The 72,089-nt window shown below is 47.0% G+C and overlaps 4 protein-coding genes across 4 annotated transcripts; 2 read left to right on the top strand and 2 right to left on the bottom strand.

Annotated features, from left to right (window-relative positions):
* The first annotated feature begins 25,045 nt into the window (after nt 1–25,045).
* Nucleotides 25,046–26,524, top strand: LOC125509067 (aquaporin PIP1-5). The gene is made up of 3 exons (XM_048673944.2): nt 25,046–25,776; nt 25,869–26,009; nt 26,121–26,524. The coding sequence occupies exons 1-3, from the start codon at nt 25,141–25,143 to the stop codon at nt 26,214–26,216; spliced, it is 873 nt and encodes a 290-aa protein (XP_048529901.1). The 5' UTR covers nt 25,046–25,140; the 3' UTR covers nt 26,217–26,524.
* Nucleotides 26,525–55,523: 28,999 nt separating this feature from the next.
* Nucleotides 55,524–58,755, top strand: LOC125509068 (uncharacterized). The gene is made up of 5 exons (XM_048673945.2): nt 55,524–55,694; nt 56,151–56,325; nt 56,953–57,056; nt 57,186–57,423; nt 57,545–58,755. The coding sequence occupies exon 5, from the start codon at nt 57,613–57,615 to the stop codon at nt 58,543–58,545; it is 933 nt and encodes a 310-aa protein (XP_048529902.2). The 5' UTR covers nt 55,524–55,694; nt 56,151–56,325; nt 56,953–57,056; nt 57,186–57,423; nt 57,545–57,612; the 3' UTR covers nt 58,546–58,755.
* Nucleotides 58,756–59,144: 389 nt separating this feature from the next.
* LOC125509069 (uncharacterized) lies at nt 59,145–60,090 on the bottom strand. Its single transcript, XM_048673946.2, has one exon. It carries the CDS (start codon nt 59,995–59,997, stop codon nt 59,347–59,349), a length of 651 nt encoding a protein of 216 aa, XP_048529903.2. The 5' UTR covers nt 59,998–60,090; the 3' UTR covers nt 59,145–59,346.
* Nucleotides 60,091–67,801: 7,711 nt separating this feature from the next.
* Nucleotides 67,802–68,932, bottom strand: LOC125509071 (uncharacterized). The gene has a single exon (XM_048673947.2). The coding sequence runs from the start codon at nt 68,808–68,810 to the stop codon at nt 68,148–68,150; it is 663 nt and encodes a 220-aa protein (XP_048529904.2). The 5' UTR covers nt 68,811–68,932; the 3' UTR covers nt 67,802–68,147.
* Nucleotides 68,933–72,089: the final 3,157 nt, after the last annotated feature.

Raw genomic sequence — 72,089 nt, 5'->3', positions numbered from 1 at the left:
AGCTTCCTTCTCTGTGGTTATTTCTCCGTCGTACTTTGTACGGAGTATCTCACTGGTTGGAAAGGCATGCAAATTCCCAAACCGCTTCCTACACCCTGTATCGAATTTTTTGCCTAACAAGTTGTGCCGTGCAATTGGAATTCCAACTTGAGTACTACTACTAGTAGGAGTACCAGGGACCAGTTCTTTTAGGCTTCTAGATTAGTAATCCCATAACTACTACCTCCGTCCTAGTTTATTGGTCCCCATTGTAATCTGTGTCAAATTTTGATCATAAATTTAACTAATGAAATGTTAGTGCATGTCACATGCACTACTCCATCCGTCTAGGTGAGTAAGTCATCTTAGGTTGTGCACCATGACCAAGGAGGAGGAGAAAACGAGAAACGTTAATGTTTATTTGCTAATTAATAGTATTGCATGCAATGAACTAACCACTGCATGTCGTGTTTGATATCTCAAGTCATTAAAAGCATGCACACTCTTTATCTCTTATTGGTTGATATGTCAAGAAACAAGAAACGAGGTAGAAGTTAATGCACCACGCCTAAGTGTTTTGGGATTATTGGGTTTTCGTAAAATGACTTACACACCTAGACGGAGGGATTACAATGGTGAGGAATAAACCAGTTAAATCTTTGGTCAAAATTTAGCACAAATTACAATGGTGAGGAATAAACTAGGACGGAGTAGTAGTTTAGAAGCCCAAATAAATGAGTGAGGCGCCTTATTGTTACTCTCCACTGTGACTAGTCTTGTGGGAAAAGCTGGGGAAGCCGCCAAAAGAACTGGCACTAGGAGTAGTAGCTAGGGATCGAGTGTGCGAGATGAACCGGAGAAAGTAAATGCAGAGAGATGAAATGCAAAAAAGACCGAGGGATGTGATGGTTGCTTGTCCGTTTATTTTACCAGGCCACTTATTACTGGGAGTGGTTGGGTTTTGTGATATGCCGCCAAAAGAACTGGCACTAGGAGTAGTAGCTAGGGATCGAGTGTGCGAGATGAACTGGAGAAAGTAAATGCAGAGAGATGAAATGCAAAAAAGACCGAGGGATGTGATGGTTGCTTGTCCGTTTATTTTACCAGGCCACTTATTACTGGGAGTGGTTGGGTTTTGTGATATGACAGCTTTACTGTCGCGCCACGAGCGGGGTGAGAGGTGAGACTCCCGTGCAGCGCCGCCCTCTACACCTGTACTACATCGGTCGTGGTTTATTAGTCCCCCATTGAATTTGACTGGAGATTTAACTGACAAAATGTTAGTGCATGTCAACAAAAACTATATCATTGGATTCATATTTGAACATAGTTTTGAATGATATAATTTTAGGTGACATGCATCAGCATTTATCGTACTATATATAATGTTAGTTCAATTTTTGGTCGTACTAATCTATAGTAGTAAGGTGCCCAAAACCTGTGAAGAAATAACACTTATTGTGCTTTGCAAGAAATGATCTTTAAGAATTAGTTTTTGAGTATCGATTGTTATACATGTTGGCTACAGATGACATGGCACTTTCTTATAGTCAACATTTGGCTATACTATTAAGCAATATTAACCATGCCCTTATACACCTAGACGGAGGGATTAAATCAGGATGACTTGCAAGCGGGCACAGGAGATGTAAGAAATGGTTCATCGTAAGTCTTTCACCAGTACTGTAGTAAAAATTCATACATGGAAGATTCTAGACTAAACCATAAACGGATACACTTTTATTCATGCGCGATACTCCAATAGAGCAAGATCCTGCATGGACATCTCCACATGCTTAGACGGTGGATTACATTGAGCGAAGACTAATGATCAACATTTAACTTGATAATGCATATGTCCAGGTGAACCTCCTTGGAGTCCCCGTGCACCGCGTCGGCGGGTAAAGGATGCCATGGGTTTTCCAAGTCCACATTGGCGGGATAGTCCCAGCTCCCCAGAGTGCAAGTCCGTTCGATGAGGCCGGTGTCGTCGCCCATGCGACCCGAAGGGGTAGTAACACTGACCACGCACACGTACATCGGCCTCGTGTCAGTGTCAGCGTCAGCGGCGTCGCCCCTGACGCACAATACAGAGACGGGGCGGCGGCCTGCACGGGCCTCGTCGGTGCCCACGATCAAGAGGAAGACGCTGTCGTCCTCCTCCGAGGCTAGCAGGCGGCGGTGATCCTCCAGCGACTCCGGCATGGTGAACGGGTAGCACGTCTCGTACTTGATGTTCTCCGCCAAGGGCCAGCAGTGACCGCTGCATGCATCCGTGAGGTGATGCACCATGTCTGCCGGCGAGCCACAAAACGGCATCGGGCACTCATAGCACTGGACGAAGGGCTCCTTGGAGGCATCGACTAGGCCGTCCATGAAACGGGAGTGGCTGTAGGGGACGTTGCGCCAGTTGAATATATGAGCAAGTTACTACGAGATTTAATCTGAATAAGCACAAAATAAATCATGAATTCTACCACGATTTCGAACAGGAAGGACAGAAACACATACGGTGCAACGGGAGCAGCACCGTTGGCGTTGAGGTTGTCGTCCATGTCCAAACACCACGTAGACACGGTCTTTGAGCACGGTTCGTAGTCGTTCCACGCTCGGGCATTGAAGTTTGTAACTATTTTAGATTAGAATATACTACTCCTCCGGTGATAGTAGTAGAGCAGAGTCCTACTCTACTACTCTACTCAAGGAAGTTAGGGCATAGCACTGTAGGGAGTACCAGTACTATGATCACTCAAGCAAGTTGTCTGGCATTGACATGACCCTATGCTGCTGGTATGTGTCTCGTAAGTCAAGCGGCATGTTGTAGTCATCATCACCTGTCCACTTCCCGCAGCACATATTCGCTTCTCCATCTTTGTCCGCACATAATCTCGTCCAATCTTCCATCCCCGCTAAGGCGCCTCCCCCCTCGTCCAAAACCCAAGCACTAACAATGGCAGAACCGAGCAGTGTCCGCCGAAAGAGTGGCTGGAATTCGCTCCCCACATAGGTAATCAAGCTCATTGTTTCGCGTGTGGACAATCTCAGTACCATGCCACTCGCCGCGTGCTCGTCGGGGCTGTACCGTTTACTCAAAGCCCTCAGGCCGGAGCTTTTTAAGCCAGCTCCTTGCTTGTTGATGCCGCCTGATCTTCAGACACGGCGTGTCACGCAGCATAACGATTGTAAGGTGGCGAGCATCAATCCCCTTGACTGCGATCCGATCCCCGTCAGCCTCAACTACATTAACGGTATGTACTGGGTCGGCATGAACACGTCTTGGATGGTGCTCGTCGACGGTCGCGGCAGCTGGATGCTCGTGGAGGTCTTCACTCTTCTGGCCTGCTTACTGCTTCTGTTGCACCCCCAGCCCTGGTTGCTGTTGTTGTTTTCAATGTACAATCAGCAGTATATTTCGTCTGTTGGTTGAATAAATATGTTGTTAGAACGACAAACACAATGTTTTGGAAATCGTTGCACGGTTCGATCCTTTAGTGCCCGTACCGTACGTAGCGCATACTATTTTTCGTACGGAACACATTTTCCACTTGTTGATAACATGCAGCCCACTGATGAAGGCCCAATAGAGAAGCCCATAATTAACTGGAAGGGAGGCTCTCACATGAATCCGGCCCAGGTACATGCTCATGGTCCCCTAAACATAAATAAGTAAATAAATAAATAAAGCTAAATGCTCATGCACCAGTTCTTTGGGAAAATAGGTAGCCCAGTATTTCTTTTTTGAAAGAATACCCAAGCTAGGCCTATTTGTTTTCTCCGAATTACTGGGCTGCAAATCTTTCAAGACGAGGAGGGGTGCATTCTAGCCTGGCTTAAGAGTATGGTCAATGTCTGTTAAAAGTAATATCAAAAGGGGTTGAAAATTCCAAAAAATTTATAGCAAATGGGATATAATTTTCTTTTTTTGTTTTTGTTCTTCACTGATATCTTATACATATTTCATTTGATTTAACATGACATAGTATTGATTTATTTTTAAATTTGTTTTAGTATGGCTATTAATTTTTGAATTAAGAATATTTCGTTCCCCAGCAAAAATTTGTGAATTTTTTCTAAATTTCCCACATATTTAGTTAATTTTTTGACCCTGGTACTGACCAGAAAATGGCTAGCAATTCTAAAAATGGAAAACGGGCTGCAATAAATTCCATATGAATTAGAAAATGAGTAAAAATTATAAAAATAATAGCAAATGGGTTGTACACGCCACAGATTTTGAGGCTGGCTTGTTTACGCAAGGCTCTGTCAGTGAACACACGATTCTAGCAGCAGTGGTTATTGGATGTCCATCCAACGGCCGACGTGCTTCTTCAATCTCTGATCTTCCTGCTCCAGCCGCCTAAACTAGCGCCGGCGGGACTGCCTGCTCCCTCCTCTTGTGGCCCGCTATGATGCCGCGCAGGCTTCCCTGTCCCACCCTACTCCCTCCGCTGGCCTGGCCGCACGCAATCAACTACCTCCTTATTATGCGAAAAAAATGATTCCTCCCACTGACATCTGGGCGCACCGGTTGGGAGGCTGACCTATGGGCCTACTAAGTTGACGCGTACGCAGGGCTTGTCAAATTAGTCAACAAACAATTCTAGCAGCAGTAACCGTTGGATTTGAATCAAACGGTCCTGCTGCTTCTTCAATCGCTGCTCTTCTTGCACCAGCCGCCCAAACCAACGCCGAGGAGACCGCCTGCTCCTGCCTCCAGTGGCCGGCTGTGCTGCCGTTGAGGCCTCATCGGCCCCTACTACTCCCACCGCTAGCCAGGCCCTGCGGCGACGGCAGCCTCACACCGCAGCCGAACCAATGAACCCACATACTCCTCTTCGCATGGGCATCCACTGCCGCGTCTTCCCCGGCTCCGCGTCGTCCCCTTACTAGGCCTCGCCGTCGTCCACCGCCTTGGTGCTCTCGGCGCGGCGTGGTCAACGTGGTCAACGACATTCCATCGGAAGAGTACTGTACGTGGAGAGGCTGACAGCTGGGTCCACGGCCACAGCCCAGTTTTTTTGTGATTTGCCAAGTAAGTCACTTTGTCAGGCCTGTTGGGCTGCAAATCTTTGAAGACGAGGAGAGCTTTCATTCGGCTGGCCGAGAAAATGGCCCATCAGTAATGAGAAATGGGTTGTACATTTTTAAAACACATCAAACCGTCAATTAGTTTCAAATATCTTTTTTTCATTTTAAGATTTTAAATTACATTAATTTTTATGCGTGGAGAATTTGTTGGATTTTATATTGATATACATTTATTTTTAAAATCAGTTTGAATGTGAGTCGAAATTTCGGGATTAAAAACAGTTCAGACCACACCGAAATATGCAAAATTTCGTATAATTTTTTAACCGTGGCCACCATATGGGCTGTAATGCTAACAAAAAGAATATGGGCTCCAGAAAAACCTTAATAATTAGCAAATGGGCTGTAAATATTAGAAATAATGGCAGATGGGTTGTATGCTGTTTTCCACAGATTTGAGGCTTTCCTAAAAAAAGGTTGATGCACAAGCAGTGACTGTTGGATGGCCATCCAACGGCCGTCGTGCTTCTTCAATCTCTGCTCTTCCTGCTCCAGCCGCTCAAACAAGCGTCGGCGGGACTGCCTGTTCCCTCCTCCCCTTGTCCGGCTCTGCTGTCGCGCAAGCCTCACCGCGCCACCGTACTCCCATCGTTGTCCTAGCCATCCCTCTACTCACTCACACCTGCTGTTATTCTCCGGCGACGGCAGACGAACCAGTAAACCCTCGTACAGTCGTACTCCCCTCCGCGTGGGAAACAACTGCCGAGTCTTCCCTGCCTCCGTGTTGTTCCCTTCCTAGGCCTCACCGTCGTCCACCACCCTGGTGCTCTCGGCGCGGCCTGGTCAACGTGGTGAACGACCGACATGCATCTGAAGTGGATTGTACGTGGAGAGGCCGACAGCTGGGTCCACAGCCGCACACAAGGAAATGTCTCCTTATTACGCGCAAAATAATGATTCTTCCACCTGACATCAGAGACCCACCGAAAGGGCCTCTGTATTTCGCGAAAAAAAACGTTACCGCCGCTGACAGCTCGGACCCACCAGCTATATCTTCGCACGCAAGGAAGTGCCTCCTTATTACGCACAAAAAAATGAATACTCCCCTTGTTAGCTAGGACCCAGTATAGTGGCAGGCTGACTTGTGGGCCTACTAAGTTGACGGGGGCCGAGGATTTGTCAACTTAGTCAATATGCATAATTCTAGCTCTAGTGACCGTACGATGTCCATCCAACGGCCGTAGTGCTTCTTCAACCTCTGGTCTTCTTGCTCCAGCCGCCCAAACTAGCGCCGGTCGTGCCTCGTGCTCCTGCCTCCCGTGGCCAGCTGCGATGCGGCGGAGGCCTCACCTCCCCATACTACTCCCACCGCTGGCCAGGCCATCCCTCTACTCACCCACACCCCCTGTTATTATGCGGCGATGGCAGCCTCACACCACAGCGAACCAGTGAACCCTCGTACTCCTCTACGCGTGGGCATCCACTACCGCGTCTTCCCCGGCTTTGTGTCGTCCCCATCCTAGGCCTCGCCGTTGTCCACCGCCCTGGTGCTCTTGGCGCGGCGTGGTCAGCGTGGTCAAGGAACGGCTTCCATCGGACATGGACTGTACGTGGAGAGGCTGACAGCTGGGTCCATGGCCGCAACAAGGAAGTGCCTCCTTATTACATGCAAAATAATTATTCCTCCACCTGACAGCGGGGATCCACCGGACGGGCCACCGTATTTCACGAAAAAAACGTTTCCCCCTGACTGCTGGGACCCACTAGCAAAATCTTCGCACGCAAGGACGTGCCTGACAGTCGGGACCCACCTGGTCGAAGCGTACGTAGCATTGCCATTCTGGTCGCCAACGTGTACGTACATATATACTGGTGGATGTAGAGGCGCGCACCTGTCGTAGTAGAGGCGTGCACGTGGCATGTACATGTACGTACAGCGGCCAGGGTGCAAGAAAGAAAATACGGCCATGTATGTGTACATACGGACGGGGTCTCGAACGCCTACTCGCGCATACGTGCGGCCAGGGCTCGTGTACATGGCTGGGTCAGGATAGAGAAACAGTGTTGTCCTCGTGTTCATGGGGAGGCAACGGAATGCGTCATGTTCATGGGGAGGCAACGGAATGCGTCGTGTTCATGGGGAGGCAACGGAATGCGTCATGTTCATCGGGAGGCAACGGAACATGTGGGAGCCAACCGGCTGGGTCAGAATGGAATGCGTGCTCGTGTTCATCGGGAGGGCTTGGACGGAATAGGCGATGGAAACGAGGTCTGGCGTACCGTAGAACGGAGGAAACGGCCTTGTGTTCGACCGGCCACGTTCGAAACGGGATCCTGTTCATCAGGAGGGGTTTGGTGTACCGCAAAACGGAGGAAACAGACCTCCTACAGTAGAAACGGGGGTCCTGTTGATCGGGAGGGGTGTGGCGCACCGCAAAACGGACGAAACGGACCTCCTACGGTCGAAACGGGGGTCCTGTTGATCGGGAGGGGTGTGGCGTACCGCAAAACGGACGAAACGGACCTCCTACGGTCGAAACGGTGGTCCTGTTCATCGGGAGGGGTGTGGTGTACCGCAAAACAGGACTCCACGGGATACTGTTCATCTCCACCGTCGACCTCCTCCAGCCTCCACGGGCTCCTGTTCATCCAGCCTCCACCGCACGCTACTCCACCGGCTACTGTTCAACCACCCCTCCACGGGCATCCCTCCACCGTCTACTATTCATCCAGCCCTCCACACCACGGGGTCCTCTTCAACCACCCCTCCACGGGCACCCCTCCACCGTCTACTGTTTATCCAGCCCTCCACACCACGGGGTCCTGTTCATCTAGAGGCAACGCCACCGCTCACTGTTCATCCAACCCCCCCCCCCTGCAATGCCCACTGTTCATCCAATCGATCGGCTTCAGTTAGCAGCAGTAGCGAAGGAATCGCTCGATCGGGTTCAGTTAACAGCCATCGATCGATCGCTGGGGTTCAGTAACGCATAGCCTGCAGTGCAATCGCTCGGGTTCAGTTAGAGCCCAATGCCTCGCTCGGGTTCAGTTAGAGCCAACGCCTTGCACACACACGCGTACGTGTATGAGAGAAACGCGCATCGCTCGGCCCCCGACCTCCCACCGTAACCGGGAACTCCCCGAAATTTTCCTCCCCCTCGCTTCTACCATGGTTTTTTCCGTCATGGACGGCCCAAAGAATGTCATGCAGCTGCGTCTCCGGCCCGCCCAGGACGAAAAGCCCATTTTCTGTCATGATTTTTTGTCATAGAAGTAGGAGCCCACCACATCTATGATGATACCGGGTTTTGTCACAATTATCGTCATAGAAGTGTCATATGTATGACAGAAAAAAATTTCGTTCGGCCCAAAATGTCACGGATGTGTCTTTTTTTTTGTAGTGATGCTCGAGGGATTAACCACGAGTAAGACAACATTACGAACGTCGTTTGTTCTGAGTTGACTTGACGATAGCCCATACTCAAGTTAGAGTTTGGACAAGATAATAGATCCAACAATTGATCACGAGGATCAATCGATGAAAATACCATCCTTCTTCAGCACACACACAAACACAAGGATATCCCTTCAGAACGAGCTAAGTTAGGTAAAGCTTTTATCTTCCAACTCTCCAAGTTATTGTTTAGATTAACCAACTAGTTCAGGGTATCCAACACATATCCTTGGAGAAGGAGTGGTTTATGGGAAAACCAACTTGGTCACGAGCTCAACATAACGATTAGGGAACAACCTGGTGATACTTCCGAGAAGATATTCAGAAAATCGCGAATCACCGATATGTTACTAAGCTCAAGAACAATCTTGCTTTTCAGGGCAAGACGATGTGATCAAAAGATTGAGGGATTGATACAACCTTGACTCATTGATCGAGGTGTGCACCAAGAAAAATGGACAAGGTAGCACGATCAATCTTAGAATGGTGATTCAATAACCAACACGCTAAGAATGAAATTATTGTCCATTAACTACCGAGCAACAGAGTTGCTGGGAGTATTGATTTCACACATCACGATTCACTTGTCGGCATTCCGGTTACAATAACACGGAAACCGAGGAATGAACAATGATGGAAATAAGTATCACTGTGTCAAGAATTCATAAGAGATGGTGCAATTCTCATGACAATCCTGACATAAGGGGGTAATACTCCAGGGTAGAATGGACTAGAAGCTGGATTGGCTTTCTTGATATGCGGAATACAATTATTTTGACCCAATCCTAGACAAGGATGAGGTACTGGAGTTTTTTTCTCCTAGTCATTCTGGAATAGAATGACTTGACGGCCATAGGAATAACAGGCACCAATGAGCACGGATGCACAACTATTCTTGACTAGCAATTGATAGACGATGGTTGGAATACAGCTGAAGAGGGACAACTCAAAGGAACATATAACTTTCGGAGTTGTGGATGCATAGATTGGTATGTCGAGCAAATATCAACATTTCTTCCAGATAACCCATGCAGAACAGTAGGATTGGCAGAGTCACAATATCGAATGGAGAACTCATCAAGATCATTCTTATTGTGATCTTTTGGTTCAAACAAATTTCTGCCAAGGATGGTTCATGGTATTTGGAAGAATGATACACCACAGACCTCGAGGACTATCGCAAAGGTTAATAATTTATTAAAGGAATGAGCAAACACTATCAACAGGAATAAGCAGATCGAATCATGGGTTCAAGGACCCAGAGATGGAATGCCTACTAGCTAATAACATCACGAGATACTTTCACGAATGATGGCCAGAATTATCACACTGGGAATACAAAACATAGCTAGATTACTATGTGGTTCTCTAGGATACCCTAATGTCATAATAATAGCTTCAACATATATAACGAGGCAATGAAGTACCTCAACACACTGATTAGTGTGGTTAATCTGGCCCAAAAGAACATCGGGAACAGGAAGAATGATTTTGCAAATACATCAGACAATTTAGAAACTTGGGGGTGACTTAGCATAACAGTCGTAAATGCTCAAAAGATTTGAGACATCCTACAAAATGGTGGCATAGCCACTCAATATCCCAATATCAAGGTTCCAAGACCAACTGTTATCACACGGAGGTACTAGAAACTGAACTGGCACTTGAATCCATCAATCCTATAAGTCTACAGATTAGTAACACGTGATCTTGATAGAAATATGAGAAGCCTAGTTCTTAACCCCCGTAGAAAAGAAGAGGGTGACTTAGATCATAAGGACGTAAGGTAAAGGAGTAAAAAGAGCCTTACGTTCCCTTCTACAATCAATTCCCTTATATAACTAAAGAATTTCTAGACTCAACTTCGACCAGTTTGGCTTGGTAATCCTACAGGCAGTCAGGCTCGGATACCAAAGCTGTCAGGACCCCGATCCTAAGTCACACCGATCTAGCATGTAACACATCATATCGCTTTGTGACCTCACGCATGGTATCCCCACGAGTGCCACCTTATCTCGCCCGGGACCGTTTGCGCCTTTTGGCTCACGTATATGATACTGTCGCTAGCATCCATATGACAGAGAACCTGGGCCGACATGACTAGTCGTAAACCCAAGGTAGCACTAACTTACATGGACAGGCATACATGACCAAGCAATGCACGTGTCGGTCATCAACATATGAACCCAAGTCATAGCAAGCTACAAGGACTTAAAGGAACAACGCGTGACATTTCCCCGAAGGGACTGACACATGAGCAAAGAAGGACACATACGGATCATCCCATGTGTTCCGGAGCAGTAGCAAGCTACCATGGCTCAGTGGAAGCACTAGGACAGGTTTCCCCATAAGAGAGGCTACCAAGAATAAACAACTAGATTGTCGGATCCCACACATACCAAGCATTTCAAAATCATACACACAATATGCTCGATATGTCCAAATACAACATGGCATCACAACAAAACTCTACGACTCAAAGTATTTATTCAGAAGGCTCCGAAGAGTCATACATAGTAAGAATTTCAATCATGGGTCACATGACCCAACATACAGGGAATACAGGCAATGGAAGCATAACATGTCTGAGTACAGACAACTATAACTGAAAAAGGTTGAGAAGCCTGACTATCTATAGGACCCTCCCAAGGGTACAAGATCATAGCTGAGCTAACAAGCTAAATGTCGAAGTCCACGTAGAACTACTAGTGAGACTGAAGTCTCTCTGCAAAAACATAAATTAAGCAAACGTGAGTAAAAATGTACCCAGCAAGACTTACATCAGAACTAGGTACATATGCATCAGTATCAACAAAGGGGGTGGTGGAGTTTAATTGCAGCAAGCCAGTTTTAACTCAGTGGCTATCCTATACTACGATTGCCGGTAACTCTTTTGAGGTGGCGCACACGAGTCCACATATTCACCATATCAATACACCACAATGGATCCACTCCCGTCTCCCTACGAGAAGGCCATCCATAGCACTCACTCTTATCTTGCGCATTTTAGAGTATCCACTTTCACTTGTCTATGAACTTCATAAGCGACCCAGTAGTCCTTTACCCCGCACGCGGCTATTCAAATAGATCATGTTAACCATGACTCAAAGGAACCCATCCCCATCCCATCAGCAATGTTCCCTCTTGGAACACGTATCTACGTCCAGTCCGGACACTGTGCCATGCCGTGTGTCACCCGGACACACGCGTCATGCGTCACCTACCCGCACATCAGACCGCAAATGTCCGTTTAACCGCAAGGTAGGCTCTGATAAGCATGGAACTCAATTCCTGTGAGCCATATAACAAGACAATCCACCATATTTTCCAACACGGCCTCTCATCACCAACTTGACCAAAATGGGTCAAGACACTTAGGTCTCTTCATTAGGACATGTTCATTCCAATTCATCACCCAGATGGATCAGACCCGACACAACTCTAAGCATAGCAAGCGAGCATGGAAGAGTGGTCACAACAAAGCTCAAGCAACTCCTAAGCATGCTAGGATGGTTTAGATATTTGGTGACAATGACAGGTCATGCAAAGGAATGTGTTCAACTATCGAGAAAAGGTAACAGTAGAAAAGTTATTGTCCAAATGCAATAAAAGAGAACAAGAGCAGAGAGTATGATTGTATCAAAATGAACAAGGTGGGTTTTCTTGCCTGGAACTTCTGAAGATAGTACTGTTCCTCATCGGTGTCAACGATCACAACGTTGGAATCGTCTGCTACCGAGAGGGGACAAACACCGACAAACAAGAAGGAACACAATCAATGCAATGCAACAAACATGATGTATGATCATGGCATGTTAAGGTACTGAATTCACCTAATGCAATAGTTAGTCATATTAATTGAAGTGGAATTCAAACATATAGCAAATTCCAACTCCAAAACTACATACCATATATTCCATAACCATGAGTTGTCCTAGTTGGTGATGTTAACTTTCTCAAACATGCATGAACATGGCATAAACAGATTCCATATTTTTATGATCATTTTACATATATAATTTATTTCATTTGGAGTTACCGCTTAATTTCTATGATTTTTTGAGGTTTTAGCTATTTTCTAAAAATAAATAAATCATTTAAATCTATTTTAAATCTAGAAAAGCTTCATGATGTCAGTATAGCGTCATGCTTGCGTCGGGTAGTCAAAGGCCCGGTCCAGGTCAACCTGACCCATAGGTCCCGCGTCTCATTGACTCAGGGGCTAATCCTATTTTAATTAAACCTAAACTAGGTAATTAGCAGTGGCTAGCCCCGCATGTCAATGACCCAGGGGAGTCAAACACCAAGTCAAACAAGTCAAACCGGCCGACATTAAGCCGCCGGCGACGTCCAGAGATGGCGGCGATGCTCGGTTTTTGCTCTCCGACGACCAAATGGATGGCAGAGGGCGTCTACGCGATGAGGAGGCTCGTCCGCATCGGGTGGCGCACGCAGCAGCAACTCCGGTGGCCTAAGTCGACGACGGCAGCAACTTGCGCGGCGGCTGAAGCTACAGGAACGACGGGTTCGGCACTACGGAGCTCAGGTGGAAAGCGGTTGGTGGCTATGACCTCATGGAGGGACGTTGAGCACGTTGATGTGCTTGCCCGCGAGCTACAGCGTCTGAAACAACGGCGGCGACATGGCTGTGCGGCAGCGAGCTTCGGGCACGGCGGCCCTAGCGCTAGAGGACGTGCAGGGCGATGGGGATAGGGGCAAAACGAAGAGGGGCTCACCCCACGTGGTTTGGTGGCGTCAGTGATCTCGGGGGAGGCCGGACGTGACGTGGTGTTGCCGGCGATCTCGGGCCCTAGAGGTTGAAGACGACGGCGATGGCGGCATTGCAGGGGCTCCCACGGTGCGTTGCTCGGCGAGGAGGAAGAGGTGGTCGAGGCAGAGCTTCTTGGCGCGTCGGCGGGCATGGGGTGGCCGGTGGCCGCGGTGGTGGTCATCGACGCGCTGCGAGGCGCTTGGCAGCAGCGGGAGAAGCAGAGCAGAGGAGAAGAGAGACACGGGAGAGGATGAGGCAGTCCAGGAGAAAACGTGGTGTTGTCCAGGGCGTCGAGGCAGTGGCGGGAAGCAGGAGGTGGCCCGACGCGTGGCCAGCGCGCGACGAGCACGCGCCCAGCGTCCTTCTGGCACTGGGTTGAAGACGACTAGCAAGTTGGCCGCTACTGGGTTGGGCCGACTACAGTGATGGGCCACCAAGTGGGCTGCACATAAGCGTCAGGTAAGCTTTCTTCTTTTCTTTTCTATTTCTGTTTCTGTTTGATTAAACATTGCCACTGTTTTAAAATCAAAATTATTTTAAACTAGTGCCAAAATCCTCTGAATATTTTTATGTTGCTATATGAATATAACTCCAAATTCAAATACAATAATGATATAAATTCAGTGCCCAAAATATTCCTAAAAATGTTCATTATTTTTGGTTTGGTGCAAAAGCCTTGCCAAAAATATAAAACAATTAATAAGAACACTTTGGAAACATTGAATGCAATTTTTTTAGCTAGACCTATTCGCATTTTGAAGTGCTAGGGTTTGATCACCCCCCCCCCCATTTCCAATTTCTTTGGAATTTAAACATGATGGCAATATGATCATGCAATGACAAGCAAAGGCTAAACCTAGGGTTGTGACACATAATCATTACTTTTTCAAAATATACAATGCTTAATGAATGTTATCCCTACTCATTTCATCATGTTAGCATGGCATGACTCTGCCCTCACTGCATAAATATAAATCATGAGCACCCGAGTGTCTAACCAAGTAATTGGATCATACTTTTTAACGCGCTTCAGCATTTTCAACTTCACGCAATACATGAGCGCGAGCCATGGATATAGCACTACAGGTGGAATAGTATATAGTGATAGAAATCAATAAGGGAAGTCAAAAAGGAAGAAAGTCTCACATTAACTCGGTGGACCAATGGGTAATGGAGAGGCCCATCAATCGATATCAATGCGAGGAGTAGGGATTGCCATGCAATAGATACACTAGGAGCTATAAGTGTATGAAAGCTCAATGGAAAATAAGTGGGTGTGCATCCAACTTGCTTACTCATGAAGACCTCAAGCATTTGAGGAGGCCCATCATCGGAATATACAAGTCAAGTTCTATAATGAAAATTTCCCGCTAGTATATGAAAGTGACAACTCACGGGAGTCTCTATAGGAAGAACATGCTGCTACTCTGAAGCACAAGTGTGGTAAAAGGATAGTAACATTGCCGCTTCTCTCGTTTTCTCTCATTAAAGCAAGCACACTATGCAATAAAAACAGAATCTGTCTAAAATAGAATAGTCTGTAAGGATCTGAACAAAAACTATACTTCCGTGACTCCAAAAGATCGAAAAAATTGGGACAACTCGGCAGTTTGTATCATGTTCCAGTGAATTATCAGAATTCCACTACTGGGCGCAAAAGTTTCTGTTTTTCACAAAATCAAGTCAACTATCAACCAAATCATCCCAAAGGCTTTACTTGGCACAAACACTAATTAAGACATGAAAACACAATCATTACAGCAGCAATAATCATGTCACTCAAGAAAAATTAAATAAATCAGAAATATAAATATTGGGTTGTCTCTCAACAAGCTCTTTCTTTATAACCATTAAGATAGGCTTGAGATTTTAAATGATGCTCGCATAAAAGATAAGAATTGAAACACAAAGAGAGCATCATACAACATGCGAAAACCACACTTAAGTCTAACCCTCTTCCTATACATAGGCATTTTATAGGAAAACAAATTATCAAAGCAAAAAATATCTAGTATATGCAAATAGGAAGAATGAAGCATTAATAATTTTAATGCAAAGAGAGGTATCTTAGTGACATGAAGATTATTGTAACCATATTCTCCTCTCTAAAAATAATTACATGTAGGATCATATTCAAATTAAAAAATATATATCATATAAAATATTATTTCTATGATCCACATACATAAAGTTTTTATACTCTTCCAAGATAGTGGGATTAACATCAATTTAAGTCATGACCTCTTCAAACCCACCTTTATCAAAAAAGTCATATGATTGAACACTCTACGAATATGTGGGATTATTTTTGCCTAAAGTTGACACTCTTCCAAACCCACTTTTGTCCCTCAAGATCGGAGCATATGAAGACACCTTGGAGTGTGATGTTGTTCCTATGTCTGTGTGCCATCTCCTTCTAGGAAGACCTTGCCAATTCGACCGCGGCGCCATCCACAATGGACGAACAAATCACTATAGCTTCAAGATGAAGGGAAAGGAATACGTTCTTCGACCATTGTCACCAAGTCAAATCATCGTCCACAAGCAAGCTTAAAACCATCATGGAGAGAATAGTGAGAGAGCCAACCATATGAAAGAGAGTGAATGCCACCAGCCAAATATGAGCGACTCCATGATTAGAGATAAGAAAAACTTAGTGCTATTAGACACCAAAAGAGACTTGAGGGATGTAAGTGAGAGCCCATCGAGTGTCCTTTAATTTGTACTTGTGTGCAAAGATGAGGTCGTGAGGACTAATATTTCATAACATCTACCTTACGCTTTGTCACACTTATTGCAGGAATTTGCGGACCTATTCCACGATGAGTTACCTTCGGGTCTACCTCAACTTCACGGCACCGAGCACCGCATCGACCTCATCCCCAGTGCACCATTGCCAAACCGAGCCCCGTACCGCGTCAACCCCGACGAGAAGAAACAAATTCAAAGGCAAGTGCAACATCTCCTCGAAAACAGGTATGTACCGCGAGAGCCTAAGACCGTGTCTCGTTCTGGTTATACTTGTGCCCAAGAAAGATGGTAGTTGGCGTATGTGTTCCGATTGCCCCCCCCCCCCCCCCGCCCCCCACTAATGCTATATCATTAGATATCGCCACCCCATTCCACACCTATATGACATGCTAGATGAACTTAGTGGAGCCACCATTTTCTCAAAAATAGATCATAAAAGTGGCTACTATAAAATTCACATGCAAGAAGGTGATGAATGGAAAATGGCTTTCAAAACAAAATTTGGCCTTTATGAATGGCTGGTCATGCCTTCCGGTCTATCTCAAGAACCTAGGGCATTTATTAGTGTGATGCATTATGTCCTTTGAAATTTCATTGATTATTGTGTTGTCGTATACTTTGATGATATCCTTGTTTTTAGAAATCTCTTAAAGAGCATGTCACACATCTTAGAGAAGTCCTGCAAGTTCTTAGAAAAGAGAAAAACTATGTAAACATGGACAAGTGCACTCTTGTTGTAGAAAAACTCGTTTTCTTGGGCTTTGTAGTCTCCTCAAAGGGTGTTGAAGTTGATGAGTCTAAAATTGAAGAAATTAAACTTGGCTACAACCAACCAACTTGCAAAAAAGTGCATAGCTTCCTTGGCCTAGCCGATTTCTATCATCGCTTTTTAAGGACTTTAGTATCATTGCATCATCATTTTATGCCTTGAGTAAGAAGAACGTACGATTTGTTTGGGGACCCTCCCAAGATGCCATATTTAATGAGCTTAAAACTTTGCTTACACATGCACCATTGCTTGCATTGCCAAACTTTGACAAAACATTTGAAGTCTATTGTGACGCTAGTAGTAATACCTACACAAGGAATGCTACTTCCTCGAGCCAACGAACCATTCAAGGTGTTGGCATGCTACAACGACAATGCTTACAAGATCGATCTCCCATGAGACATGTACGATGTGAGTGACATCTTCAACGTCAAGGACCTATCTTCCTTACATGGTGATGAGGTTATCGATCTGAGAGAGGATCTTTCCCAAGGGGGGAGTAGATGCGGAGCATCCTACGGTCATCCCCATGGACATGCCATCATCGCCCCAATCTCCAAGAAGATCGATGACAAGAGCTCGTGCAAGAGCTACCGAAACCGACGTTAACTCTCTCCTTGTTGAAATACCCTTCGACCCACATAAGACATGTGTAACGACCGGATAATTAAGCTAGAGTAATCCTCTGCTAATGAGGTCACGTCACCATTTTTATTGTTGCTAATCTCGTTTAGATTCAAAACGGTTCAAATTCAAATGTGCGAACTGTGGCAAATAATTCATAAATATTATTGGTGAAGAAACCATATTATTATAAAAGGTTTAAATGCCTTAAAATAATTAAAACATTGACATTCATAACTAATTAAATGCCTTCTCTTAATTATAAATTAGCAAACTATTTTATTTGGGAGTAGAACTTTTCGTGGTAGAGGGTTAGACTAAAATGTTAATTTAGGTGCTACTTTTCTATTTTAATAAACTAGGATAATGTGAAAAATAAAATAAAATAAATAAAACAGAAAAGTTAGAAGCAAAATAAAAGCAAAAAGAAAGCCCCTCCCTCCTCTGGGCCTTGGGCCAAGTGGCCACTGGCCAGCCCACCAGCGTCGTGCCTCCCCCTTCTTGTTCAAGGGGGGGTCGTGGGCATGGCCGATGCCCGCCACGGCACCGATCGACGCCGTGGCGGCCATCCGTCGGCGAAACCCCGCCTAGAAATAGGGTCGGTGCCCCTCTTCCCTCTGAACCCTAGCCACTTCCCCCCTTCTCCCTCACGCCAATTTCTTCTACCCCGCGCAAGGCCGAGCTGTCGTCGACATGCCTCACCTCGCATGCGCACCACCGTCGTCCCCGGCGCTTGAGACCTTGTCCTTCGTCTCCATCGTCCTCCACAGCTTAGTCTGCGTCACCGGATCAAAGCCGAGGAGTGCCAGCGCCATCGCCCGCGACGCCTTCTTCCTTGGACCACCGCTGGCAATCCTCTTTAATTCCGGTCAGCCTGCTGCTCCTAAGCCCTCGCCGAGCCATCCTTGTGCTCCACTGTGAGCTCTCGCGCCCCGCTTCCCCCTTTATTTCTCGTGGATTCGTCACCGTAGACACCGTACACCGCCGTGGCCGATCTCTCTAGACCTCACGCTCACCGCGTCGTGGCCGCGTCCCGCGTCCCCCGACCCTGCCTCACTTGGCTGACCCCCACGTAACCCTGCGCCGTCCGCGCCCTGGTTCTGCTACTGCTGCTATGCATGGCTGCCCACTGTTGCACCCCCTATTCGCTGCGTCCCGCTCGTTGATGCGCATCTGCTCACGCTGTGCCCCTCTCCCCTCTCCTGCATGCTGCTGCTACTGTCGACGACTGTGAGCGTCGCGTCGCAGCCGCCCACGCCCGCGGCCTGCCCAGCCTCCCCCTCGCGCGCGCGCCCACCTGGCGCTGCTGGCTCCCTGCATCCGCCTCGCACTCGCCTGGCTGCGCAGACCGCCCCTGCCGCTACTGTCGGCCGCCGCACACTATCGCCCACCTCGCTCCACCGCGGCCGCCTGCCTCCGCCGGCTGCGCCCCTGCTAGCCCCGCCACAGCTAGAGCCCCCGCCGGCGACCGCCCTCGCCAACGCCTCGCCGAGGCCACGGCCTCCGTTGGCGCCCTCCGTTACCCCAGTGCGGGTGCACAGGCGCCCGCATGCACGCGCCCAGTAAACCTGCCCCGTTAGGCCCAAGTGAGCCACTAACAGTGGCCCAACTTCTCACTTAAAAAGGGAAAAGAAGAAGAAACAATAAAAAGAGATATTAAATATATATATTAATAAAAATAATCAATTAATTAGTTAAATGATTAATTAACTTAATTAATTAATCTTAATTAACCTAATGAAGTAGATTAGTTAATTTAAAATTGTAGTTAGTTAGATGAGTCAATGACAGGGTGGGCCCACCCCCTGTTGACCCGTCAAACATTGACTGGTCAACTAGGTCCCCTTGGCCCACATGTCATCCTCTGTGTACACCTCTGTGTACACTTTTGTGTACACAGAGCTGGGTACACGTAGCAATTTGTTATTTAATTTCGAATTAAAATAATTTTACAATATTGCTAAAATCTTTGAAAAATCATAGAAAATAATCCATAACTCGGATGAAAAAGTTTTATACATGAAAGTTGCTCAGAACGATGAGACGAATTAGAATACGCTCTCCGTTCATTTGTCACGTGCCCCTAGCATAGCAAACATCGAGCCATTCCCCTCCAGTTCGTCTATCTGGATGTTATCCCCCTTCACCGGTATCGTGTAGCACCGTGTTAGAACACCCCTAGCCCCGCGTGTTACCCCGTCATGCATCTGTTTGCATTATAATTACTGTTTCTTTCCCATCTTCTCTCCGGTAGACCCCGAGAGCGCTGCTGATGCCACTGTGATCGACTACGTCGACGATGAACCTTCTTCCCTTTTAGCGGAGCTTCCACGCAAGCCCCCCTTTGATCATCCCGATATCGCCCATTCCATTCTCTCTCGTGCTTGCATTAGATTTTGCTATTGTTATTGTTTGCTCCTATTCTGATGGATAGCCTGCTTTTGTAACCTGCTCATTATACCTTACATGCTTATCCTAAATTGCTTAGTATAGGTTGTATAGTGATCCATCAATGACCCCACCTTGTCCTTGTTGCCCCTGCTTCATCATTGACGACTCGAGCAACGTGATCGAAGACCAGAGCCCGACACCTCACATCACATCGCACCCCCTTTGTTGCTCGACTCTGCAGAGATACTATCGAGTGCCGAGGGTGATACCTTGTAACGCACTCCTAATGATGACTCTATAGTGTAGCTATTCGGTCGTGGTCATCAAGGGTGATTCCTCCTTTACCACTCCCGATACGACTCTGTCGTGCAACCCCTCAAGTGTGAACCTCGAGGGTGGTTCCTCCTACGTTCACCTTGATGATTACATCGAGTGGAATCCACCGAGGGTGATTCCTCAGGGTTTCCCCCTTGATGTTTGGACACACGGTTACCTTGCCTTTACTTGAGACCTTTGTGAAAGTCGGGCGGGCCTGGAGAGCACCCACAAGATAATTACATGGCACGGCCGGGCATTCTGGGCCCTTGTCGTAAGTCCACGAGATGAGGCGACGGGGTCACATTGATCGTGAGTCTCTGCTCGTCTCCGCAAGCTAATAATACACCGTGGTTTGGGTATTTGTTCTGTGTTGGCCTTTGGCCTTTACGCACTAACCGCCACGTGAGAATAGTTATGGGCCTCGATGTCGCAGTATCAGCTGAAGCTTTGTCAGACGTCCAGTTCAGCATTGCGACATGGCCTGGTTGGCGCCCTAGTGGAGGTGGCCTATATCTCCCTGCACACAACGACCCGAAGTGCGACGGGCGATGGGCCCAGACCCAGAGTTCTTAGGATGTAGACCGGCGGGGACCTCTCTGCTGACCTTAGGTAGAGCTGCAATGTGTTGATCTTTCGAGGCTGGGCATTGACCCAGGAAAGTGTGTCCGGCCAGAGTAATCAAGCGTGTTGGAAAACATGGTGCACCCCTACAGGGAAGATTATCTATTAATAGTCGTGTCCATGGTAACGGGCGTTCAGAATTTTATCCTGATCTTATATAACTAGAAATGGATACTTGATACTTGTGATTGATATGTGGCTCCGAGATTGCTTTCTCGCAGGGAGTCAAGGAAGGATCTCTGGGCATTAATTCTACAACATGCTTGTTAATTATAAACTGCTATTCTATACTCTTATACATGCTGCAAGATGCTTGGAGCTGCTTGAAGATAATAGTCTTTGATAGGCTAGGACTTTCCCCCTTATTCTGGCATTCTGCAGCTCAATCCACAAATACATACCTTTCTTTGATACCAATACATACTTAGTATAGATCTATTGATTGCGAGTACTTCGGATGAGTACTCACAATTGCTTTGCTACCCATTTTCCCCCTTCTTTCTTCTTTCCGGTTTTTGCAACCAGTTGGTGGATCCGAGGAGCCAGATGCCACCCCACCGACTACTACTACTACCCGGAGGGTGCCTACTACTATGTGGAGCCCGCCAATGACCAGGAGTAGTTAGGAGGTCCCAGGCAGGAGGCCTTGCCTCTTCAATCATTGATGTTTGTGCTGGCCTTCTTAAGGCAAAACTTGTTTAACTTATGTCTGTACTCAGATATTGTTGCTTCCGCTGACTCTTATGCTTTCGAGCTTCTGTATTCGAGCATTCGAGGCCCCTGGCTTGTAATGAAGCTTGTATGACTTTCATTTGTGTTTAGAGTTGTGTTGTTATGTCTTCCTGTGAGTCCCTGATCTTGATCATACATGTTTGCGTGTATGATTAGTGTACGGTCAAATCGGGGGCGTCACAACATGGCTATTACCTCAAACAGAAACACTTTGTATGCTTAGATACCAAGGGACCAACCATGGAGAACCTAGGGGGCAAGGCCAAACCATGGCAGAAGATGCATATCAAGAACATGGAGAGGATCGTGCCCAGCATGGGACGAGAGGTGCAACCGCTCCAAGCAAGAGCTACAACCGCCCCAACCACCGCTCCAACTGCTCCACGTGGACTCATCTCGGGCTCTCAAGCGGTACAAGTCAGTATCATTGTGGTTCTCTCGGCAATTGATCGAGCGGTACAACCTCCCCAACCACTGCTCCAACTACCGCTCCACCTGGACTCGTCTCGAGCTCTCAAGTGGTACAAGATGGTACCACTTCGGTTCTCTCGGCAATTGCAAATTAATGGGTACAACCAGTTCCTCAATCTGGTACTCCCGGCCTCTACTTCAACGCACACCATCAGCATGGGAGAAGTGGTATAGCCACTCCAGTGAAGGGGTACAACCGCTCATGTGGTACAACTGCTTGTGTATGTGTAAGTGCATCAAGTGCTCCCTCAGTGGCTTTAGCATATTGAATACAAATAGGTTAAGGGACTAATGTGTTTGTGAGTATACACAGGTGTTATAGTCCCTGAAGATTTGGTTTAACCGACGAAAGACGACCCCTAAAAATGTATTTCTTCAACTGAAGAATTTGGTGTGGCCTTTGAAGAAATTGATGTGAAGACTTTGTATTTGTAGCTTGAAGACTTTTGTTTTCGTAGTTTCTTTCTTCTTATTTGAGTCATAGGACAAACCATACCGTTAAAGAGGGTCTAGGTGATACATATATCATATTTGACATCTGATGCTCAAACCTATACACGATCTTGCCACTTCGAGTGTAGCCTTTGGAAACCTCTGGTATAGCTGACGAATTAGCTAGCGACATTGACGTGGTTAATCTACTCGTTGATGAATTTGGTCAGCCTAAGGAGTTAGGATTTCGCCAGTAAGATCTGCCTACTTTGAGGAAATTGAGTGCCCCGACGAAATTGAGAGTTTGGTTTTCCAACCGTTGCTGCACCACGTGCCAGCTGTCAAGTGAATTCTTATCCTGACAACGGTCATGTCCGAAGGGGCATTTATGGCAATTCATGTCGGGTTAGCCCCTGGCTATATATAGCCGCCCCCCTACAACCCTTCATTGGTTGGCTGCTCTACACAGAACTTGAGACTTGTCATTTGAGAGCAACCCTTCCTCTAACGACTTTGAGAGAAACCCAAGTGAGGAAACACCCAACTAGAGACAATGTGATTGAGTATCACAGAAGGGTTTAATCTGTGTGATCCGACGCATGTTACCTTTGAAGACTTTCATTCTTTCAGATGGCTAGGCATCAAGTTCTGAGCACCCAAGAGTAATTGTGGTGTGCCGGTGGACAAGTCTATGAAGGTTTTGGAAGTCTACCTTGAAGACTTACCACGAGTGATTGAGCGAGGTCTGCTGTGACCTTAGCTTAAGAGGAATACAGTGAAGACTTAGTGTCTTCGGAGTTGAACTCAACTGTCTCAACCAGACGTATAGTTGATACAACAACTGGAACTGGTCTACCAAATCGTTGTGTCTTCATCGAGCCTACCTGGTTTCAAATTCCTCCTCACCCCTTACCTTTAAGTTATTCCGCTGCTGAAGAATCTGTGACCTACCCTCTGAAGAATTTGAACTGAAGACTTTCATCATGCTGTTTTTCATTTCTTCAGTTCATCTTCCTCATGCTTCAATGCCTGTATGATTACTTGTTATTCACTTGCATGCATCTGGTATGCATGCCTTTTGTTTCTATGATGACTTGGTTTCACTCGCGTTTCTATTTTTCACTCTGATCTTCGTCAAATTCATCAGAGTTTGATGAATTTATAGAAAATCTCCCATTCAACCCCCACCCCCACCCCCACCCCCCCCCCCCCCCCTGGGAGTAAACCTACGCTTTCAGTATGCGGTACAACTCCCCTGCATGTGCGCATTGAAAGGGCCACGACCCTTGCATCCCAAACTTACCCCTTGGACTATAAGTACTTGTCTTCTAGCTCCATCCTAGGGTTAGCAAAGTATATTTTGATACCTTGAAAGCTTTGCTCCTATCTACCCCCTCTTCCATGGAGACCAAGGCCTCCATGTGAGAAGATCCCTTGGGGATTCAAGACCCCTCTTGAGGGAAGATCTATCTTGGATACAAGACCCCTCTCTCCTTGAGATTGGGATGAAATAGCTACCTGTTTGCCTACCTATGTTGGATTTGGATCATGTACCTCCTTACGTGTATGTGGATTTAGTGGATGTGTGACTAGATCTTGTCTTGAGTGTTGTTTTCCTCTTGTGTTTCTCCTTGTGTTCTTCGTGATTTCCCCTTTTCCCACATCCAAGTGTGAAAAAGATCATTACCTAGGGCTGGGCCCTACATCATTATTCCTAATTAACCGAGAAACTCTCTTCTTCTTTATGAAATGTAGGACCCCCTGTCCCTCTCGAGATGTTACTCAAAAAAATAGGTCGAGTGTCGCTCGGCTTTCATCTAATCCAGGGGCCAACCACAGGACATCACACTTTCATAAAAATAAGTCGAGTGTCTAGAGGAGGCACACGAAATAAGTGTAGGCCAAGTGTCGACACGGCATCTTACATTTCGGACAGTGGTCATTCGAAAGATGACACGTGTACGTCATATAAGCCGAATATCACGTAGGCTGTGCACATCATAGGTATAAGCCGAGCGTAGGCCCTCGGCTTATATATACACCGTGCTTCGCCACTAGGATTGGTGCTCGTCTTTCACTGCTGTAAGCGGAGCTGCGCATAAGTTACACTCGGCTTATGACGAAACATCAACTATGGTTGCATGTATGTTTATTTTAAGTTTTCGGTTATTATTATTATCCCTCCCCCGCCTGGGATAATGACCAATATATATAAGATTAAAACATAGAACCTGTGTTGCAACCTTTTGGAAGCACTACATGTCCGTGTCTGTCTAGCAACTAGTACTAGCTGGAACAAAAAGGACACCACTTTCTGCTCTCATAATGCAAGATTCTGTACAAATGAATTCAGCCCACTGATCAATATTATCTTATCACCGACTTAAACTAGTATACTAAGTATCTGCTATTAACAACAGCCGACGAAACCATTCGATACCACAAACTCTGCCGCTCCATGACATGGAAGGTGAGGTGAGACGCCCAGAGTAGTAAACAAGCCACAACAATTTCATAGACCAACTAATAGAACTAATAAAGTACCATCACTGGGCCACTAATCAGTAAACCAAACCCGCCCCCTATCATCATCCACTAATCAACAAGTGGCAGCAAAGGCAAAATAAGCACATTATCAGTTTATCACCACACACACAATGCAGAGCAACCATGATTGACCCCCGCTATAAGAAGCGCTCCAAAGCCACTCCCTTTCCTCATCTCTCTCTCGCACACCCATCCATCATCATCTCATCTCCTCTGCCTAACAGGCTAAGCAGCTGAGCTCAAGCAGCGGCAATGGAGGGCAAGGAGGAGGACGTGCGTCTGGGCGCCAACCGGTACTCGGAGCGGCAGCCGATCGGAACGGCGGCGCAGGGCGCGGACGACAAGGACTACAAGGAGCCGCCGCCGGCGCCGCTGTTCGAGGCGGAGGAGCTGACGTCGTGGTCCTTCTACCGCGCGGGGATCGCCGAGTTCCTGGCCACCTTCCTGTTCCTGTACATCAGCGTGCTCACGGTGATGGGCGTGGTGGGCAACCCCTCCGGCTCCAAGTGCGGCACCGTGGGCATCCAGGGCATCGCCTGGAGCTTCGGCGGCATGATCTTCGTGCTCGTCTACTGCACCGCCGGCATCTCCGGCGGCCACATCAACCCCGCCGTCACCTTCGGGCTGTTCCTGGCCAGGAAGCTGTCGCTCACCCGGGCCGTGTTCTACATGGTGATGCAGTGCCTGGGGGCCATCTGCGGCGCCGGGGTGGTGAAGGGGTTCCAGACCACGCTGTACATGGGCAACGGCGGCGGCGCCAACTCGGTGGCGCCGGGGTACACCAAGGGCGACGGCCTGGGGGCGGAGATCGTGGGGACCTTCGTGCTCGTGTACACCGTCTTCTCCGCCACCGACGCCAAGCGCAGCGCCAGAGACTCCCACGTCCCCGTAAGTGCACCGGCCTCTCTAACTAGCGCGTGGAACATATCATTTCGTGGATGATGAACAAATTAACTGATGTATGGATGGATTCGGTGCAGATCCTGGCGCCGCTGCCGATCGGGTTCGCGGTGTTCCTGGTGCACCTGGCGACGATCCCCATCACCGGCACCGGCATCAACCCGGCGCGCTCCCTCGGCGCCGCCATCATCTACAACAAGAAGCAGTCGTGGGACGACCACGTAAGAAGAATCACTTAACTAACAAAACTAGGACTATCAGTCACTACTTAGAGACTAATTATTCATGCTTGGGAGGAATTAAGCTTGATGATCATGGTTTTGGGCATGTAGTGGATCTTCTGGGTGGGCCCGTTCACCGGCGCGGCGCTGGCGGCCATCTACCACGTGGTGGTGATCAGGGCCATCCCCTTCAAGAGCCGCGACTAGCATACTCAATCGGCCATGGAACGGATGGAATCCTATCGTTCATCGACCATCGTTTGTGCTGATCGTTGCTCCTGCGTGAGTACTCCTGTAACTATCGGTCTGCCGTACTGTTCCTGAGCGAGCGAGCGTGTGTGTCCTTCAGTCGGTGTGTCAGCGTTACAAGTGTGGTGCACTTCTTCACCGCGCCTACCCAAAATGTGCAAATTTCGGTACTTGTGGTTCCCTCTCTTTTGTAAGCAAAATGCGTGTATAAAATAACAAGGAATGAAGATCGAATTAACGATCGATCTTCAACTGGAGTGCTATTACATCGATACTTGTTCCGTTCCAAAACATTTGGGATTTCTGGGTTTGTACTAAGTCAAACTTGTTTAAGTTTGACTAACTTTACAAAAAATGCTAATATCTACACCATTAAATATATGTTATAATGACACTGATTAAGCTAATTTGATGTTGTAGATATTGGAAAGTTTTCTATTAACTTGGTCAGATGTAAAGAAGTTTGACTTAAGACAAACCTAAAACTTCAAGCCTTTTGAAATAAATTAAGTGCATATGTGTGTCATATGAAAATAAAATGTTCTCTATATGTGTGTCATGCTCTGCTTGTCTCTAAGCACTCACGCGAGATGGAGCTGGGCTGACTGGTGGGCTTAACATGCCAAAATACCAATACTGACGGGCCGAAAATACGGACTGATATCCTATTTGGCGCATAAGCCACCAAATAGTAGCCATTTCGTAGAAAACACGCACCCCCTCAAGCACTACCACGATAAGTAGGCCGGCCCATGCAGCTACCTTCACCGGCTTTGGAGTCACCACTTTTTTCTCAGTTTTTATTTTTTATATATGAATATTTTTCAAATTCGCATTTATTTGTCAAATTTCACAAACTTTTTTTAATTCATGAACTTATAAAATTTCATGTATTGTTTTTAAAGTTCTTCAACTTGTAAAAAATACGACCATTTTCAAAATTCGTAGACTTTTTCTAAAATTCATGGATTTCTCTATAAAAATAAAAAATTATAATCTGGTAAAAAAATTCGCCAATTATTTTTAAAATTAACAAAACAGTTTTTTTTACTTGAGCCAGTTGCTGCTGAAAAAACGAGCAACAAAAACAAGCAAAGAGCATGGGCGGACGATGGAGCAAGTGTTGTAGACGCATTTTGGCTCAACAAGCATTGAATAGTAGCTCCCCACAATGCCGACAAGCCAAAAACCATCCAAACTCCTCAAAAGCGACCTTCGTCTCAGGCTTTCTATCCTCAAGGCTGAACTTCTTCATCGACACACATTGTTTATTCCAAATGTTCTGTCTCTTGAGCTTCGTCCAACAATGCATCAATGTGAAGGGCTTGTCGTCCGTCCTTTGGTACAGTGTGACAGCGCTCTCAGGCTATACAATGATGTGACCATCAAGTGACAACATTAAGTTAATCAATGAATTGACCAACTCGTAGAGCAATCAGAAGCAAAATTTACGTATACATGATTGTCGCGCTCGTTGGACACCTTCTTTCCACTTGTACAATCATATGCAATACTTCATGATGGTGTTTGAAATGGTGTACCACATTGTGAATATGGATCAATTCAAAAAGTGTACGCCGAGTAGTCCTTGTGCTCTTGAAACTAAGAACGTAGATGTTGCCAAAAAAAGTGTGCCCTTTAGCTTCATGCCTACAAACACCGAACTTGTGGCCAACCATACATCGCACAACAATGCATCCTCCCTCACTGAATACCCCGCCATCGTGTTTTCTTTCATGTTAAACAACGAGAACATCAGAATAAATTCTCAATGGCATTGTGTCGAACACTTATGGAGCATGGTGTGTGTCATGAACGACACCAGCAGGGGGCGGGCGATACCGGGACAACGGCCTGATCCAGGATGCAACAGCGGCGAAGTACAAGGCGCCTGGGCGGCAACCAAAGTGGTATAGAGGTGACGGTGGTCTTGGTGGGTGTGGATATAGAGCAAGGGGAGGGACGGAGTGGGGGGAGGGGAAGAGCTCTGGGGGAGGGGTTTTGGGTGAACCTAGTGTGTCAGAGTTCAACGTGGCGGATGTCCGTACTCACTCAAACCTCTCACGTGTTTGCTTTTGATTTGGGATATTTCGGATGTCTTGACAACGCCACAGACCTTTGACGCATGACGTTGACTGGAAAAAGGTATAAGGGCATCTCCAACATCGACCCTCAAACCCAGCCGCATCTGTCCGGACGTACTGTGCCATCCAACACGGGCCTATATCGGTCAGCAGGGCGGTTTGGACATACTTTCTTCTGCAAACCTGAGACAAACATGGGGGGAGGGCTTTGCGGATGTCCGGACCGCTCCCAAGCCCCGTCTGACCGCCCTGGTCAACCAAAACCCCTCTCTCGCCCGCGCGCTTCCCGTTCAAAACAGTCAGTGTCGCATTCGTGCCCTCCTTGATGTGGCCGCTAGTGCAAGAGATAATCTTCGGAATGTTTTACAAGTTGGTTCTTTTAGCTTTGAAGTTCCACCAATTGAACCGAAGAAGGATGACGTTAACTAGTTAAGCCCACCTTCAGAAATCCATTTGCTACATAAATTATTGCAGAGCTTGTGTCGGTCAATTGATACGAGAGGGTCAAGTCGTTTGATATAATACTAGTTACGTACTACTTCCTCTGTAAACAAATATAAGAGTGTTTAGGTCATTGTTTTAGTGATCTAAACGCTCTTATATTTCTTTACGGAGGGAGTAGTTTTCTTAGGAGTCCAAAGTTAGGCCTCCTTTGGTTGGTTTGTAGGATTTTTGTAGGAATTCTATAGGATAGGATTTGCAAAGGAAAAATTCCTTTCAAGTCCTTTGGTTTGTAGGAATGGATTTCTATTCCTATGTAGGATAGGAATCAATCCTTCATGTTTTGGAGGGAAAAAAATTAGACTAGACTCAATGGAAAAAATCTTATCCTATGCACCAAATGGCATCTCTTTCTCTATAGGAATTGACATGCATGTCATCTCACTTCCTATGATTTTCCTTTTCCTATAAAATTCCTATCCTATGAACCAAAGAAGGCCTTAGTTACTATAGGTGATCAGCGTGCCAGATAATTTATGGTTTAATTCCTTGATTTGTTGGGATAAGAAAGAGAGAGAGAGAGTCCAAATTAGTTAGGTCTTGTACGCAAGTCGGTTTGCTATGTACACATCGCCTATATAAAAGGCCAGCTACAGCCGTGTACGGAGGTAGTTGTTTTTGAGATTGATTTTTGTTATCAAGTGTTAATAGACAGAGAAAAAGGTCCCAGGTCCGGGACATCAAGTTGCTGCGTTTTCTGCGACCCTTTGTGATGGATCGTATGCTGTTGTGTTGAGTTTGATCATTGTCAATCTTGCCACAGATTACTTTCTGTTCTTGTTAAATAATAGCAAGGGCCGAATCTCTTTCTACCTCGATCGTTTACGACAACAGTACTGTGAAAGATCGGGCCACAACTCGCACGATTCAGCATCTCGCTAGTCGGTGCTCCATCACTCATAGAGCGGGCGTGCAGGCTGAGAGAGTGCCCCCATGCGCGCTTCCCAGCGCAGGCGACTGCTCCGCATTCAAACGACATAACGGCCAGCCGGCCGTCTATCTGCCACCCACATTAATGTCGAGGTTGCCGAGGCGGCTACTCCGACGACACCCATTTGTCACTTTGCTGCCCGCCATTAGTATATAAATTGCTGCCCCGGCCATAGTCGCGGTCATCCACCTCCGATCCTTTCTCCTCTCCGCACCACTCCCACCATGGCTTCTCGCGCTCCAAAACTCTCTCTGACGGGATGACGATGAACCAACAGAAGGAGATGGCCGTCATAGCTTCCGGTTGGCTGGCCGGCAGGCACCGGAGGATGATGACGTACCACTGGAGGACGCGAAAGACGACGAGCCGACGCCATCCTCCTCGTCCGCACCACCCTCGCCGGCACATTGCAGCAGACCATCGGCGAGGCCCGTGCCCATTGCATGAACATGGTGCGGGAGGACCAGCAGGAGCATTTTCGGGAGGCACAAGCCGACGCCGCCTACAACCGTCACCTCCTCCAGGAGCACCAGCAGGTGGGGGAGCAGCTCGCCGCTGGTAGGGCGATCGCGCAGGAAGCGGACCTGCCGGAGTAGGCGGCGATGCTCGAGTCATACCATTCCGCTCGTCAGATCCGCCTTGACCGATGGCGGTACCGCCAGCGTCAGGCGAAACTGGAGGCCACCTAAAAGGAGTTCGACGAGGCGGCGATCGAGGTGTGGGGCAAGACCGACGACGAGGCGGAGCACAACACCGGCTCCACCGAGGCCGCGCAACGCCGCCACGACCACGGAGCCGACACCTCCGCAGGCGCCGCCGGCATCGAGGAAGAGTAGTGCACGGAAGGTCGCCACCACTAGTAGTGCACGGAAGGTCGCCGCCACTTGGGTCCCAAGAAGGCCACCGCTTTTTCCCTCCCATTGAAGTCAATCTTGGTGGGCTCAACATTGGTGGCCGATTAACCGCTTGGTGGTGACATGAAGGCGGACAACTTCACTTCTCGGGTCTCCAGAGGCGGAGATTATGGAGACGGAGTTGGAGAGTGCCAAGATGGAACTGGGGAAGTGAAGCTTCAGTTCTCGGGGCTCATGGCTGGACAAGGGGAACATGCGCCTGCGATCATAGATTAGATGTATTGATTATACCTTCAGAGCCAGACGAGCACCGCTAAGTTGATGTAAATATAATGAAATCCGTTATGTTTATATGAAACCTGATCGTGTTTATATAATATCCGGTCATGCTTGGACGAATTTCATCCAGTTAGCTAGTTCGCATTGTTGTTGAAATGTATGCGGAAAGCGTTGAATGGCGGTCTTTCGTCCGTGTCTGTGGACTGATCCCCTGTTCATGGACGGATGCGACAGAAAATTTGTTAGAGATGTGTTATGGACCGTATGGTTCTAAGAGCATCTCCAGCCGTTCAGCCCCCCAGGGCGCCGAAAAAGAGCGGCCTGAGGGCGAACCGGTGCTAGGTTGGCCCCTGGGGGCGGCCTAGCTCCCAGGCACGCCCCCAGGCGCCGCCCCCTAGCCGTGGAAAATTCAAACATAGTCTCATTCCCGCTCACAAAATAGACGCCAAAAATCCGGCGATCACACGGCCACAAGTTCAGCATACAAAAAACAGAAAGGACGTGCGTGCGCATCAGACGGCGAGGTCGGCCTCCGACGTTGGCGTGCGCGGGCTTGGCGGGGTCTCTGTGCTGGGCAGTGTCAGCGTGGCTTCTGTGCTGCGGGTGTTCTCGGCGGCATCATCAGTCGGGCTTGGCGGTGTGGGTGGCGTGGGCGGCATCGTCAATGGAAGCTGGTTCAGGATGAGGCCCCGCTTCGCCAAGTACCACGCCTTGACCGCCTCGTCGTTGCTCTGGAGCATGTCTGCCTCGCCCGGCACGAAAGCCAGGTCGGTGTTTCTCTTCTTCGCGACGACGTTGGTCCGAAGTAGGTCGAGCTTGATGGCGCTGCTCGACATCAACGCCGACCACGGCGCCTCGGTCTTCTCTTCACGAAGGGCGGCCCGGGCCTGTGTGTCGGCGATGCAGTGCTCGATGGACTCCTGCACTCGAGCGGTGGCCGCGTCGACGTGAAGAAAATATGCCCTAGAGGCAATAATAAAGTTATTGTTTATTTCCTTATTTCATGATAAATGTTTATTATTCATGCTAGAATTGTATTAACCAGAAACATAATACATGTGTGAATACATAGACAAACAGAGTGTCACTAGTATGCCTCTACTTGACTAGCTCGTTGATCAAAGATGGTTAAGTTTCCTAACCATAGACATGAGTTGTCATTTGATTAACGGGATCACATCATTAGGAGAATGATGTGATTGACTTGACCCATTCCGTTAGCTTAGCACTTGATCGTTTAGTTTGTTGCTATTGCTTTCTTCATGACTTATACATGTTCCTATGACTATGAGATTATGCAACTCCCATTTACCGGAGGAACACTTTGTGTGCTACCAAACGTCACAACGTAACTGGGTGATTATAAAGGTGCTCTACAGGTGTCTCCAAAGATACTTGTTGGGTTGGCGTATTTCGAGATTAGGATTTGTCACTCCGATTGTCGGAGAGGTATCTCTGGGCCCACTCGGTAATGCACATCACTATAAGCCTTGCAAGCATTGCAACTAATGAGTTAGTTGCGGGATGATGTATTACGGAACGAGTAAAGAGACTTGCCGGTAACGAGATTGAACTAGGTATTGAGATACCGACGATCGAATCTCGGGCAATTAACATACCGATGATAAAGGGAACAACGTATGTTGTAATGCGGTCTGACCGATAAAGATCTTCGTAGAGTATGTAGGAGCCAATATGGGCATCCAGGTCCCGCTATTGGTTATTGACAAGAGAGGTGTCTCGGTCATGTCTACATAGTTCTCAAACCTGTAGGGTCCGCACGCTTAACGTTCGTTGACGATATAGTACTATGAGTTATGTATGTTGGTGACCGAATGTTGTTCGGAGTTTTGGATGAGATCACAGATATGACGAGGAACTCCGGAATGGTCCGGAAGTAAAGATTGATATGTGGATAGTAGTGTTTGATCTCCGGAAGGGGTTCCGGATGTTTCCCGAAATGTTTGGGCACGAGAACACTTTATCTGGGCCAAAGGGGAAAGCCCACGAGGCTTTTGGAAAGTGCAAAAGAAAGTTTTGCGGAGACCAGAGGCTAGACGCCAGGAACCTTGGCGTCTAGGGGGTAGACACCGGGAACCCTGGCGTCTAGCCCTGGAGTCCGAGAAGGACTCTTGCCTTTCGGGTGAAACCGACTTTGAGGAGGCTTTTACTCCAAGTTTCGACCCCAGGGCTCAACATATAAATAGAGGGGTAGGGCTAGCACCAAAGAGAGATCAAGAAACACCAAGCCGTCTGCCGGCAACCCCGTCTCCTCTAGTTTATCCTCCGTCATAGTTTTCATAGTGCTTAGGCGAAGCCCTGCGAAGATTGTTCTTCACCAACACCGTCACCACGCCGTCGTGCTGCCGGAACTCATCTACTACTTCGCCCCTCTTGCTGGATCGAGAAGGCGAGGACGTCACTGAGCCGAACGTGTGCAGAACTCGGAGGTGCCATGGTTTCGGTGCTTGGATCGGTCGGATCGTGAAGACGTACGACTACATCAACCGCGTTGATATAACACTTCCGCGAATGGTCTACGAGGGTACGTAGAGAACACTCTCCCCTCTCGTTGCTATGCATCACCATGATCCTGCGTGTGCGTAGGAAATTTTTGAAATTACTATGTTCCCCAACAGTGGCATTCGAGCCTAGGTTTTATGCGTTGATGTTGTGCACGAGTAGAACACAAGTGAGTTGTGGGCGATATAAGTCATACTGCTTACCAGCATGTCATACTTTGGTTCGGCGGTATTGTTGGATGAAGCGGCCCGGACCGACATTACGCGTACGCTTACGCGAGACTAGTTCTACCGACGTGCTTTGCACACAGGTGGCTGGCGGGTGTCAGTTTCTCCAACTTTAGTTGAACCGAGTGTGGCTACGCCCGGTCCTTGCGAAGGTTAAAACAGCACCAACTTGACAAACTATCGTTGTGGTTTTGATGCGTAGGTAAGAACGGTTCTTGCTAAGCCCAGTAGCAGCCACGTAAAACTTGTAACAACAAAGTAGAGGACGTCTAACTTGTTTTTGCAGGGCATGTTGTGATGTGATATGGTCAAGACATGATGCTAAATTTTATTGTATGAGATGATCATGTTTTGTAACCGAGTTATCGGCAACTGGCAGGAGCCATATGGTTGTCGCTTTATTGTATGCAATGCAATTGCGCTGTAATGCTTTACTTTATCACTAAGCGGTAGCGATAGTCATGGAAGCATAAGATTGGCGAGACGACAGCGATGCTACGATGGTGATCAAGGTGTCGCGCCGGTGACGATGGTGATCATGACGGTGCTTCGGAGATGGACATCATAAGCACAAGATGATGATGGCCATATCATATCACTTATATTGATTGCATGTTATGTTTATCTTTTATGCATCTTATCTTACTTTGATTGACGGTAGCATTATAAGATGATCTCTCACTAAATTTCAAGATAAAAGTGTTCTCCCTGAGTATGCACCGTCGCCAAAGTTCGTCGTGCCCAGACACCACGTGATGATCGGGTGTGATAAGCTCTACGTCCATCTACAACGGGTGCAAGCCAGTTTTGCACACGCAGAATACTCAGGTTAAACTTGACGAGCCTAGCATATGCAGATATGGCCTCGGAACACTGAGACCGAAAGGTCGAGCGTGAATCATATAGTAGATATGATCAACATATTGATGTTCACCATTGAAAGCTACTCCATTTCACGTGATGATCGGTTATGGTTTAGTTGATTTGGATCACGTGATCACTTAGAAGATTAGAGGGATGTCTTTCTAAGTGGGAGTTCTTAAGTAATATGATTAATTGAACTTTAATTTATCATGAACTTAGTCCTGGTAGTATTAGCATATCTATGTTATAGATCAATAGCTCGCGATGTTGCTCCCCGTTTATTTTTGATATGTTCCTAGAGAAAACTAAGTTGAAAGATGTTAGTAGCAATGATGCAGATTGGATCCGTGATCTGAGGTTTATCCTCATTGCTGCACAGAAGAATTATGTCCTTAATGCACCGCTAGGTGACAGACCTATTGTAGGAGCAGATGCAGACGTCATGAATGTTTGGCTAGCTCAATATGATGACTACTTGATAGTTAAGTGCACCATGCTTAACAGCTTAGAATCGGGACTTCAAAGACGTTTTGAACGTCATGGATCATATGGATGTTCCAGGAGTTGAAGTTAATATTTCAAGCAAATACCCGAGTTGAGAGATATGAAGTCTCCAACAAGTTCTATAGCTAAAAGATGGAGGAGAATAGCTCAAGCAGTGAGCATGTGTTCAGATTGTCTGGGTACTACAATCGCTTGAATCAAGTGGGAGTTAATCTTCCAGATAAAATAGTGATTGACAGAATTCTCTAGTCACCATCACCAAGTTAGTAGAACTTCGTGATGAACTATAGTATGCAAGGGATGATGAAAACGATTCCCGAGCTTTTCATGATGATGAAATCGATGAAGGTAGAAATCAAGAAAGAACTGAAGGAAATATGCCCTAGAGGCAATAATAAAGTTATTATTTATTTCCTTATATCATGATAAATGTTTATTATTCATGCTAGAATTGTATTAACTGGAAACATAATACATGTGTGAATACATAGACAAACAAAGTGTCACTAGTATGCCTCTACTTGACTAGCTCGTTGATCAAAGATGGTTATGTTTCCTAACCATAGACATGAGTTGTCATTTGATTAACGGGATCACATCATTAGGAGAATGATGTGATTGACTTGACCCATTCCGTTAGCATAGCACTTGATCGTTTAGTTTGTTGATATTGCTTTCTTCATGACTTATACATGTTCCTATAACTATGAGATTATGCAACTCCCGTTTACTGGAGGAACACTTTGTGTGCTACCAAACGTCACAACGTAACTGGGTGATTATAAAGGTGCTCTACAGGTGTCTCCGAAGGTACTTGTTGGGTTGGCGTATTTCGAGATTAGGATTTGTCACTCCGATTGTCGGAGAGGTATCTCTGGGCCCTCTCGGTAATGCACATCACTTAAGCCTTGCAAGCATTGCAACTAATGAGTTAGTTGCGGGATGATGTATTACAGAACGAGTAAAGAGACTTGCCGGTAACGAGATTGAACTAGGTATTGAGATACCAACGATCGAATCTCGGGCAAGTAACATACCGATGACAAAGGGAACAACGTATGTTGTTATGCGGTCTGACCGATAAAGATCTTCGTAGAATATATAGGAGCCAATATGAGCATCCAGGTTCCGCTATTGGTTATTGACCGGAGACGTGTCTCGGTCATGTCTACATTGTTCTCGAACCCGTAGGGTCCGCACGCTTAACGTTACGATGACAGTTTCATTATGAGTTTATATATTTTGATGTACCGAAGTTTGTTCTGAGTCCCGGATATGATCACGGACATGACGAGGAGTCTCGAAATGGTCGAGACATAAAGATCGATATATTGGACGGCTATATTCGGACACCGGAAGTGTTTCGGGTAATTTCGGAGAAAACCGGAGTGTCGGAAGGGTTACCGGAACCCCCCGGGGAAGTATTGGGCTTTTGTGGGCCTGAGGGGAGAGAGAGGGCAGCAGCCCAGGAGGTGGCGCACCCCCTCCCATCGGGAGTCCGAATTGGACTAGGGGAGGGGGCGCGGCCCCTCTTTCCCTCTCCCTCTCCCTCTCTTTCCTTCCCCCTTCTCTCTTCCTAGTTGGACTAGGAAAGAGGAGTCCTACTCCTACTAGGAGGAGGACTCCCCCCTCCTTGGCACGCCCCAAGGGCCGGCCGGCCTCTCTCCCTTGCTCCTTTATATACGGGGGCAGGGGGCACCTCTAGACACAAGTTGATCTTCGTGATCGTTCTCTTAGCCGTGTGCGGTGCCCCCCTCCACCATAATCCTCGATAATATTGTAGCGGTGCTTAGGCGAAGCCCTGCGACGGTAGAACATCAAGATCGTCACCACGCCATCGTGCTGATGGAACTCTTCCCCGACACTTTGCTGGATCGGAGTCCGGGGATCGTCATCGAGCTGAACGTGTGCTAGAACTCGGAGGTGCCGTAGTTTCGGTGCTTGATCGGTCGGGCCATGAAGACGTACGACTACATCAACCGCGTTGTTATAACGCTTCCGCTTCCGGTCTACGAGGGTACGTAGACAACATTCTCCCCTCTCGTTGCTGTGCATCACCATGATCTTGCGTGTGCGTAGGAAATTTTTTGAAATTACTACGTTCCCCAACAGTGGCATCCGAGCCTAGGTTTTATGTGTTGATGTTATATGTACGAGTAGAAGACAAGTGAGTTGTGGGCGATATAAGTCATACTGCTTACCAGCATGTCACACTTTGGTTCGGCGGTATTGTTGGATGAAGCGGCCCGGACCGACATTACGCGTATGCTTACGCGAGACTAGTTTTACCGCCGTGCTATGCACACAGGTGACTAGCGGGTGTCAGTTTCTCCAACTTTAGTTGAACCGAGTGTGGCTATGCCCGGTCCTTGAGAAGGTTAAAACAGCACCAACTTGACAAACTATCGTTGTGGTTTTGATGCGTAGGTAAGAATGGTTCTTGCTAAGACCGTAGCAGCCACGTAAAACTTGCAACAACAAAGTAGAGGACGTCTAACTTGTTTTTGCAGGGCATGTTGTGATGTGATATGGTCAAGACGTGATGAGATAAAAGTTGTTGTATAAGATGATCATGTTTTGTTGAAGTTATCGGCAACTGGCAGAAGCCTTATGGTTGTCTCTTTATTGCATAAGATGCAAGCGCCAAATAATTGCTTTACTTTATCGCTATGCGATAGCAATAGTTGCAAGAGCAATAGTTGGCGAGACGACCATGTGACGACACATTGATATAGATCAAGATGATGGAGATCATGGTGTCATGCCGGTGACGATGGAAATCATGACGATGCTTTGGAGATGGAGATCAAAGGCACAAGATGATGATGGCCATATCATGTCACATATTCTGATTGCATGTGATGTTTATCTTTTATGCATCTTATTTTGCTTAGTTCGACGGTAGCTTTATAAGATGATCTCTCACTAAATTTCAAGATAAAAAGTGTTCTCCCTGAGTATGCACTGTTGCCAAAGTTCGTCGTGCCCAGACACCACGTGATGATCGGGTGTGATAAGCTCTACGTCCATCTACAATGGGTGCATGCCAGTTTTGCACACGCGGAATACTCAGGTTAAACTTGACGAGCCTAGCATATGCAGATATGGCCTCGGAACACTGAGACCGAAAGGTCGAGCGTGAATCATATAGTAGATATGATCAACATAATGATGTTCACCATTGAAAGCTACTCCATTTCACGTGATGATCGGTTATGGTTTAGTTGATTTGGATCACGTGATCACTTAGATGAATAGAGGGATGTCTATCTAAGTGGGAGTTCTTAAGTAATATGATTAATTGAACTTTAATTTATCATGAACTTAGTCCTGGTAGTATTAGCATATCTATGTTCTAGATCAATAGCTCGCAATGTTGCTCCCCGTTTAATTCTTATATGTTCCTAGAGAAAACTAAGTTGAAAAATGTTAGTAGCAATGATGCGGATTGGATCCGTGATCTGAGGTTTATCCTCATTGCTGCACAGAAGAATTATGTTCTTGATGCACCGCTAGGTGACTGACCTATTGCAGGAGCAAATGCAGACGTTATGAATGTTTGGCTAGCTCAATATGATGACTACTTGATAGTTTAGTGCACCATGCTTAACAGCTTAGAATCGGGACTTCAAAGACGTTTTGAACGTCATGGATCATATGAGATGTTCCAGGAGTTGAAGTTAATATTTCAAGCAAATACCCGAGTTGAGAGATATGAAGTCTCCAACAAGTTCTATAGCTAAAAGATGGAGGAGAATAGCTCAAGCAGTGAGCATGTGTTCAGATTGTCTGGGTACTACAATCGCTTGAATCAAGTGGGAGTTAATCTTCCAGATAAGATAGTGATTGACAGAGTTCTCTAGTCACCATCACCAAGTTGCTAGAACTTTGTGATGAACTATAATATGCAGGGGATAACGGAAACGATTCCCATGCTCTTCGTGATGCTGAAATCGACGAAGGTAGAAATCAAGAAAAGCATCAAATGTTGATGGTTAACAAAGACCACTAGTTTCAAGAAAAGGGCAAAGGGAAATAAAGGGAACTTCAAGAAGAATGGCAAGCAAGTTGCTGCTCAAGTGAAGAAGCCCAAGTCTGATACTAAGCCTGAGACTAAGTGCTTCTGCTGCAAAGGGACTGGTCACTGGAAGCGGAACTGCCCCAAGTATTTGGCGGATACGAAGGATGGCAAAGTGAACAAAGGTATATTTGATATACAGATTATTGATGTGTATTTTAATAGTGTTCGTAGCAACCCCTCGGTATTTGATACTGGTTCAGTTGCTAAGAGTAGTAACTCGAAACGGGAGTTGCAGAATGAACAGAGACTAGTTAAGGGTGAAGTGACGATGTGTGTTGGAAGTGGTTCCAAGATTGATATGATCATCATCGCACACTCCATATACTTTCGGGATTAGTGTTAAACCTAAATAAGTGTTATTTGGTGTTTGCATTGAGCATGAATATGATTTGATCATGTTTATTGCAATACGGTTATTCATTTAAGTAAGAGAATAAATTGTTGTTCGGTTTACATATATGGTTACACACCCAATGAAAATGGTTCGTTGGATCTCGATCGTAGTGATACACATATTCATAATATTGAAACCAAAAGATGCAAAGTTAATAATGATAGTGCAACTTATTTGTGGCACTGCCGTTTAGGTCATATTGGTGTAAAGCGCATGAAGAAACTCCATGCTGATGGACTTTTGGAATCACTTGATTATGAATCAGTTGATGCTTGCGAACCATGCCTCATGGGCAAGATGACTAAGACTCCGTTCTCCGGAACAATGCAGCAAGCAACAGATTTGTTGGAAATCATGCATACTGATGTATGTGGTCCGATGAATATTGAAGCTCGCGGCAGGTATCATTATTTTCTGATCTTCACAGATGATTTGAGCAGATATGAGTATATCTACTTGATGAAACACAAGTCTGAAACATTTGAAAAGTTCAAAGAATTTCAGAGTGAAGTGGAGAATCATCGTAACAAAAATGAAAGTTTCTACGATATGATCGTAGAAGTAAAATATTTGAGTTACGAGTTTGGCCTTCAGTTAAAAACAATGTGAAATAGTTTCACTACTCACGCCACCTGGAACACCACACCATAATGGTGTGTTCGAACGTCATAACCGTACTTTATTAGATATGGTGCGATCTATGATGTCTCTTAACGATCTACCATTATTGTTTTGGGGTTATGCATTAGAGACAGCTGCATTCACGTTAAATAGGGCACCATCTAAATCCGTTGAGACGACACCGTATGAACTATGGTTTGGCAAGAAACCTAAGCTGTCGGTTCTTAAAGTTTGAGGTTGCAATGCTTATGTGAAAAAGTTTCAACCTGATAAGCTCAAACCCAAATCGGAGAAGTGCGTCTTCATAGGATACCTAAAAGAAAATGTTGGGTACACCTTCTATCACAGATCCGAAGGCAATATATTCGTTGCTTTGAATGTATCCTTTCTAGAAAAGGAGTTTCTCTCAAAAGAAGTGAGTGGGAGGAAAGTAGAACTTGATGAGGTAACTATACCTGCTCCCTTATTGGAAAGTAGTTCATCACAGAAATCTATTCATGTGATTACTACACCAATTAGTGAGGAAGCTAATGATGATGATCATGTAACTTCAGATCAAGTTACTACCGAACCTCGTAGGTAAATCAGAGTGAGATCCGCACCAGAGTGGTACGATAATCCTGTTATGGGGGTCATGTTACTTGACCATGACGAGCCTACGAACTATGAGGAAGCGATGATGAGTCCAGATTCCGTGAAATGGCTTGAGGCAATGAAATCTGAGATAAGATCCATGTATGAGAACAAAGTATGGACTTTGATTGACTTGCCCATTGATCGGCGAGCCATTGATGTTAAATGGATCTTCAAGAGGAAGACGGACGCTGATAGTAGTGTCACTATCTACAAAAGCTAGAATTGTCGCAAAAAGGTTTTCGACAAGTTCAAGGTGTTGACTACGATGAGAGTTTCTCACTCGTATCTATGCTTAAGTTTGTCCGAATCATGTTAGCAATTGCCGCATTTTATGAAATCTGGCAAGTGGATAAACAAATCTGCATTCCCTAATAGATTTATTAAAGAAGAGTTGTATATGATGCAACAAGAAAGTTTTGTCAATCCTAAAGGTGCTAACAAAATATGCAAGCTCCGGCGATCCATCTTTGGACTGGTGCAAGCATCTCGGAGTTGGAATATACGCTTTGATAAGTTGATCAAAGCATATAGTTTTATATAGACTTGCAGTGAAGCCTGTATTTACAAGAAAGTGAGTGGGAGCACTACAGCATTTCTGATAAGTATATGTGAATAACATATTGTTGATCGGAGATAATGTAGAATTATTCTGCAAAGTATAAAGGAGTGTTTGAAAGGAGTTTTTCAAAGAAAGACCTCGGTGAAACTGCTTACATATTGAGCATCAAGATCTATAGAGATAGAGCAAGACGCTTGATAAGTTTTTCAATGAGTACATACCTTGACAAGATTTTGAAGTAGTTCAAAATAGAACAGTCAAAGAAAGAGTTCTTGTTTGTGTTACAAGGTGTGAAGTTGAGTAAGGCTCAAAACCCGACCACGGTAGAAGATAGAGAGATAATGAAAGTCATTCCCTATGCCTCAGCCATAGGTTCTATAAAGTATGCCATGCTGTGTATCAGACCTATTGTATACCCTGCCCTGTGTTTGGCAAGGGAGTACAATAGTGATCTAGGAGTAGATCACTAGACATTGGTCAAAATTATCCTTAGTGGAATAAGGATATGTTTCTCGATTATGGAGGTGACAAAAGGTTCGTCGTAAAGGGTTATGTCGATGCAAGTTTTGACACTGATCCAGATGACTCAAAGTCTCAATCTGGATACATATTGAAAGTGGGAGCAATTAGCTAGAGTAGCTCCGTGCAGAGCATTGTTGACATAGAAATTTGTAAAATACATACAGATCTGAATGTGGCAGACCCATTGACTAAACTTCCTTCACAAGCAAAACATGATCACACCTTAGTACTCTTTGGGTATTAATCACATAGCGATGTGAACTAGATTATTAACTCTAGTAAACCCTTCGGGTGTTGGTCATATGACGATGTGAACTATTGATGTTAAATCACATGGCGATGTGAACTAGATTATTGACTCTAGTGCAAGTGGGAGACTGAAGGAAATATGCCCTAGAGGCAATAATAAAGTTATTATTTATTTCCTTATATCATGATAAATGTTTATTATTCATGCTAGAATTCTATTAACCGGAAACATAATACATGTGTGAATACATAGACAAACAAAGTGTCACTAGTATGCCTCTACTTGACTAGCTCGTTGATCAAAGATGGTTATGTTTCCTAACCATAGACATGAGTTGTCATTTGATTAACGGGATCACATCATTAGGAGAATGATGTGATCGACTTGAGCCATTCCGTTAGCATAGCACTTGATCGTTTAGTTTGTTGATATTGCTTTCTTCATGACTTATACATGTTCCTATGACTATGAGATTATGCAACTCCCGTTTACCGGAGGAACACTTTGTGTGCTACCAAACGTCACAACGTAACTGGGTGATTATAAAGGTGCTCTACATGTGTCTCCGAAGGTACTTGTTGGGTTGGCGTATTTCGAGATTAGGATTTGTCACTCCGATTGTCGGAGAGGTATCTCTGGGCCCTCTCGGTAATGCACATCACTTAAGCCTTGCAAGCATTGCAACTAATGAGTTAGTTGCGGGATGATGTATTACGGAACGAGTAAAGAGACTTGCCGGTAACGAGATTGAACTAGGTATTGAGATACCAACGATCGAATCTCGGGCAAGTAACATACCGATGACAAAGGGAACAATGTATGTTGTTATGCGGTCTGAACGATAAAGATCTTCGTAGAATATGTAGGAGCCAATATGGGCATCCAGGTTCCGCTATTGGTTATTGACCGGAGACGTGTCTCGGTCATGTCTACATAGTTCTCGAACCCGTAGGGTCCGCACGCTTAACGTTCGTTGACGATATAGTACTATGAGTTATGTATGTTGGTGACCGAATATTGTTCGGAGTTTTGGATGAGATCACAGATATGACGAGGAACTCCGGAATGGTCCGGAAGTAAAGATTGATATATGGATAGTAGTGTTTGATCTCCAGAAGGGTTCCGGAATTCACCGGAAGGGGTTCCGGATGTTTCCCGAAATGTTTGGGCACGAGAACACTTTATCTGGGCCAAAGGGGAAAGCCCACGAGGCTTTTGGAAAGTGCAAAAGAAAGTTTTGCGGAGACCAGAGGCTAGATGCCAGGAACCCTGGCATCTAGGGGGTAGACGCCGGGAACCCTGGCGTCTAGCCCTGGAGTCCGAGAAGGACTCTTGCCTTTCGGGTGAAACCGACTTTGAGGAGGCTTTTACTCCAAGTTTCGACCCCAGGGCTCAACATATAAATAGAGGGGTAGGGCTAGCACCAAAGAGAGATCAAGAAACACCAAGCCGTGTGCCGGCAACCCCGTCTCCTCTAGTTTATCCTCCGTCATAGTTTTCGTAGTGCTTAGGCGAAGCCCTGCGAAGATTGTTCTTCACCAACACCGTCACCACGCCGTCGTGCTGCCGGAACTCATCTACTACTTCGCCCCTCTTGCTGGATCGAGAAGGCGAGGACGTCACCGAGCCGAACGTGTGCAAAACTCGGAGGTGCCGTGCTTTCAGTTCTTGGATCGGTCGGATCGTGAAGACGTACAACTACATCAACCGCGTTGATATAACGCTTCCGCGAACGGTCTACGAGGGTACGTAGAGAACAATCTCCCCTCTCGTTGCTATGCATCACCATGATCCTGCGTGTGCATAGGAAATTTTTGAAATTACTACGTTCCCCAACACGGCGTGTTTCCCCTTCTTGGCACATTTGTTGCCGTCTGACCGCCCGTCTGACGCGCCCGGAGTCGGCACGTCCGGCTTGTAGGTCTCCTTGGCCTTGTCGAGGGTGCGTCGGACTTCCGCCCACTTCTCGCATTTGTCAATGCGGTTGTAAACGTGGAGGTACTTGAATTCGGCGTCGCCGTTGCCCTGCCGATACATGGCGAACATGCGCAGCAACTGCGCGGAGGAACAAACTGTTGGCGGGCGCACACGGGGAAGAGAGGCGGGAGGCCGGCGTGCCATACCTGATCCTCAACGCTGGCGCCACTCTCTGGGCGAGCCGCGACCTCCTCGACGATCCCATGCCATTTGTTGCATGCCCCCTGGATACGCCCCCAATGGTTCGCCATCGCCTTCTCCCCGCGCTGCATGTAGACGCCTTTGAAGTAGGGGTCGACGAGTTTGCGCTCGTCGAACTCGGCCTTGATGTTCTAGTTCGTGCCGGTGGTCGGGTCGAGGTAGACGACTTTCCATGCTTCGGCGAGGCATTCCTCCTCCTTGGACGCCCACTTGATGCGCGGCCCACCGGACCTGGCCGCCCGCTTCTTCTTCTTGCTCCTCCTCGCCGGAACAGTCGCCAGCTCCTCCTCCTCCTCTTCGTCCTCCTCCTCCTGCTCCTCCTGCTCCTCCTCGCCGTAGACGTAGCCGAGCTCGCCTTCCATGTCGCCGCTCAGATCCACGGTGTCGTCCGGGGTGGCGAACCCGGGAGACGCGGCGGCCGCGGCCGAGCCTGTCGCGATGATGTCATCCATGTCGGCCTCGGTCTCATCGGTGTCGCCGAGGTGCGAGAAGGGCAGCGCGCCACGACGGAGAGGGGGCGTCGGGGAGGACGCGTAGGCGGGCGGCGAGTAGTTGTATGGAGGGTACTGCACGCCGGTGAAGGCGAGCGAGGGCGTTCGCTGGGCCGGGTGTCTATGGGGGAAGGTGACGTTGGGGTTGAACCCGTCGTGCGCGTCCCCGTCGGCGTAGCCCGGTGAGGGCGTGCATCCCCATGGCTGCGGCGACGGAGAACCAACGCCTTGCTGGCCCCAGGGCGCGTACTGGGCGTGGCTGTCGGGTGGATTCATCATCCCCGCGCGAGCCGCCTCGGCCTCGGCTTGGTCCGCCGAAGCCGCCGCCGCACGCGCCGCGTTGTCACGGGCCTTCTTGGCGACCGCCCTGTTCCGCCGGTCGGTGGTGACAGCATCCCGTCGCTGAACTTCCACCCTCCACTCGGCGTTTGTCATATGCCCGGTGGCTTGGACGGCGGCACCCTCGGCTTCCTCTGCTTCGGCTGGGCGACGGGGGCGGTCGCAGTTGCCGCGGCGCGGAGAGCGACGTACTTCTTCGGTGGCATGGCGGCGGAGGCGAACGGGAGATTGGCGGGAGGAATTGAGAGAATGGGAGGGAAGTGGGGGAAAAGTGGGATGAAAGGCGAGAAGAGACGCTCGACTCGCCGACAGGGCGGAACCACGCGACCCTTTCGCTTGTGCCGACGCCCCAGGCGTCCCGCAGGGCGCCGGGTTCGGCTTGGGTCCACCGGCACCAGTTTCGATCCGAACCGGCGAAAAACGGATTTCTGAGGGCACGACTGGGCCGTTTTTTCGACGCCGCACAGCAAAAACGCATGAAAAGGCTCTTTTGGGGACACGGCTAGAGATGCTCTAACATAACATTTAGTGATGATTTGAGGAGCCGCGTTGAAGCTGCCCTAAGTAGTGTTAACTCGTGGTCACGTTCTTATTTGTCTAACACTACACTTTGGCTACACCCACACGAACAGGCCGTAGCGTCTGTGAAACCAAAATCCATCAAGTGATCTTCCCTGCAAAACGTCGTTTTCGAATGTTCACCCGGGAAAGAAAAGATCTTCGTTTCTTGCGAGCAACGCCTCTTTCGTGTCGCTGACGACTCGACGTGCACCGGAAAGCAAAGCAGGTGCGAGCTGTCAGCGTCCAGCATCAGCGGCAGTGGAGGGCGGCGGGCCCACCACGCGACCCCGCGAACTTGGAGTCCAAGAAAGCCAGAGAGAGGGAGAGGCGTGTGTCGCCCGTCACGAGGCAGCGGCGGCGGCCGCGGAACGACCCCTTCGAAATGCGGCGCAGATTCCGAGGGACCGTTGGATGGCGCACGAATCTCGGGGCCGCGGGCGCTTCCAGGCGGTGAGGGGGGCCCCGCGTGCGGGAACCGCCCTTGGGTCACGCAGGCTGCGGGCGGCGTCACACGTATCGCCCGCCATCGCTTATTCCCTCGCGCACCCCGGAGGCTCCACACACTCGCCTCCCACCCAGTCGAGGACTCGAGGTCGATGGTGTGCACACGGGCAGGGGGTGGCTCGGCTAGGATTATGATGAAGCGTGGCTCCACGTGCGTTTGGCTCATTTCTGTGATGAAGCGTGGCCGTGCTCTATGATTATGATGAGTTGCTAACGAACTGAAAATGGCCCGTATAGTAGGAGGTTTTTCTATCTATAGTTACCACAGAACTCGTTTAAGGTTTCAACGGTGTAAAAATTTGTAAAAAATATTAGAACATCACATCTACAACATAAGATGATCCAATGAAGCGATTGTCAAAGACACATACATTCCTAGTTTTCCAATCGCTCTGTCGGATCATTTTATATTATAGATATGATGTTTCGGTATTCGTTTCGTATTTTTAACATCTTTTAAACCGTTAAAACCTCGGCGAGCCATGATGGAAGCCCGTCTTTCATTTCGTTGATATCCAATTAGTAATCAAACAACCAGCGCACACGACGACAAAAAAATGGCTCTATGTGTGGGGGGATAAGAAAGGTTCAGTGTACATGGAGGATAGAGCGCATGCGCACAACTGAAGAGATCAATTTGCAGCAATTAGTAATGATAAAAAAACTGCTAAATTGAATAAGACCGCCCATGAAAATAGAAAATGTGCTTAATAAGTCATATACACCGCAAATCGCAACATATTACAATTACATGGATATTATTGTGAGTTCTATCGTAGATGAAAAGAATACCCGCATGGCTAATGGATTTGAGTGCTGTATGGACACTATACATGAACTGTCTTACACATATTAATAGCCAATTTTCAAACGAAAAAAAAGATTAATAGACCAGAGGACAACGAAAATCTATCAGCTTTCTTAGTGTCGAAGGGGAATGGAAGTTTGTCCCTTTTCCTAAGGATGTCGGACGTTGGTTACTTTGTGGTCTCCTCTATCTCCCTACTATTTTCATTTTGACGATATCAAATCCGTAGCCGTACGACCAGCACGCATAAGGACAAAAAAATCAGCTGAGTATATGTGGGGATAAGAATGGTTTAGTGTACATGGAGGATAAGCGCACACGCACAACTAGAGGGATCAATTTGTGGTAATACTGCCCATAAAAATAGAAAATGAGCGCAATAAGTCATTTACACTGCAAATTGCAACATATTGCAATTAGATGATATTCTTGCGAAGTCTATCCATAGATGAAAAACAATGCCAGCATTAGTCGCTGGATCTGAGTATCTGTATACACAATATACAAAAAATGTCTTACACACAATATCCATCTACCTTAAAAAAACCTATTAATATCCCATGTTCAAAAGAGAAAAGACATTTTTGTATGCTTATAGGGCAACGGAAGTCCATCCATTTTTTGAGTGTCAGAGGGGAATGGAAGCCCTTCCCTTTTCCTATGGCTGCTAGATGTAGGTGTTTGTTCCGTTTGTCCTCGATCTCACCGCCATTTGCAGTGTAAATGACTTATTTTCACACATATTATAAACCCATGTTTAAAGGAAAAAAAGTTTAATAGACCAGAGGAAATGAAAGTCCATCCTTTTTCAGTGTCGGAGGGGGGGTGGAAGCCCATCTTTTTAAAAGGTTGTTGGACGCAGTTGATTGTTTGCTCTCTCCTTGATCTTCCTGTCATTTTCATTTCGTCGATATCCAATTAGTAATCAAACAACCAGCGCACACGAGGACAAAAAAAAGGCTCGGTGTATGGGGATAAGAAAGGTTCAGTGTACATGGAGAATAAAGCGCATGCACACAACTGAGGGGGTCAATTTGTGGCAATTAGTAATGATCGGAACAAAAAAATTGTTAAAATCGAATAATATCGCCCATGAAAATAGAAAATGTGCTTAATAAGTCATATACACCGCAAATCACAATATATTACAATTACCGGATAATGGATTTGAGTAGATGGATATTATTGTGAGTTCTATCATAGATGAAAACCAATACCCGCATGGCTAATGGACTTGAGTATTGTATGGACATTATACATGAACTGTCCCACACATATTAATAGCCATTGTTCAAAGTAAAAGATTAATAGACCAGAGGACAACGAAAGTCTATCCGCTTTCTCAATGTCAGAGGGGAATGGAAGCCCGACCCTTTTCCTAAGGATGCCGGACGTTGGTGACTTTGTGGTCTCCTCGGTCTCCCTGCTGTTTTCATTTTGAGGATATCAACTTAGTAGTCATACGACCAGCGCGCATAAGAATAAAAAAAATCTGCTCAATGTATGTGAGGATAAGAACATTTTAGTGTACATGGAGGATAAAGCGCACACGCACAACCGGAGGGATCAATTTGTGGTAATACTGTCCATAAAAATAAAAATCGACCTTAATAAGTCATTTACACCACAAATTGCAACATATTGCAATTAGATGATATTCTTGTGAAGTCTATCCATAGATGAAAAACAATACCAGCATTGGTTGCTGGATCCGAGTATCTGTATACACAATATACAAAAAATGTCTTACACACAATATCCATTTACCTTAAATAACCAATTTATATCCCATGTTCAAAAGAAAAAAGATTAATAGATAATAGGGCAATGAAAGTCCATCCGTTTTTTTAGTGTCGGGGGGGAATTGAAGCCCTTCCCTTTTCCTATGGCTGCTAGACGTAGATGTTTGTTCGGTCTGTCCTCGATCTCACTGCCATTTTTATTTTGTTGATATCGAATTTGTACTCCTACGACCAACATGCATGAGGACAAAAAAACTTATTAGTGAATGTGCGGATAAGAACGGCTCAGCGTACATGAAGGATAAAGCACACGCGCACAACTTGAGGGATCAATTGGCGGCAATTTGTAATGACCTAAACAAAAAAGGTGCTGAATTGAGTAATAACACCCATAAAAATAGGAAATGAGCTTAATAAGACATTTACGCTGCAAATCCCAACAAATTGCAATTAGATGGATATTCTTGCGAGTTCTATCCATAGATGAAAAACAATACCCGCATTGGCCGCTAGATCCAACTATCTGCATACATGCTATACAAAAAGTGTTTTACACATATTCATAGCCCATGTTTAAAAAAATAGACCAGAGGGCAATGAAAGTCCATCCATGTTGATATCAAATTAGTAGTCTTACAATTAGTGCGCACGAGGACAAAAAAACTATTTATTGTATGTGGAGATAAGAATGGGCTATACATGGTGGATAAAGCGCACGCGCACAACTGGAGGGATCAATTTGCGGCAATTAGTAATGACGTAAACCAAAAAAATATGCTAAATTGAGTAATACCGCCCAGGAAAAATAGGAAATGAGATTAATATAACATATACACCGCAAATAACAACATATTGCAATTATTTGGATATTCCTGCAATTTCTATTGATATATGAAAAACAACACCTGCATTGGCCGCACGATGCAAGTATATGTATACACTCTATACAAAAAGTGTCTTACAATAGCCCATGTTCAAAAAAATTAGACAAGTCCGTCAGTTTTTGAGTGTGTGTGTGTGTGTGGGGGGGGGGGGGGGGGGGGGGTGGAATGGAAGCCCGTCCCTTTTTCCTAAGGCTGCCGGACTTAGGTGATTGTTCACTCTGTCCGTGATCTCATGGCCATTGCCATTTTCATTTTGTGGATATCAAATTAGTAGTCATACGACCAGCACGCACGAGGACCAAGAAACTGGTCAGCGTATGAAGGGATGAGAGTGGTTCGGTGTACATGGAGGATAAAACGCACGTGCACAACTGGAGAGATCAATCTGCGACAACTAATAGTGGCTGAAACAAGAAAAACCAATAAATCAAGTAATATTGCATATTTAAATAGTAAATGAGCTTGATAAGTTATTTACACCCCAATCACAACATATTGTAATTAGATGGATATTTCTTGCGTATTACATTCATAGATGAAATATAATACCCACATTGGCAGCTGGACCCGAGTATGTGTATGCACACTATAGGTGATGTGTCTTAAACATATTAATAGCCCATGTTCAAAAGAAATATGAATAAGAGGCCAAGAGCAATGGAATTCCATCAGTTTTTTCAGTGTCGGAGGGGAATGGAAGCGTATTACTTTTTACAAAGCTGCTAGACGTAGGTGACTGTTTGCTTGTTCCTCGATCTGTTCGACATGTTCAGTTCGTCGATATGAACTTATATGTCATACGACATTTAGACAAAAAATGGCTCAGAGTATGTGTGTAACACCCCGGATGTAACTTTCCCTATTTGTACTCCAACTCTTGCCGTTTCCGGCGTTAAGTTATATTTATGTTCTCGGGTTCGGGTTTTTGTCTCCGTGTGTTGTTGTCATTGTCATGCATCTTATATCATGTCATCATGTGCATTGCATTTGCATACGTGTTTGTCTCATGCATTCGAGCTTTTTCCCCGTTGTCCGTTTTGCATTCCGGCGCTTCGTTCTCCCCCGGTGGTCATTTCTAGCTTTCTTTCGTGTGTGGGGATTAAACATTTTCGGATTAGACCGAGATTTGCCAAGCGGCCTTGGTTTACTACCGGTAGACCGCCTGTCAAGTTTCGTACCATTTGGACGTCGTTTGATACTCCAACGGTTAACCGAGGGACCGAAAAGGCCTCGTGTGTGTTGCAGCCCAACACCCCTCCAATTTGGCCCAAAACCCACCAAACTCTGCTCCATGTCCTAGAGCGTTCGATCACGATCGCGTGGCTGAAAACCGCACCTCATTTTGACTCTCCTAACTCCCTCTATGCCTATATATACACCCCCCATCCGAAATTCACGGGTCTCCCCTCCCCCCTAAACCCTAGGTCCATCCTCCGCCGCCGCCGGACGTGTCCGGACGGGGCCGGACAGCGTCCGCCCGCCGCCTCCAGCCACCCGCGCGTCGACACGTGGCGGCCGCCACCTCCCACCGCCGCCGGCCCGCCCGGCCCAGGCGAGGCCCCCGCGAGCCCGCGAGTCGGCCGCCCCGCGCCGCCTCCCTCCTTGGCCCGGCCGCCGCCTCCGCCGCCGCCGCCGCCCCGCCCGGCCGTCGCCGCCCAGCCGTCCGCCACCGCCGTCCCGGTCCGCCGCCGCCTCGTCGTTGGGGTCGCCGCCCAGAGCCGCCGCAGGAGCTCGCCGGCGTCGCCCCAGCTCCGGCCGCCGCCGCCGCCTCGGCCACCGGCGACCGCGCCCTCGCCGGCCGCCTCCTTCCTCCTCCACGCCGGCTCCGGCGAACTCGGGTCCGGCCAGCTACAGTGCCGCGAGATCCGATCTGGATCGGGGTTGCTACAGTAAACCCTAGGGGTAGTTTTTTTTACTAAGTCCCGGATATTTTAGTTCATATGCCCCTGTTCGCGGCCCCGTAACTTTGCATCCGTAGCTCCGATGTGGGCATATATCATATCAAAATGTTCATATCAGAGAGTACATCATTTCATTACATTGAATCATTTTCAATTGAGCTCATCTTGATGCCCGAAATGCTGTTAGAAGAGGGCTACTTGAGTTAATTGTCAGATCCGTTACTCCGTTTAGCACTTTTGTCGTTTTTGCCATGATTATTGTGTGCATGCTATGCCCGTGAGTTCTACATGTGTTTTGTTAGGGGTTTTGTCATATTTCCAGAGGTGCAACCCATATATTTTTAGGATGTGTGTGGTGACTTGTGCAAGCTTGCAAAGTGGTGCACTTGCTAATTCTGTTTTGAGGGACTTAGTGATTTCACTAAGTCCTGGAGCTGTTTATCTCATGATGCCATATGTTCATGTTGTTTCCTAGTGATCCGTGCCTCTTTTGAGGATGATCAGTAAGGGAGTTTTGTTAATCTTGTAGTTCTCTATCTATCCATGTCTTTGTTTGCAATTATGGAGCACCCTAGCTTGAGTCAATCGAGCTCTACTTTTGCTTCGTTGCGAATCTGGGCAGATCGTCAACTTGTTTGCGATTTTGCCGATGTCATTGTAGTTGATCCGTGCATGTTATGCCATTGTTCTTGCCATGTCTAGTTTGCATTTTTTGCCTTCTTAAGGGATATATGCTTGTCTTGCCGTGACTAGCACCGTGGTGAGTGCATCAAGCTCGTAAACATGCCTTCGTGAGATATGTTTCAGCATGTCCCAGTTTTCACAAAGTCTGAAAATTGATTATGTTTTTGCTATGTTCGTGTGCTTGTTAGTATATTTTGTGAGCCCTTTTGGCTCAAGGTCACTAAGGGATTTTTGTTAAGCTTGTTGAGTAGCTCCATGCCATGTCTTTCTTTGTCATGTTCAGGTCCTGTAGCATATTGTTTTGTTGCTCCGAAGAGGGCTATATGATCTGAAATTCCAGACAAGTGTTAATTTCACTAAGTCTGAGATCTGTTTTATCATTTGCGTTTTTGCCATGCTTGTTTGGACCTCCTAATGGATGAATTGGCCGTAGCTCAGTGCTAGATTTTTGTTAAGCATCTTGTGTGCATCCCTGCCATGTATTTTGTTGTCATGTTTGGGTGCTGTAGCATGTTCATCTCATTGCATTTAGATGCCTACTTGCTGTGAATCGCAGACCAGTGTCATTTTTGAATCGCTTGCCATTTCCAAACCGTAACTCCGATTCCGGCGTTCTTTATATCGTTTTCAAGCGATTTCATCTCATCTTTCCAGTGGCACACTTGGATTTCCAAGTTGAGGCCAGGTTCATGCATTTCCTGTCATATCTTGCATTTTGCATCCCGCATCGCATCCCGCATAGCATGCCATCATTTCATCTTATTGCTTGTTCTTGCACGTGGTTGATTGTATCCTTGTTGCTTGTTTGTCTTGTTTGGGTAGAGCCGGGAGACGAGTTCGCTAACGAGGAGCCCGTTGAGTTTGCTTTTGAGGATCCAGTCAACTCTGACAACTGTGCAAGCAAGATGATCATACCCTCGAAATCACTACTATCTTTGCTATGCTAGTTTGCTCGCTCTTTTGCTATGCCATTGCTACGATGCCTACCACTTGCTTGCAAGCCTCCCAAATTGCCATGTCAAACCTCTAACCCACCATTGTCCTAGCAAACCGTTGATTGGCTATGTTACCGCTTTGCTCAGCCCCTCTTATAGCGTTGCTAGTTGCAGGTGAAGATTGGAGGCCGTTCCTTGTTGGAACATCTTTTATTTACTTGTTGGGATATCATTATATTGCCTTGTTATCTTAATGCATCTATATACTTGGTAAAGGGTGGAAGGCTCGGCCTCTCGCCTAGTGTTTTGTTCCACTCTTGCCGCCCTAGTTTCCGTCATATCGGTGTTATGTTCCCGGATTTTTGCGTTCCTTACGCGGTTGGGTTACAATGGGAACCCCTTGATAGTTCGCCTTGATTAAAGCTTTTCCAGCAATGCCCAACCTTGGTTTTACCATTCGCCACCTAGCCTCTTTTTCCCTTGGGTTACCGAAGCCCGAGGGTCATCTTATTTTTAACCCCCCCCCCCCGGGCCAGTGCTCCTCTGAGTGTTGGTCCAAATAGAGCCACTTGCAGCGCCACCTCGGGGCAACTTGAGGGTTGGTTTTAGTTGTACGTAGTGTTCATCTGAGTGTGCCCTGAGAAAGAGATATGTGCAGTTCCTATCGGGATTTATCGGCACATTTGGGCGGTGTTGCTAGATTTGTTTTAACCTGTCGAAGTGTCTTGAATTATCGAGATACCGAGTCTGATCGGAACGTCTTGGGAGGAGGTCCATTCCTTCGTTGACCGTGAGAGCTTGTCATGGGCTAAGTTGGGACTCCCCTGCAGGGATTGATCTTTCGAAAGCCGTGCCCGCGGTTATGGGCAGATGGGAATTTGTTAATGTCCGGTTGTAGATAACTTGAATCTTAACTTAATTAAAATGAATCAACCGAGTGTGTTACCGTGATGGCCTTTTCTCGGCGGAGTCCGGGAAGTGGACACGGTGTTGGAGTAATGTTTGCGTAGGTTGCTCTCTAGTTTCTCGCTCACGCTTTGCCCCCTCTTCTCGCTCTCCTTTGCGAATAAGTTAGCCACTATACTTGCTAGTCGCTTGCTGCAGCTCCACTCATATTTTACCTTGCCCTACCTATAAGCTTAAATAGTATTGATCGCGAGGGTGCGAGATTGCTGAGTCCCTGTGGCTCACAGATTACTATTACACCAGATGCAGGGCCTGATGATTCCGCTCCAGGAGACGCGTATGAGCTCAAGTGGGAGTTCGACGAAGACTCTCAACGTTACTATGTTTCCTTTCCCGATGATCAGTAGTGGTGCCCAGTTGGGGGTGATTGGGACCGTGTCGCATATTGGATTCTCTTTTATTTTGACGCCGTAGTCAGGCCATGAGTGTTTGGATGATGTAATGTTATTTATGTACTTGATTGACGTGGCGAGTGTAAGCCAACTATGTTATCTCCCCTATCATAATCATATTACATGGGATGTTGTGAAGATTGCCTAACTTGCGACATATGCCTTCAATGCGATTATGTCTCTAAGTCGTGTCTCGACACGTGGGAGCTATAGTCGCATCAAGGGTGTTACAATGTGGGGATAAAGATGGTTCAATGCACACGGAGGATAATGCGCACAAACACAACTAAAGAGGTAATTTGTGACAATTAGTAATGGGCAAAACAAAAAGACGAGCTGCTAAATCCAGTGATACCACCCATAAAAATAGCAAAAGTGCTTAATAAGTCATTTGCATGCAACATATTGCAATTACAGGGATATCACTGTGAGTTCTTTTTTTCGAAAAACTTTCAACCTATTCATTTTGAATCATTGGCAGCACAACGAACATCAGAAACAATAGAAATTGTACCCAAATCCATAGACCACCCAGCAACCATTACAAGCACTGAAGCGAGCCGAAAACGCGTCGTCATTATTGCCCCTCCATCATCGGAGCCAGGCAATACCTGTTGTAATAATAACCAGGAAGATGAAGAATAATACCTGCATTGGCCGCTGGATCCGAGTGTTTGTATGCACACTACTACACAACAAGTGTCTTACACAGAGCGATCCATATACACAAAATCACCATGCAAAAAAATTGTCATCTTTAATCCCAACCGTTTAATTTGTTGTGGCAAAACTCCTCAACTCCCACTCAACCCAGCTGGCAATCAGAGTCCTTTAACTGAATCAAGATTTTCAAATCAAAACATGACAAATAACAACAACAAAAAACTTGATAAAAAAAAGCTCTAGCCCGTGTGCAAGAGCGGTGTAGCCGAGCCAATTTGACCATCCGCGGGGGGACCCCACCTATAATTACTGACCCCCGCAGTACCTCGTCACACGTTTCGCCCCTCCGCTCCGCTCGTCTCCTCTCCTCCTCGCTAAACCCCCTCCCCTCCCCTCCCCACCCCCGAAATCAAGAAACCAGAGCGACCTCCACTCCCCCGCGCCACTCCGATCCGCCTCCGCCACGAGCTGCCACCAAGCCCCCGCCCGATCCGCCGTCTCATTCCCCCTCCGCTGCCCCCCGGGGATCGCAGTGGCACCCGCGGCTCCAGCAAGCAAGTAAGCGGCCGCCCAATCCGATGTTCTCCCTCGCAAGATCGGTCCGGCCGTTCGTCCCCGTCGAGTGCATGGATCGGTCTCCCGTCTCCCCTGATTTCTTGCCGAAAGCCTGGCCTTTTTGCGGTGAATCGTTCCTGTTTTGGTAATCGCGGGGGAAATACCGGGGATTTCGGTCCGGGTTGTTGCCGAGTTTTTTTTTTCCTTTCAATTTCCTCTGTTCGAGGATTTCTGCCGATCCGGTCATGTTCTTTCCGTAAATTTCTAAACTGAAAACATGGCAAGTTTTTTATCCGGTGATTGAAAGATGGAAAAAAAATCCTAGGTGTTTGGTCCTTGCTGCTGCAGTCCCCCTTCTCTTGCCGATTGATTTGCCTGTCATATAATCTCTCGTGTTCCTTCTAATTTTTTTCCTTGTGTTAATACTTTCCCTTCGTGGTGTTGGTGCGATGATCGCAGAGTTGGAGTAGAGACCGCCAGCACGAGCGATCGCTCTTTGATTTATGTCGCCTGCTCTACTGCTCCATGGTTCTGAGCTCCCATCACCATCACCTCCTTCCGCTTTTTGTTGCCTTCTCCCCCAAGCTCGGCAGAGGGGCGCCAGAACTCAAGATTATCGCTTCAAGATCTCCCGGTAAGTACGTACGCTCAATCCCTGCAGCAATTGTTTCTGGTTGCAACGACTGACGGCAACAATGTCGAATTACTACCTGTTTCCCCTGTTCTAGTTCCGGTTGGAACCAATTCTTCAGAGTTACCACATGTTCCTAATTTTCAGAAGATGAATTTATTACAGCAGAAAGTTCAGAGATAGTCCTTTTTTAATCTCCCCTTAATATCAATACTTTATTCCCACAAGAATAAACTGCAATAGCTTGTTCATCTAACATGTGCCCGTCCTGTTCTTAGTTTGCTCTGGATTAGCTATGATGGGTGTGCCTTCAAATGATGGAGGTGGCCACAGCGCATAACAAAATCTATAGTTTTTTTTTCAATTTCAATTTATATAAACAAAACAGTAGTCTTGCTCTCATTTTCATCCGGTCATCTTAATTATTGCTCCTCTACTAAATTTGTTCGTACGTGTGCTACAATCTTGGACTGATTTCAAAGCTGACCTGCACAATAAATGGTGGCATTGCTTTATTTAGTCATAAGATACGTACATGCATTCAAACATACGTTTCTCACAGTCGTGTCAGTTACAGCCATATAATTTGTACTGTAGTGATGAGCTGTGCTTTCCTTCTTGTGCTTCCAGATTTGGATTTGGGGTGAAGTACTCTGGATTTCTGCATTTAGACCAGTGCCCCGTGCACGCGAAGTAACAACGATACAAGAATCCCCCAAATCAAGATAAGCTTGGTAAGTATTTACTCTCCGTGAGGAAATGTATTTCAGACAGGAGAAAACAGTAAATATGTCTGATCTCTCTTTTTTACCACTTTACTAAGAAAGATTGGGCCTCATCTGACAGTTTTTGGATGCTTGCAGGTTTGGTTTGGGTGGATTAAGTTCAGCACTCCTCCTTCATTTTCATTGACATTCCTCAAGTTCATAAACAATCAGCCAGAAAGCAGATTTCTTTTGTGAGTCTTCACAGAAAAAGAATAACTCCGTCTTTTCTCCAGTTTTAATCAGAAGTTTGAGACAACTCAGTTTCTGATTTTGGAGATTGTGCACTCAGCCTCTCAACCAGGAATTTCTGTCCTGGGATTTAACATTTCAGTCGGTATGTGCACATCTTATGTTCTTCGTCTTTGAAATTTTTTAAGTGTCTACCCCCTGTGAGTGTTTTTTTTTGTGAATGTTCATATCAGTCTATCTGACACACTCACTGGCCTTCTCTGCAGATTGTAGTCAAGGTTAATAATTCAATAATCTTTGGATCTTAAGATTAAGGGGCTTGTTGCACAAAGAGATGATGGTACCTTGTTCGCGGAAGGTCCGCATTTCCTGCTGTGATCCTGATGCCACCGATTCCTCTGATGAAGATGATCGGCATGCGAAGAAGGAAAAGAGAATGACAATGGAGGTACTAGTTCCAATGAAAACCTCTGGACCTCTCAAGTCTCGAAAGACCCTTGTGCCATGTGGCAGCAAGAAATCAATTGGTACAGAGAAGAAGCAACCAACCAGCAAGTACCCTGGTGTGCGCCTGCGGTCATGGGGTAAGTGGGCTGCGGAGATACGTGATCCTGTGAGCAAGACCCGGAAATGGATTGGCACATTTACCTCTGAGGAGGCCGCTGCTGCAGCATATGAGGCAGAACGGAACCGGGTACGCACTGAGATGTTGGCCATCAAATCTCGGTCACCTCCATCAGAACATGAAGCTGTGTCCAGCGAAGCTACTGTATCCTGTGTGTCTTCATCTGTGTCGTTCGGCGACCAGAAAGCACAAGAGGTACACAAGTTAGCGTCAATGGAGATAGACCCTGACACTGCTGATGAGAGCTTACTGCACTGCTCACCGGAACCGCCAGGTAAAGAAATCCAGGTAGATGCATTCGTTGGCCGGACGAATGTTGATGAAAGCTTGGTGCACTGCTCATCGACACCTAGCGATGAAGAAATTCCAGTGGATGCATTCTGCAGCCAGATGAATGAGCTTCCTCCTATCAGTGACTATGTTTGCACAACTGACAAACTCTCACTGGATGATATCTCAAGGCTGGCAGATATGTTTCCTGTCAATGACTTTGTCGACACAACAGGTGAGCCGCCTGGTGACGACTACATCGGGCTGGCAGACATCAGTCATCTACCGATGCCAATGTTCGAGTTGGATGCAGAACTTAATTGGGAAGGTTTCGACTTTGCTTCGATGGAACGTGAACTAGAGAGACTTTAGGCCTCGACAACATTGAGGTTTTCATCTTTCGGACAGATGTCAGGGTGAGTTTGTGATCAGGAGATGTGTTCATCTCCAATTTTGTCGGAAATTGTACAGTCCACCCCCCCTTAGATTAATCTGGTTGAGCCTTATATGCACCGTGTAATATGTACATGATCATCTAATTTGAATCTGCTATGAAGTTCATAATGTCCATCTTCTATTTTTCGTTATTTGTGTTTCAGAATTTTTTGTGTTTGGTTTGTGCGAATATAATGTGTTCCTGTCATATTTCAGTGACCTGTGCTCTGGAGTCCAGAGTATTACTGTACTTTTCTTGTTTCTAATAAGTTCAGAGATTGCCATAATTTTTCTATACTAAGGGTTCCAAGTTAAGGCTGCGTTTGCATCCAAGTATTTTTGGAGTTTTTCAGAAACCACGGTTTTATAAACTTTGATGTGTTTAGCATCAACAAAGAGAACTATTTCTATAAAAAGGGGTCATTGCCTAGGCACTGGAATACTGAGGTTTAAGATTACTACGGTTTTTTAAAAATTGTACTGCCAAACCAAACAGACTGAAAGATAAGTTTCTACTAAGAAATTACACCAGTGTGTGGAGAATGCCAAGTTCACTATTAATCATATATATAGTGGAAAAAAGAGTTCCCTACTAATCATGAGAGGGAGAGAAAAACATTCAGAACAGAAGTGTATAATGTAAATAAATCCCAGAATTGTTAGGCTAGACCAGGAAAATGGAAAATTGCTGCTGCAGAGGCTGCTACGTTTTGAGTAAAATGAAATTGTGGGGCGTGGTCAGTAGACGCCGGCGCACTCGAAGGAGATGTCGCAGCCTGGGACCGGGGTGAGCTTGATGGAGTGCTTGACCCTGCTCATGAACTGCGGGAGGAAGGACATGGCCTGGCAGATGCAGGCGTTGTCGATGCCCATGAGTCGCCGGCAGCACGCCGTGTCGTACGGGTCCGCGCCCCCTACGCGGTGCTGGTGCCCGTGGCGGCGGCCGACATGTCTGCCCCCGTGCTGGCTGCCGTGGCCGGCTCCGTGGTCGCCGCCACCGTGGCTGCTGCCACCGTGGTCGCCGCCATGGCCGCCGCTGGCGCTGTGCTCGTCGCCGGCCGCCTGCAGCTCGTAGCCGCTGGCGGAGGACGACGCGTTGAGCAGCAGTGGCCGCCGCGGCGGCACCGCCGGGTTGGCGCCGGGGTAGGTCCGCAGGCTGCAGGCCTCGTTGGCCAGGTTGAACTGGGACCGGCAGAACACCTGGGCCGCCACCTCGTCCGGCATGAGGACGAGCAGCAGCAGGAGGAGGAGCACCGCCACGGCCGGCGCGCACGGCGATCTCTTGCTCTCCATTGCTGCCGCTCTGTCTGCTTCCCGGGCTGGCTGCCCCTTGGTTACTGACTGCTGCTGCTGTGTTGGCTTTGGAGCGGATGATGATCTGGGTGGCATTTCAGGGGCGCTTAAGTAGCTACGTGGCGCTGATCCGGGGCATGTTCAGTAGGGGTTAGGAGGGCGCTGTGACATGGTTACGGTTTGCGAGGCCGATCTGTTGGAGTGATTTATAGGTTGATCATGCTTGCGCTGTGACCAGTTGACACTTGACCTGTTGACCTGAGTTGCAGAATTTTTGCAGTGATTGAAACAAGCTTTGAATCCTCTGCAGGGGCATATTTTTGCAGGACATGAGACTGATTTATCGGGCAAAAAGTGACAGTTACTTGGCCTGAGTCATAGCACAAACATATATTCCTAAATTTTTGTCTAACGGGCTCTGTTGCCTCTGAAGATTGTTTTGGAGAACATGAGACTGTTCTCATTTACCAGGCAAAAAAGTGATCGTTTTGGGCCGAGTCATAGCAGCAGCCTATATTCCTGAAATTTTGTGAGCGACAGTTTTTTTCTTCTTTTCTTCAGAAAGCAGCGGTTCTGTTAGTCCGAAACTGTTGTTGGAATGTTTATCTGCATCTCTGAGAACTAGAGACACCTTCAACCACAGTTTTTGTCGGTATTTCTTGGAACATACAGTATATGCATAACACGACTTCAAATGATATGGCCAACTATATAAGAACAATCCCAGGCTAATTCTGGCATTCCTTTGTTTCCGTTTTTGTAATACATGAGAACTAAATGCTTTTCTGTTGCTCATTTGCAGTGGTAAGGAATCTGAAGGCTTAAAGCTGCAGAATCTATTTGTTCTTTCAAACTGCTTCGGCAGGCAAAGCACCTCCTCCTGAATTCATATGTTTTTTTTAAAAGGAGGATGACCCTGCCTCTGCATCTTGGCGATGCATGCTGCCGTTTTATTAAATATTCACAGAGACCTTACAAAGTAATACATCAGTAAGTCTGAAGCCGCCATTTTAATAACATCTATCACTACTCTTATCCATTTGATGAAGGGGTGTCGATTGTCCGAGCCGAATGCCAAGCAGACATCGCAACGAAGCCTAACGTCTAAAGCCAGATGCCCCACCCAAACCGCATTGTCGGGTTTGAGTCACACACCGGCCCGACGCACTCTCAGAGGCCGCCCCGCCACTTTGCACCGATCCATCTCTAGAGCAGGTACTGACGCACTGACCTTGCTAGGCCTGCAGTCGACGCCACCACAGCGCCAGACAACGCCACCATCCTGCACGTATCCATCCACACGCGCTCGTCGCCGAAACTCCGCGGCGCCATGCCATCGGGATCCATCCTCGGCATTGCGGTAGATGTAACACCACCCCTCCTCTTGTCCCCTCCAGCCAGCACTTGCTCCAAAACGATGCCCCCAAGAGGGAGAACGACATTGAAGGCGCCGTCATCGTCCGTTCCGGTAGACCCAGATCTAGGGTTTCTCACGAAACATCCCGATCGAGTTGACGTGACTTGCAACGACGATGCCTCAAGAAGGAAACGACGTCAGAGACGCCGCCATCGTCCGCTAAGACAGTCACGCATGATTTTCACTGGAAGCCCGTCGTCCTGATCTCGTGGCTGGCTGGAACCGCACAGAGCTTCGCCAAGGAGACGTATGCTGCCGCCGGTACTCCGGAGAAGATCCTCCATCCCCTCACCGGAGCCCTCATCGCGCCGCCGATCATCCACGCGAAGAATCGACGGTGGGATCCAATTCCGCGGCTGCCGCCATGCCCACCATCGCTAGAAAACCCGCCGGTTCCTAACGGTCATGGGGCTAGAATCGCCGTCCCATGAATTCATATGTTTGCGTCCTAAAACCAAATAACTTAAATTTCAAATTGCACTGCCCTAAAAGCCTGTCAGCCGCACATCCAGCCCCGCGAACAGTGAGCTGTCACACCTAATGTTCTTTTCCACCTACGGATACACATTGCCAATCCTCAAATCCATATAATTACATGTAGCGCAATATCTAGTCTAAATCTTCGCCGGTGCTCGTTCGCCTCCATGTCCGTGTCCACGTTAGGCGGCCAGCTGAGCCACTCGGAGTGAAGTTGCGGTCGCCAGCGAGGAAGAGTAGTACCTGGGACACGGATTGGCTCACGGAATTCAAGGCGTTGCCATCTCCTATGCCATAGTTTTCCTTATCAAAGCCTGTGAGTAGATGCTGCCGGTCGATATGTGGTCCACGATAGACCCCTCGTGGTTGGAGCTCGACACATCCACCACGACACGGTTGCGGTGCCAGGGGTGCCGGTCACCCGTACTGGCTCCGGAGCGGCGTGCGACCCCACCTCCATGGCCTCTCCGCTAGGGCTTCCGCGGCCTCCCGTGCCCTCTGCCTCGCATGATGGGCATGTCGCTCCATGGTAGAGGATGCGCCATTAGTCATGTCGGCATTTACCTCCGGCTCAAAGCCCATGGGGTTGACACGACACCAAAGGGGGTGCATCGTCGCTACGACGTTGGGGCGCCAGACGGACCGCACTGCCTCTAGCGAGGCAGCGGGCAGGTGCCTCCCGCCAACATGACCGGCGGATCCAAGCGCCATTTGCGCGGACGCAATGGATTCCCGTCGGATCGAGTCTGGCCGCTATCGGGCGGACTCCCCCAAAGCGGCGAAGAGCAATACAGACGACCATCTCCTCCTTCGGACCTTATGTTGGACTCAGTCCATAGATCGGGAGAGGTCAGACTCGGATACGCTGCCCGCCATGTCGGAGAAAACCGAAGATCGCCGGAAGGGAGCTTGATGGTGGAGTTGAGTGAAGTGACTAGGGTTCGGTCCGGGATGTGGATGAGGACGAATATATGAGGGGTCGGGGTGGGCCAGTGTGGGCCAAAACCTACGTGACGATGCGCTCGGGCCTCCTCATATCTACCCTTAATTTGGGCTGGATATGAGGGGCGCCGGTGAGCCAGGATGTACGAGGCCAATATAAAGAATCCATCTATATCGAATTTTTTGACCCGTCAATGATCGGCCTGTCCATCCAAACATATAGAGGAGGGTTTGAGAAACGTGGACGTAGATGCTTGAATCCTTTTCTTCTAGCCCATGGTCAGTGATTTTGGGGGCTTGGTGGTACTACAAGTGGCTGTCATCTGTCAGGCGTATCCTGTTTCAGCACAAACAATAATTTGTGGTTGCAAAAGTGTGCAAAGCCCCATGGTGTGCTGGTGCTCCGGGTATTGGGAAACAGCAAAACAGCATAATTGCAGTCTAATTTCGGTGTCTACTGTTCATGGAGAGGTTTGCCGTCAGCGTCAGCACGCTGGATGATGTGCTTCGCCAGTTGTTGCCGCTACGCCATGGGGTCCAGCTGTGCGCTTTCGGCTCCACACAATCCATCCTGTGCATTTTGTTTCTCAACAATAATATGCAATCGATCTCAAAAAATGAAAAACCCAATAATATGCTTTTTTTTTATGCTGGGCCATGAAAATATATAAGTTCGTCTTCAACCGGTTGCGCCCAGTATCCATAAGCCCTTGTATGTTCATATGATGAAGGACCACGTAATAAAACCATGCTTTAGCCCTGAAAATGACCTGCAAATTTTTTTGTATTTTAACTCTGTTAAAAACACAATCATTCTAATAATTTCATAAGACCCAAAGCAAAGCACAAACTCTCAACCAGATATGTTGGTTAACTTTAAGACTAAACCTGCCCCATCAGTACTCAAACAAATTAGCTATACTAGTACGCAAGGTAAGTTAAAAGTCATATGAATCAAATGCGGCGTTTTTCAGATTTATTTTCGTTCGACTTCTGCTCAGTTTATGAGCTTTTTTGGACCTCAAGACTTTGTTGCGTTTTTATTTAATAATATGGCTGCATGCATCGATTGATGCAGAGGCCGAGGGTCATCCTCCTTTTTAAAAAAAGAAAAATGCCAAATCAGGATGGCAAGCGGGCAGGAGATAAAAAAGATGACAAACACTTTCGCCTCATTATAGAGGTACAAATGTTTTACTCTGTTTTCACCTGGACATGATATGCTCTCAAGCTTTCTCGTATTCGCATGACCTGGCAGCCCTAAGTAGATTAGGATGCTTTTGGAGATCTGGAGTCGTGCATGATATTACCTCTCCATTTGACAAAGCCACACAAGTGTTTTCGGCCACGTTCACTGTAAATAGTTGAGATGTGACTGTCGTATTTTGTATTCTTCCCGCAGTGTTTTCGTCCCCGATCCGATGTATGGCACATCAGACGGTGTGCTTTGCTAACCACGGAAAATTCGAGCGGTGTCTCTTTCGAGAAGATAAAGATAAAGATAAAATTGCATTTCAATTTTCAAGCAGTTTTTTGACTCGTGCACCATGTTCTGAACAACGACGCATTACGGCCGGAGTCTTGCGAGAAGGCGGATGCTTTCAGAAAGGGAAAGGCCAGATTACTCGACTTGGCAGAGTTGTTCGCTGACGAGGACTTTGTTTGTGCACGCAGTGCTCGTTTGACAGCGGGTCAATAAAGCGAAAAAGGTAATTATAATGCGGCTAGAATAATCTCTTGCTTTTTGGTCAATGAAGCTAATAATAGATGGATGAACTGAATCTCCCTTTACCCCGCAAAAAAAGAAAAAGCTAATAATGGATCGAAAGATTAAACCCGGAAAACAGATGTTTCTTAAGCGTGTTAGGGCATGTACACTAGTTTTATAAGGGGGTTTTAGGCTAAGAACCATAGAACAAATTGTTCTATGGTATTTTTCTATATTAAATAAAAATTCCTGTGCCACGGAAGCCGGCGGTATTAATATCCTTTGTAAGCCGTCACACGGGATAAGTTGATCAACTGTAAATCTTCGGCATTTGTAACCTCTTCCGATATAGTAAAGCTTTGCTGGCTGGGGCCGTGGATTATTCCCCTTCACATTGCAGGGTTTTTCACGTTAAAATCTTGTGTCCCTCAGTGTTGATCTATTCTTCTTCGTTTTCTATTGTCTGTCATATCTCTAACAGGTGAGAGGGACTCCGTGAAAAAAACGACCAATGGGTGAGAAGTAGAACTAGGACACCAATATCAAAGATGGTGTCAGCCCACATTTGTAAGCATTCATCATTTTTGCTGTTGATTCTATGACCTAGGAGATTATGGTCATGCCTGAAAAGAAATTTCCATATACTGGTTGCTGGAACTTCATTTTTTTTCAAAAAAAGATAAACCTTTTTTTCCTGAATATTCAAACATTCCAGGATGATGATACCCCTATCAATTTTTTAGGGTGACTTTGATTGGCTATGGTTATTTCATCATATGTAAAAATTCCCCTCTGCTTGTTAGGTAGAATTGATAACCAACAATTTTGAGCAAAGATGCAGTCCAAGAAAAGATGTGACAATATTGTTTCCTTAGCATTTTCATTGCAGAAAACATAATTATAACACTCTAAATACACGGATTTATTTTTTAAAAGATTTCTTTTATTGACTACGTCATGAAGAAGAAGCCGTGAGAATTTTTTTGTGACTCTGTCTACTTGATCGCTTCCTTAGACATTTGAAAATGATGCGTGCTTCCTTTTTGCCTATCATGCATTTGTACATTTGCTTGCATGTGTAGCCTTGATTATCATTGATAGGACCATTTGTCATGGATTTTAGAAATGATTCTTTGTTCTAAGTCTATTCGAATTTCATTAAACTCAGGATACGATTGGATAGACATAAGCCTATGGAGTTGGTGAGCAAGACCTTTAGAGCTCTTCATGGCATCAAAAGAGACCTTATCATTGATTGCAAAGGAATGCAACTCTGGTTATTGTTGAATGAGAGGTTGACCTTGGCACCTAGCCAAGAGTCATGCTAGAACAAAATGGGGTTTCATTGCAAGACCCCAATTTTATTAAGTATTAAGGAAATTTGTGGTGTGAAGAAAGGGCAAAAAAGGTAGAGAAGGAGTACATGTTATTGTTTTTTGTATGAATATGGTGTATAATTTACAATAAGAAACATAATTTTCAAATATTTCTACTAAGAAATACGATGACTAAAACCCATGCACCCACGGGAGTGCATATCACCCGCCCATGAAATTATCCACCAAGAGAAATCACAACTGGAGGCAAAAAAACTCAACTCTTGGAGGTTTTCGGTTTACGTATGGTAAACACGCATCTACCCAGAGACATAGTGTGCATGTGTACACATTTTCATGATGAAATACGTTTAAACAAGAGCTACACAAAAAATTGTGGCTTTTCAGCACATGTACTGCCCATCTTCAAAGTCCATGATTTTGTGTTTTTATGCAGCTCGCAATTCAAGTATTTCATCATGACATTCTACACACATAAAAATTAGATCCTTGTATGCGTGTATGTTTTTTCAGAACTGTTTGAAACTAAGAAAATATGAAATTTATTTTTTCAAAATTAAGGTCTCCATGAATCTCGGCCTCCAAAACACCCTACTCTTATTTATGTCAGGCAACCGCCAGACCACACATGCGTCATCGGCGTATCCCCATGACCTGGCACTGGCAGGCCTCGGTAGATTAGGCTGATCGTAATGGTAGTATTATAGCTAGTATCATGCATGCCAACTAGGCAATTTTGATGAGGTGTCATAGCATTAAATGAAGAAAGAGAGGATGGAGTATCATATCATGATACCGTATCATAATAAATACTATGCTACTTTGTGTCATGCATGACAATAAATAAAGTACTACATGATACTAATATATGATACTATGCATTAAAGAGGTAGTATTATACACTAGTATCATATGCATAATACTAGCATATGATACTCTCCATTACAACCAGCCTTAGGATGCGCGGAGTCGTGCATGGGATCAGCGGCGAATCCAAGGGGCAGACTTGGATGGGCTCAAGCCTGCCCTCCGAAATTAAAATCCAGCCTATCCCAGCCCATCTCAGCCCAGTTTCAGCCCATCATAACCCAGTTTCAGTCTGTGTACTGAAGTTGAGCCTGCCCTTTAAATTCATCCTAGATTCGCTACTGCATGGGATTACCTCTCCGACCGAGAAAAACCACACGAGGTTCATCGAAAACCATGGAGATGTGACTGTCGTTTTTGTTTTCATCTCCCTATAAACAAGTGGCTTCCTACAACTTGCCCCCAGCTTATGGCGCCGGCGACTGCGTGCTTGCTCGCCCTGCAAAATGGAGCCGGCCACTCAAAAAAAAAAAGAGCCGAAATCTTCTTATTCTGAGAAAAGCCAAAATAAAAACTGAAGCGGTGCGTCTCGCGCACCGTCGCTTGATGGACAGAGTTGATTGGAAAGCGACGGGTGCTATCGAAGGCCCAGTTTAATGGACTTGACGAAGTTGTTTGCTGACAGGGATTTTGTTTGTGGACGTGCCCTGTGTGCCCATGATGGATGAACATTGACAGCTGGTCAATAAAGCGAATAAAAAAAGGTTTAATGGAATTCTCACGCGGCGGGAATGATCGACATCGACTTGATTTGGGGTCTTGATGCTTAATGTGGTCAATGAACCCAATCGATTCAAGGTTGAACTGTCGAAACTGCCTGCTCTGCCCTAAGCGCGTAATTTGCATCCTCGGATGAGCTGGGAGCCACTTGGGCTCTCGTGGAGTCATAGATTTGCTCCAGCCTGCGAGGCATTGGGCCCTGGAGAAACTGCTAGGAAACTAAGCTTGACCTATGAAGAGGATTTGGGTGACAATTTTGTTTAGCCGATCGACGTGGGTGGTCGACGACCGCGTGGTAAACGTGGTAAGTAACCTCAAGCGTCTATCAACACATAATACCAAGTGTTTTGACGAACCACAATGTATGCATTCATTTTCACTGTACACAACCAAATCGCCAACGAAAGAGAAATGTAAAAGGAGATCGGTCAATGGACAACATGGTTTTATTAACTTGGACATAAATCCACCGTAAAGGAGCAACAGTAATAACTTTCCGCGACATTGGAAATTTTGGCAGAAGGAGCGGTCGACGCGCAGTCGAGCATTTCCGTCTCAAAGAATAGTGGTACAAACGAAGATCGACCCAACTGCACTGCAGGGGCCGATCTTGCTTTCCAGATAAGCAAAGTTTGAATAGTAACCCCTAACCACCCCTAGCAATCACCCGCTTATTCGGCCCACCGACAGGTGGGGCCGCCCGGGAATCAGCATCTCCGCCAAGCCAAGCGTATTCACACGGCCACACCTACCACTCTCCCTTCCTTTCCTTTTTTTTTTACTGCTCCGAGGGCAGGATGCGGAGGGGCCGCTGCCGCCTCGGCATCGCGTGCTCGCGCCGCCACCCGAGGACCACCGGCGCCGCCTCTGCGGCCGCCCCACGGCCGCTGTCATCGGCGTCCCACCACGCCTGGCCACTTCCCTCCCCGCTCGCCGTGCTGGCGCCCCACAGCCTCACCGCCTGGATACGCCCTCCGGAAGGGAACCTGGCTCCTCCCCCGCAGCCGACGGCCGAGAACCGCCGCGGCAGGTCCTGCCACGTCCGCACGACGGCGCCGCCCCACGGGAAGCAGCCGTCGAGGCCGTCGGCGGCGCCCTCGAAGTACCCGATCCTCCTCACGGCCTCCTCCTCCTCGCCGGACGAGCTGGTGGTCGCCTCATCGGAGCTCTCGTCCTCGTCCTCGCCCTCGCCGTCGGAGTCCGACTCGTCGTCGCCGGAGGAGTAGTAGGTGGAGATGTGCGAGGAGATGACCTCCTTCCCGCGGGAGCGGAGGCGGAGGATGAGCACCTGCAGCCTGCCGAGCAGGCTGGGCAGCGTCGCGAGCGCCGCCAGCGCCACGGCCAGCGGCGCCCACATCTCCGCAAGCAGCGCCGCGAGGCTCGGCCCCCGGAACCGCCCCACTCCGGCCTCCAGCATCGTCGCCGCGGCCGCCTCCATCATGGCTGCTAGCTCGGCTCTGCCCTGAAACCTCACACGTTATCTCGTGGTGTACGCGAACGCGAGACGGGAGGAGGAAGACGAAGGGAGAGAGAGAGGAGGTAGGAAGTGGCGAGGAGGAGACGACGCCCTTTTGTTTTTAAAGGCACACGGGGCGGCCATTTTTTAACGCCTATTGGTCGGGCCTAACCGGCTGGGCCCGCGGTGTCAGTGGCGCTGGGCGTGCGGTGCGTGGGGGAGAGAAGTGGTGCTCGCAGCGGGCGGAACGGGACGCTTGGGCAACGTGCGGTCGCGTGTACCCCGCGGTTTAATTAAAACGTGTTCGGGTAAGAACGAGCTGGTCTCCATGGCATGTGAGGGTTCTCGTTGGTGACCCCACATGTCATCGGCGGGGTAAATACACGGTGAAGGCTCGTTCTCGGCTTCTGGACGCGACCGAGATGGCGTCTCTTTTTTTTTAGGTACTGCCGAGATGGCGTCTTGGGATGGGCGCAGTGAGCCAGCAGCTGCAGGCAGCGGCCGTGTGCAGGGCTCTGACATGTGGGCCATGGTGCCCGATTGGGACGCTATGCTGTTACGCGCCACGTGGACGTGGGACTCGGCTGGATCGAAGGCCTGCGTGATCTGTGAGTCAGCCTCGCGTGTCCCCGGTCCTGTGGGGACGGACGGCTGTGGCGTCGGTTTGCCGGATCGAGTGGTCGAGATGCTGCTGGATCTCGTCTGGATCCGTGGCCACTACTTGCCTGACACGACGGAGCTCCTCCGCCTTGGAGCTACAAGGTTCTGGGTGCTTTGCCTTGGCTGGCTCCGAAGGTTTCTCTGCAATCGTGTTTGCTTGCTTGGGAGCGGTAAGCAAGCTCAGATTAGGTCATTGATTGCATTATACGTACTTCCAAGTGTACAAGGTGAGATGGTGTATGTTTTTACTCCTTGGTGTCATGGATTGATGCTTGAAGAATGGCTCTTATATTTGTCAAAAAAAATACTCCCTCCGGTCCTCTTTTGTTTGCGCATAACTCAAAGCCCAGATACCAAGGAGAGCTAGCGATGCAACAAGGTGGACGTTTTCACCCCGCAACAAGCGATGCTTTCCATGGGTGATTTTCAAGGGCAGTCATAACTGCGGCCTCTTCATTGGCTGTTTTCCCTCGGGAAGAAACGAAGGTACGCGAAGCGAGTCGTTAATCAATCGATGGGAACGAAAGGCCAGGGGCATAGATGGAAAGTTTGACCACATATGCCTAATACGCAGAGTAATGAGGGAAAAAACGAAAAAAGTTAAACGCAGACTATTGAGGACCGGAGGGAGTAACAGAATATGTGTCTTTAACTAACATGCTTATTGCTTACTTTGTGGATTGGCCTCTAGGAATGTCATTGTATCAACATATGTAGATCAAATCCTAATTCAGTTGCGACAAGTGCTTTCGGTGATTTGATATTTGTTTGAGTCTGCGTTTCTAGAGAGCTAGAGAACATCACGAGATGAAGCGTGAGTCCAGATCTTAGCCAACAATTGGATCAATATGCATTGTTGTGTTCTCTATGTGAACAATTCCAATTTCCGGCAATAAAAACAATCATCTTTGTTCAGTATATTAGTAAATTTTTGATTAATTTAATTTAGGAATAAACCATGAGCATGGCAATGGCGGTATTAAACATATACGGATATTTGATCATATACGCATGTACTAGACACACAACAGAAAGATCTACACAAGTAGCTAGTATAGCAAACACAGAAATAAAATAGGAGCGGTATAAACGTGGTATATCCTCCAGTAGGCCAGGACGAAGCTGCCGTGGCGGTCTCCTCAGCGGTCTTCTCGATAGTGAGTCGTTCGGCTTCAGTGGGCATGTGATGACGAAGACGACACAGATTTAGACGATGTAGTGGACGTAGACAAACAGTGGCGAGCAGCCTCGTAGGAGACGCTTCCCAAAAACCTAATCGCCCCTCTCTCATACAGAATCTCAAGAGGGGCAAATTTGACAATTTTGACGTCGGGATGAAATCAAATCACAGAATGAACTGTCCGTGAAACTATTTCACGCGACTGACCTTTTTGTATGGCGCCCGACACGTAGGCGCTCCACCCTATGGTGCAGCGCCTAGCTCTGGGGCGTTGCACCTCTGTCCACCGTGGCAGCCCCTGGGCCCGCACCCAGCAGTGCGGCGCCTCAGAGCTAGGCGCCACACATGTAATGTGCAGCGCCTAGCGCTCGGGTGCTGCACTGTCTGTTACTAGTTGGTTGCCCCCCCTCCCCCACTCCCCCACCCCACACACCCCTACCCCCATAGCATCCGACCCAAGATTTGCCCCTTCTTCCCCTTTCTCCCCTCTCAAATCCTCTCCCAAATCTTTCAAATTTGAAGATTTTGTCCGTGGATTTTGAACTCAAACCCTCCCTCAAGGTAATCTTCTCCGATCCCCTTGTTTTGATCCAAGTAATGTTAACAAATTGCTCATTTGTTGCTAGTTTGGGAAAACCCTAGTTTTGTATGGATCTAGAGATTTGCATGGAGATGTGAGATGTTTGTTTGCTAATTTCCTATGATTAGGCTTGTTAGTATGTTAGGGTTATTCTTATGGGTGTTCTTATGTTGGTGCTAGGGTTAGGGTTGTTGTTTCATATGTATTTTAGGGTTTGTATACCGTGTTAGTCCTTGGATTATAACTCATGGAAGCAATGTTACGTTGTGTTGTTTGAATGCTTATTATATAGGGATGGGAAGAACATGTGTGTTTGTTCATCATGGGGACAAAGACGCCTTCTTGAAAGGCAATATTGAATCGGACCCGGATGAGTTTGACATGGTGTTTGATACTAGTCCTAGCTATGCGGAGCTCTTGCAACAAGCGAGGAAAGAGTTGAATTGGATGGACCCTAGTGATATCGTTGAGTTGGAGGGAAGGCATAATGTTGATTTTGGAATGCACATCCGTTGGAAGGCAATGCGTGTCAACTCAGAGCAACGTTGGGTTGCATACAAGGAGATGGTGGCCGAATCACTAGACAAGGCTCTTGAGTTATTTGCAACGAAGAAGGTTGATTCAAGTTTGCATTTGGACTTGAACCGGAACCCCTCCCCTTTGGTTGCTAGTAGCCCCCCATCCGTGAAGCGAGATGAAATTGTTGAACCTCTTTTGACCCAAGAAGTGAGGCCAACATTGAGCACGTTTCCAAACAACCAAAATGAAGCTTTGCAAGAGGAGAATGATGAGTATGTGGACGATGACAATGAAGTTGATTTCCATGACAACAATGTGGGTGATC

Source organism: Triticum urartu, chromosome 5A (assembly GCF_056163025.1).
Source record: "Triticum urartu cultivar PI428250 chromosome 5A, HENAU_Tu73, whole genome shotgun sequence".
Classification (NCBI taxonomy): Eukaryota; Viridiplantae; Streptophyta; class Magnoliopsida; order Poales; family Poaceae; genus Triticum; species Triticum urartu.
This window is presented reverse-complemented; position numbering and strand designations above follow the sequence as displayed.

Excerpts from the sequence above, each read along its gene's own strand:
- LOC125509067 (XM_048673944.2), top strand. The coding sequence starts at position 25,141 with ATGGAGGGCAAGGAGGAGGACGTGCGTCTGGGCGCCAACCGGTACTCG. Across the intron at positions 25,777-25,868 it reads CCAGAGACTCCCACGTCCCC|ATCCTGGCGCCGCTGCCGAT; the intron begins GTAAGTGCACCG and ends GATTCGGTGCAG. Across the intron at positions 26,010-26,120 it reads AGCAGTCGTGGGACGACCAC|TGGATCTTCTGGGTGGGCCC; the intron begins GTAAGAAGAATC and ends TTGGGCATGTAG.
- LOC125509068 (XM_048673945.2), top strand. The coding sequence starts at position 57,613 with ATGATGGTACCTTGTTCGCGGAAGGTCCGCATTTCCTGCTGTGATCCT.
- LOC125509069 (XM_048673946.2), bottom strand. The coding sequence starts at position 59,997 with ATGCCACCCAGATCATCATCCGCTCCAAAGCCAACACAGCAGCAGCAG.
- LOC125509071 (XM_048673947.2), bottom strand. The coding sequence starts at position 68,810 with ATGATGGAGGCGGCCGCGGCGACGATGCTGGAGGCCGGAGTGGGGCGG.